This window comes from Thermothelomyces heterothallicus, assembly GCF_042370625.1.
Source record: "Thermothelomyces heterothallicus CBS 202.75 unplaced genomic scaffold P884_scaffold_5, whole genome shotgun sequence".
Taxonomy (NCBI): domain Eukaryota; kingdom Fungi; phylum Ascomycota; class Sordariomycetes; order Sordariales; family Chaetomiaceae; genus Thermothelomyces; species Thermothelomyces heterothallicus.
The window spans coordinates 916,921-981,789 of record NW_027192566.1 but is presented as its reverse complement, the minus strand read 5'-3'; the positions used below and the strand labels follow the sequence as shown (position 1 = coordinate 981,789).

General features: G+C 46.5%; 13 protein-coding genes across 13 annotated transcripts; 8 read left to right on the top strand and 5 right to left on the bottom strand.

The window, feature by feature from the left end:
• Nucleotides 1–8,271: 8,271 nt before the first annotated feature.
• On the bottom strand, nt 8,272–8,862 carry P884DRAFT_297924 (uncharacterized protein; the record flags this gene model as incomplete). The annotated part of the gene is made up of 2 exons (XM_069444558.1): nt 8,272–8,305; nt 8,390–8,862. The coding sequence occupies 2 exons, from the start codon at nt 8,860–8,862 to the stop codon at nt 8,272–8,274; spliced, it is 507 nt and encodes a 168-aa protein (XP_069299745.1).
• A 10,306-nt stretch (nt 8,863–19,168) lies between these two features.
• Nucleotides 19,169–19,417, top strand: P884DRAFT_157777 (uncharacterized protein; the record flags this gene model as incomplete). The annotated part of the gene is made up of 1 exon (XM_069437250.1): nt 19,169–19,417. A coding segment is annotated over one exon (249 nt), but the record flags the coding sequence as incomplete, so codon positions are not given.
• Nucleotides 19,418–19,685: 268 nt separating this feature from the next.
• Nucleotides 19,686–22,474, top strand: P884DRAFT_283459 (uncharacterized protein; the record flags this gene model as incomplete). The annotated part of the gene is made up of 6 exons (XM_069443662.1): nt 19,686–19,703; nt 19,779–19,910; nt 19,973–20,302; nt 20,397–21,181; nt 21,238–21,903; nt 22,066–22,474. The coding sequence occupies 6 exons, from the start codon at nt 19,686–19,688 to the stop codon at nt 22,472–22,474; spliced, it is 2,340 nt and encodes a 779-aa protein (XP_069299743.1).
• Nucleotides 22,475–22,974: 500 nt separating this feature from the next.
• Nucleotides 22,975–26,815, top strand: P884DRAFT_219441 (major facilitator superfamily domain-containing protein). The gene is made up of 6 exons (XM_069439411.1): nt 22,975–23,476; nt 23,538–23,874; nt 24,739–25,031; nt 25,126–25,929; nt 26,031–26,103; nt 26,201–26,815. The coding sequence occupies exons 1-6, from the start codon at nt 23,376–23,378 to the stop codon at nt 26,441–26,443; spliced, it is 1,851 nt and encodes a 616-aa protein (XP_069299742.1). The 5' UTR covers nt 22,975–23,375; the 3' UTR covers nt 26,444–26,815.
• Nucleotides 26,816–30,086: 3,271 nt separating this feature from the next.
• Nucleotides 30,087–30,476, bottom strand: P884DRAFT_219438 (uncharacterized protein; the record flags this gene model as incomplete). Its single annotated transcript, XM_069439410.1, has 2 exons — nt 30,087–30,163; nt 30,222–30,476. The coding sequence occupies 2 exons, from the start codon at nt 30,474–30,476 to the stop codon at nt 30,143–30,145; spliced, it is 276 nt and encodes a 91-aa protein (XP_069299741.1). The 3' UTR covers nt 30,087–30,142.
• A 1,986-nt stretch (nt 30,477–32,462) lies between these two features.
• P884DRAFT_195423 (uncharacterized protein) lies at nt 32,463–33,880 on the bottom strand (the record flags this gene model as incomplete). Its single annotated transcript, XM_069437906.1, has 6 exons — nt 32,463–32,847; nt 32,943–33,313; nt 33,406–33,434; nt 33,513–33,569; nt 33,632–33,668; nt 33,740–33,880. The coding sequence occupies 6 exons, from the start codon at nt 33,878–33,880 to the stop codon at nt 32,463–32,465; spliced, it is 1,020 nt and encodes a 339-aa protein (XP_069299740.1).
• A 2,029-nt stretch (nt 33,881–35,909) lies between these two features.
• On the top strand, nt 35,910–36,340 carry P884DRAFT_320551 (uncharacterized protein). The gene has a single exon (XM_069445383.1). It carries the CDS (start codon nt 35,919–35,921, stop codon nt 36,159–36,161), a length of 243 nt encoding a protein of 80 aa, XP_069299739.1. The 5' UTR covers nt 35,910–35,918; the 3' UTR covers nt 36,162–36,340.
• Nucleotides 36,341–36,861: 521 nt separating this feature from the next.
• P884DRAFT_195125 (uncharacterized protein) lies at nt 36,862–37,337 on the top strand (the record flags this gene model as incomplete). Its single annotated transcript, XM_069437886.1, has 2 exons — nt 36,862–37,120; nt 37,240–37,337. Coding segments are annotated over 2 exons (357 nt in total), but the record flags the coding sequence as incomplete, so codon positions are not given.
• A 78-nt stretch (nt 37,338–37,415) lies between these two features.
• On the top strand, nt 37,416–38,759 carry P884DRAFT_195337 (cytochrome P450; the record flags this gene model as incomplete). Its single annotated transcript, XM_069437901.1, has 3 exons — nt 37,416–37,949; nt 38,072–38,496; nt 38,594–38,759. The coding sequence occupies 3 exons, from the start codon at nt 37,416–37,418 to the stop codon at nt 38,757–38,759; spliced, it is 1,125 nt and encodes a 374-aa protein (XP_069299737.1).
• Nucleotides 38,760–39,905: 1,146 nt separating this feature from the next.
• P884DRAFT_219432 (uncharacterized protein) lies at nt 39,906–42,564 on the bottom strand. The gene is made up of 3 exons (XM_069439409.1): nt 41,460–42,564; nt 41,222–41,286; nt 39,906–41,112 (listed from the first exon to the last, which is right to left on the bottom strand). Exons 1-3 carry the CDS (start codon nt 42,464–42,466, stop codon nt 40,349–40,351), a joined length of 1,836 nt encoding a protein of 611 aa, XP_069299736.1. The 5' UTR covers nt 42,467–42,564; the 3' UTR covers nt 39,906–40,348.
• A 364-nt stretch (nt 42,565–42,928) lies between these two features.
• On the top strand, nt 42,929–44,677 carry P884DRAFT_283453 (uncharacterized protein; the record flags this gene model as incomplete). The annotated part of the gene is made up of 3 exons (XM_069443661.1): nt 42,929–43,015; nt 43,443–43,499; nt 43,592–44,677. 3 exons carry the CDS (start codon nt 42,929–42,931, stop codon nt 44,597–44,599), a joined length of 1,152 nt encoding a protein of 383 aa, XP_069299735.1. The 3' UTR covers nt 44,600–44,677.
• Nucleotides 44,678–44,836: 159 nt separating this feature from the next.
• P884DRAFT_195088 (beta-lactamase-like protein) lies at nt 44,837–46,044 on the bottom strand (the record flags this gene model as incomplete). Its single annotated transcript, XM_069437882.1, has 2 exons — nt 44,837–45,246; nt 45,435–46,044. 2 exons carry the CDS (start codon nt 46,042–46,044, stop codon nt 44,837–44,839), a joined length of 1,020 nt encoding a protein of 339 aa, XP_069299734.1.
• An 8,952-nt stretch (nt 46,045–54,996) lies between these two features.
• P884DRAFT_267962 (uncharacterized protein) lies at nt 54,997–56,169 on the top strand (the record flags this gene model as incomplete). Its single annotated transcript, XM_069442157.1, has 6 exons — nt 54,997–55,027; nt 55,123–55,211; nt 55,466–55,467; nt 55,614–55,806; nt 55,845–56,009; nt 56,146–56,169. The coding sequence occupies 6 exons, from the start codon at nt 54,997–54,999 to the stop codon at nt 56,167–56,169; spliced, it is 504 nt and encodes a 167-aa protein (XP_069299733.1).
• Between the last annotated feature and the right edge of the window lie 8,700 nt (nt 56,170–64,869).

Sequence of the window (64,869 nt, the reverse complement as noted above, 5' to 3'; positions counted from 1 at the left end):
GAGGATCACCACGACCGCTAGTAATCCTAGGATTATATATACATATAGATAGTCACTCGTTATAGTAGACTCTAGGAGTTCACCAGTGATAGTAATCATAACTATAGTACTTATACCAAGCATCGCTAACTACTATATAAGACAACTCTAGTGTTGTTATAAACCCTTTGGCTTCACCGAATCCCTTAGACGACTTGTACCTTTGTCCTACACCACTTACCTTCGTCTGAACCCTTTCAGAAGAAGTCTGAGCCGGGTTCGTCACACGTTGCTATCACTCCCTTTGTTCTGTCATGGTTCAGAACGGAGGTGACTTCGACCTCGACATCGATATGGCTACCAACGTTACGGCCGAACAGCTGCTTGCCTAGCTTGGTCAACTCTAGCAGCGAATCCAGGAGTTAGACCAGAGAGACAAGGCTACTCAAGCTCGAATCAAGGAACTCGAGAATGGCGAAAAGCACTCGCAGAAACTGGTTAACGAGGCCTACGCCAAAATCAAGGTACTCGAGACTGCCAAAGCAAGCCGTATCAAGATCGAACTACCTGGCAAATACGGAGGAACTAAGGAGGATCTTGTAGGGTTTTTGACAAACCTCCGATCCTACTTCCGGCTTAATGACGACAAGTTTCCGGACGACAAAGCTAAAGTCCTCTATATAGCTACGAGACTAGAGGGTAAGGCGCTTAGATGGTTCGAGCCTACGTGGAACGACTACCTTACTGAGGAAGACGAGGACGACCGAGACGCCTTTATATAGGTAGTCTTTCGATCCTATGACCGTTTCGAAGAAGAGCTTCGGAAGGTCTTTAGCAACAAAGACAAGAAGATTCACGCGTAAGAAAGGCTCGCTAACCTCCGATAGACCAAGTTAGTAGCCTCCTATACTATATAGTTTAGATAGGATATACTCAAGTCTTAGCTTAACGACAAGGCGTTAATATAACTATTTTATAATGGCTTAAAGGAAAGGGTCAAAGACAAGCTATATAAGTATGACCGGCCTAAAACGCTAGACGAATATATCGTATAGGCTATTAGAATTGACAATCGGCTCTATATACGGGAATAGTAGAAACGAGGTCGAATGAATAGAACTATAGTTAAGGCTAACGATAAGAAAAAGCAAACGTACATCAGTACCTCGTACGGGACGTACCCCAGAGCTATAGATATAGACATAGCATAGAAGTAGGACAAGAAGAAGATAGCTAAAGACAAGTCTAATGCTACCTACTATAACTACAGAAAGAAAGGACACTACAAGCGAGAATATCGAAGCCCAAAGAAAGATTAGAAACCAGTCCTAGGAAAGGAAACTACGGTCATTGACGAAACCAAGGACATCGTCAAAGTAGTAGCTATAAGCTACAAAGATAGGGATAGCGACACGGATAGTCTCGAATACAATAATAATAGCGAAGACGAATAGACGCTATACTCCGAACTAGTCACTATAGACCTAGAGATAGGTATTGCCAAATGGGATACGGTAGGGGAGTATACGCCACCGATTTCGATTCTCCTAGCCTTAAGGCAGTAGGGTTTTACGGTCACGCAGAGACGGGATAGATCGTGGACAACCGACACCTAAGGAGTCGACCGACCCGGACCGAACATCTTGTTCCTCCAGGAACGGATCGAATGGTACCGTAACGAAGTTTTCCGGCTCAATACGGAGTTACGCGAACGAGATAGGCGCCTAACTCGACTTGTCTAATAGAGTAACGAGATAAGGGACGAAATAAGGGAACTCCGATATATCGTAGAAACTATTAAAGGGGAATAGCCTATAACGTACGATAGACCTAACAATTACACCGCGCACTTTGACGATCAGCAACTTAGCCACGATATATAGAACCCGGAGTACTAGTTTATACGTACGAACCATAGAAAAGACAAACGTACGTAGGAAAACTACTAGAAGAAATATTCCTACCTTAGTATTAGGGTACCTATAGTCTATATATAGTAGGAAGGATTCGGAAAAGAATTCTAATATCTTCTAGGTAATGCTACGTGACTATACCCTCGACATAAGGCATACGCACAAGTGCCCTGGTTCCAGTGTATAGCATATGAATGCTAATACCACTTCTACGACAAATTCGAAAACAATCACTGGCCGACCCGACAGGAAAACGGGGACGGAAGTTTACGCCCTATGGAATGGGTCTACGACGCGGGAAACAGAGCGGCCGAATTACTCTAGAAGATCGAAACCCGGAGTCTAGAAGGCATTACGGTAGTTCCAAGACGAGCCTGGCCTAGGCACTGCGGAACAGGACGAGACATATAGGATTCATGTTAGAGTAATGATTGTCTCTATCACGCGGATAAAAAGAAATCGCGAATTTAGGAACTTTAGATAAAGCTATAGACTATATAACGGAAAGTAGAACGGACCTAATGGTAAGAAGCTGTAAGCACTTAATAGCTCACGGAAATAAGCACGATCGACGAAGCCATTATTAGCCGAACAATCGGAGAGGTCAGCACTGACCTAGGAAACGGGTCAGGGCCCTTCGAGGGGCCCGAAAACCATTAACGCCTATATAATAGCGAGTAGTAACGTAGTATAGGAGGAACTAGCGCAAGAGACCACTATATCAAGACCTCCCGGTAGAAATATAGGAAATCGTTATAATCTTTGGACGACGACGGCAAGACAAGCGACTATGGATAATAGTATAATGGAAGCAGTACGAAATGCTCGCACTAGTAGACAGTAGAGTAGAGATAAACCTGATTTCGCTAACACTTGTAAATTAGCTATAGATACCCTAGAGGATGAAATGGAAGCATAGTATAGTCAAAGGGCCATTCCTAACGCAATAGGTACGTAGGGAGACCAAACCGATCGATATCACTATAGCAGGAAAGACTATAGCAATCGTATTTAGCATTATAGATATAGGCGACGACAAGGACATAATACTAGGACTACCATAGTATAAAGACTACGACCCGGACATTAGCTAGAAGAATGGTAGCCACCTGCGACCCCAAACGGAGTCGTATTCGACTAGTGAGATGGGGAGCGCGTAAGGATCGCGAATAGACGATACTTAAGGGAAGGCATATCCTACGGATCTACCGTAAGAGACGGGTAGTGGCAGACAGACCACTACGGACTCTAGAAGAAGCGGCATAACGACACCGACGTTACGACAGGAGGAACGAGCTGAACCGCCGATAGTTATTCTCTCCGTTGACGAATGCGGAGCACTGCAATTGGAGCAATAGGTTAAGACAGGAGAAATCACCAGCATTGCCATAGACAGGACCAAATTCGTATACTATCAGAAAACCAAGAAACGAGACAAGACTAGGGAAGTACCAAGGGAGTACAAAGGACACCTAGCATTCGAACCGAAGCATCTAGAAGGATTACCGGAATACGGCCTATAGGATCACGAGATCAAGCTCAAGGAAGGAGCATAACTAAAGTTCTTCAAGATTTACTATATAAGCTAGACGTAGAACGAAGAACTTAAGCGATATCTGGAGGAGAACCTTCGAAGAGGATATATCTGCCTGTCGATATTACTAGTAGGCTACCTAATCCTATTTATACCTAAGAAAGACGGAAAGCTATAGTTATACGTCGACTATCGGTAACTTAACGAATAGACCGTGAAGAATCGATACCTATTATCACTGATCTTACAGCTCCGAGATTAGTTAGTAGGAGCCTAATATTTCACGTATCTTGATTTGCTATCGGCCTATAACTATATACGGATTAAAGAAGGCGACGAGTAGAAAACGGCCTTTAGGATACCCTATAGCTACTATAAGTACCTCGTCATACCATTTAGACTTATAAACGCGCCGGTAACGTTCTAAGCCCTAATTAATCAAGCTATCCGACCCTTTCTCGACAAATTTACGGTATATTATCTTAACGATATACTTATCTTCTCTAAGACGATAGACAAACACCAGAAGTACGTAAAAGTAGTGCTAGACGTATTATATACATACAAGCTATCAGTCAATAAGGAAAAGAGCGAATTCTACATTAGGAAGACGGTATTTTTGGGATACGAAATATCCCTAGGACAAATTCAGATAGAACCTTTAAAGGTTAAAGCCATCAAAGATTAGCTACGACCGACGTTAGTCACGGAAGTACGAAGTTTCATCAGGTTTACAAACTTCTACCAGATGTTTATCAGGAACTTTAGAGCGATCACACGACCATTGCATGAGCTTACCAAGAAGAACGCTAAGTTCCAATGGGAAGAGCGACATAAGCAAGCATTCACGTAGATTCGCGACACCATCACCAAGGATCTAGTGCTGGTACTGCCAGACCCCAAGAAACCATTCGAGGTGGAAACGGACGCTTCAGACTACGCCATCGGAGGACAGTTAGGACAACGAGACGAGCAAGGGAAGCTATATCCTATAGCCTTCTTTTCAAAGAAGCTCGACGGACCACGTCTTAACTATCTAATCTATGACAAGGAACTACTTGCGATTATCGAAGCTTTTAAGGAATAGTAACTATATCTTAGTAGCACGGTCGAACTAGTATAAGTGTATACGGATTATAAGAATCTACAGTACTTTATGACAACAAAGGAGCTTAACGGACGATAAATACGATAGGTAGAATTCCTCGCGGAATTTAACTTCGAGATCCGCTACAAGAAAGGCAAAGAAAACGTACGAGTGGACGCTTTAAGTCGACGAACGGATCACATGGAAGGACGAACGGAAATAACACCACCGTTGTTCAAGGAACGAAAAGACGGAACGCTATATTACGAAACGCAGACACCCGTAGAAGATGATCTACTCGACTCGTTCCTAGAATGCTACGTAATCCTTCAAGGAGAAAGGATCGACGAGGCATAATATCAAGTAGCACCCGGACCAGTAGTACCTAACGGAGTAGAAGAAAAAGATAGGAAACTCTAGTACCAAGGCAAAGCGTATATCCATGACAAAGACCAATAGCTACAAATGATTCGAGAACTCTACGAGTCGAAACTCAGAGGATACAAAGGAGTCACGAAGACTGTTGTATAAGTCAAGAAACATTACGACTTTCTATAGTTAACGGTACGAGTTAAGGAAGTCGTACGGAGCTACGACATCTGCAATCGAAGCAAGATAGTACGATACAAGCCATATAGGCTACTTCAGCCACTGCTAATAGCTAACAAACTATAGAGTTTAGTTACGATAGACTTCATTACAAAACTGCTAGAATCCAAGGACACGGCCATAGGAGTGATCTACGATAGTATTCTTACTATAGTAGATCGCCTAACTAAATGGGTATACTTCTTTCCCTATAAGGAGTCCTAGACAGCTAAATAGCTAGCAGACGTAATCTATCGGCAAGTTGTATTAGTATATACTTAGCCGTAAGAATAGATTACCGACAGAGACACCAAGTTCGTATCGAAGTTCTAGCAAGCGTTAATATAACGATTAGGCGTTAATAGTAAACTGTCAACGGTATATCACCCGTAGACTAACGGACAAACAGAACGACTAAACCAAGTTATCAAGCAATACCTTCGTTCCTACGTTAACTACTAGCAAGACGACTAGGTTATACTATTACCAACAGTACAACTCGCTTATAATATAACGCCGACAGAAACGACCAAAGTTATACTATTCTTTATAAACTATAGATACGAAGCAGACCTTAGGTAAGGACCAGAGGTTATAATGCCAAGAGCAACAGTCAAAGTAGAGCAGATGTATGTACTACACGAGAAACTTAAAAAGGAACTCGAGTTTGTTAAAACTAGAATGAAGAACCACTACGACAAGCATAGGCTCGAGGGACCTCGCCTAGAGAGGGGAGACAAAGTCTATCTGATCGTACGAAACCTGCAAACCAAACGACTAAGTACGAAGCTAGACTTCAAGAAGGTCGGACCCTTCGTTATCAAAGAACGAATCTCGACATCTAACTACCGACTATCGTTACCGTCATCTATGCGACTACGGACGGATGTTTTTCATATTTCACTTCTCGAACCAGTACCAAAAAACGCCAAGGTTACTACGTACATCGAAGCAGAGGATGAAGAGGAAGAATGGGACGTCGAAGAAATTTTGGATTCACGTATTATTAACGAGGAACTATAGTACCTAGTTAAGTGGCTTGATTTCGGACCAGAAGACAACTCATGGGAACCAGTCAAGAATTTGAACTGCCCTGAGAAACTGGAACAGTTCCACCGCCAGAACCCGGATCGACCGCAGGCACTGGCTCGGACAAAACGGCCAAGTCGGCCTCTGACAAATCTAGGCCTAAAGAGGACTAGTCAAACGGGACGCCAGTACCCTAGGACCATACGTCACTAATGATATACGCCTCGGAATCCTGTACCCTCCGTTCTTCCGCCTCTATTTCCTCTAGAGACTATATACCTCGACGAAACAGCTCGGAACCCCGCTCCTTCAAGAAATGTTTCTAGCGACGAAGACGAGCCAATCGACTAACAGCCGTCTAAAGTTAAGTTTAAAGAACAAAAAGGGCCTCTTTAGCATCGGCCTCTTCTTGTTCTACGCATTTTTGTTTAGATATAATCTTCGTTACTATAAAAAGATTAGCTATAAATATTAAGGCAATAACTAGGCCACGAACAAGCAGACGCTACGTCGGAACCATCGTAAGAACGACCCCGACGCATACACTCGCTATAGCAAGAAGAGCCTGACGCCATACGACAAGCCAAGTTCCGCTTGAAACACCACGAACACGGCATGACGTCTATGCCAGAGGAGTCAATAAAAGAAGCAAGCGCGGCGCGCTATTAGGATTTTAAAGATCGGCGTTTAGAGATACGATCTGCCATCTTGTCAGCCACTAGCAGTATAGAAAAAGGGAAAAATTGCAAGGTATACGTAGGAAAGGATGTTGGCGCTATTTGAAACGGCCAAAAGAGGGCTTTCAGGTCGAAAGCCTTGAAGGAGGGGCATCGTGTCACGGAAATATGTATGTAGATGCCGCCTAGGCCACCGACACAAACGGGCCAATCAAGCCGAAGAATGATGGACCAATCAGGACAGGATCACACTTGGCAAGAAACGATCCCAGCAGAGGATCACTGGCTCACGACGTGAGCCAGGTGAGCCAGTACGGAGGATCACCACGACCGCTAGTGATCCCAGGATTATATATATATGTAGATAGTCACTCGTTATGGTGGACTCTGGGAGTTCACCAGTGATAGCAATCATAACCACAGTACTTATACCAAGCATCGCTGACTATTGTGCGAGATAACTCTAGTGTTGTTGTGAACCCTTTGGCTTTACCGAATCCCTTAGACGACTTGTACCTTTGTCCTATACCACTTACCTTCGTCTGAACCCTTTTAGAAGAAGTCTGAGCCGGGTTCGTCACAATATATAGGCAATTAATATATATATCTTTATACTTATAGTAACTATAAGTATAATAGTAGTAATAGGAGCTAGCACTAGAATGATCGTAACATTTACTAAAGGAATGTCCTACTAGAGCCGATTATATATATATTCTATAAGGTACCTTATAAAGCTCACTAGCTTTGATATTACTATACTCTATTAGCTTAAATGATCTTAATACGACTAGTAGAGCGCTTAGAAATTGTAATAGAACCGCTATCAAATTAATCAGAAGAAACCGAACCACGTAAATTCGCTTAAAAACGCTAGATCCGCTAGGATTGCTAAAATACCACGAAATCAGCATTAGAACAAAGGAGCACTTACGGTATAGAAGCTTTAGCGCGCTTACACTTTCGAGGTATTATAGGAGCGGGAGTTAACCTGCTAGCCGTCGTAGTATTCGCGATAGGCGTATCTGACGAGTTATCTATTGATTTAAGCGTAGGAGGCGTCATCTTATTATTATTACGATTAAAACTAGTAATACTATCGCTACTATGGTTACAATGGCTATATTTGAACTATAGCTTTAAAGGAATCGCTCTACTATACTTAACTCTTTTAGACTTCTAAATACGGAAGGTAGGCCCTCTAAAGGAGCTATCGAGGTAAGAGCGACAAAGGATATAATACTAGGAACAGTATCACCACAAAGCGTAGTTAAACGACTACCGCGTTTAACTAGGAGGTGTGTTAGAAGCTATAAAGCTTCTAAGCGTATTAGCCACGCGTTTGCTATAGCTATATAAGGCTATTTAACGCATTGGCTAGTCCCTTTGTCTATAAATATTACTCGTTTTATCTCCTTTGTAGATAGTTTAACAAGGCACTCTTTTCCTTTGTATAGCCACCTACTACAGACTGCTTTCAATGCTCCCGGAGCTCCCACTACGTTCGGCAGTTTGCGATCCATATATTAGTCCGGGCGGGTGCTATGATGCGCCTGGAGCGCGTTCATTCCGGTTCCCGTACGCAAACTTGCAGGTCAGCATCAGTGCTACGAAACCGGCGAGCCCGGCTCTCTTGGTGTCTCTGTCGGAGTGCACATGTTCGCACTCGTAATGGCCATACGAGACATTGTTTGTGTCGTAGCAGCTCTTGCTGAGCAAGTATCGAAGCTGTAGAGCTGTCGGCAGACCTCTACGGGATACTGACAGGCAGAATATGTGCTGGCGCTTCCCAGCCTCTTGTAGCATCAGGCTGTAGATGTGATGCCGAATGTCTAGTGGAAGGGCGAAGAGAGGTGGAAGCTGCTCGAATGCGGTCTGGGGAATGGTGATTTTGCGCCTCGCTGGTGTTTGTCTTGTGAGCTCTACCGGCCACACGATAGGCTTAGCGATCTGTTGCCCCGGGACCGTGAGCGCGATCGGCTTCTGCCGTTTCCTAACTCGTGGACTGTTTCCATTCTTCTTCCCTGGACGAGAGACGCAAGGTGATGCGATCATTGCCGCTGCAGACGGTGCAGAGTTCCTCTAGACACAGTTAATTACTCAATTGTTTAAACCGGAAAGAAGGAATGTTCTAAGTGTTATTTCGTAGAATTGGCACGGAACAGCGTCTTCTTTCCCGCGCGGCGACAGTCGCATGTAAGTAAATACAGATAATACCGGGCTCATTGCTGTGTTTATCAAGACTCCGTTTGCGCTGTTGTTTGGGCACGTTTCGCTGATTCACAGGGAGATGCGAACTATTAAGCAGTGGCGCCACGTTGTGGTCATGCGTTGTTCCTGCCTAAGATGCTTGGCGTGTGTTGAACTGGAGCATTCGGGCAGCAGCCTCAGGCTCTCGGCTCTGTGCAATTGCGCACTTGACTCACCGCAGCTCAGCCTCGCTACAAACTCCAATTGCTAGTTGTTCTCTTCCCATAGAGAGTAGTGGCTGCCTACCTTGGCATCTGGCGTACCTATCCACTAGACAAGGAGGTAAGTAGGGAATGCATCCTAATTATTATATTTAAACAGCTCGCATTAACAAGCGAACGGGTCATCTACCACCCGGATTTTTGCCTGGCCAAGCACCCACCGGGAAGTAGCTAGGTATGCATTTGGCTAATTATCTCGTCTTTATCTTCTTCCATTTCTCCGAGCCGTTGCCCGAGACGATAGTTACTGCGCGCACTGATTATAATAACTAACCACCAGTGTAGGATTCGCTCGAGATGCAATACCCAGGGCACCTAGCTACCTAAGTATACAGGATCGTTTCTGGCCGAAGTGGGAACCTATCTCCGAAGACACGCTATAATCATTCAGTGTATGCCTTCAACTACCGGTCGAAGTCCAAGACTTCTACCGAAATGTTTACCCCTTCCGGAAACGCCAAAAAACAGAAACCAACCCTAGAGGAGGTGCGCAGCTATACAAGCCTCAATTACGAGAAACAAGCTTCCGTCTACTAGACAGTGACGTCAATAAACTTCCCATTTTGGGTTCTGACGGTACCAATTGGTCCTTTAAGCAACTGAATGGAGCGTGGCCAAGGATGCTCCGGACGCGCAAGGTGATGCGTGAAAGCGCTCTCTTTTCAAAATGCTGTCCGTTGTAGTTGGTATATCCATTACCAACTGTGCAAGTCTTTGCTTGGTGCGTGCGAAGAGAGGCTAAGAATGGATTTCTCTGCTCCTACAAATTAGACCTGTGATTGTATAAAAGACACTTGGGGCTCGCAAAACCCCTATAATTAAGGACAAATGGCCGACCAGAGTAGACATGGCATATGTCGAAGAGCCGGATTTATAGGTCCAAAGTGCCTATGTACTATGCAGGTGTTTCTGTACATTACTTAACGGCCCGACGAGTGATTCTAGCTGCTGAAAGTAATGGCTACGGTATTGACATTGGAGTCAAAGATGGCAAGGTTTGTCGGAGTAAGGGGAAGGGCGACAGACCGCGTGAGCAAAGGGCATCTAGGACCGAAAGGTCTGAGTAGGTCCGTACTCTCCTATGTCTTGTCCTATTGAATCTATAATTAATTATGCCTTATCTATATATAGCTAGAAAGCTACATACAGCAATGACCGCCTATCTACCCCCTGGTTAGGAAGACTGGCCGTCTCGAACGGGTTTCCTAGGACGAGGCAATGGGAGTGATCATCGTAAAGTCCAAGGAACCATATTAGAAACACCTTACAAAGCACAGCACTACTTTCTATACTAGCGGCCAGCCATTCCTAGAGGAATACGATGTATAGGCTCTAGTAGGTAAGGCAGGGCTATATACACTATATACGTAATAAGATAGATACCCTTTTGATATAGTACGTGTCCGTAGACACGTCCATCATGTAAGGTTAGATTAGTAAGCCCTGTGGATACCTATAAACGGTAGGTTCTTTATACCTATCTTCTTCTTATACAGAACCACAGGGCTAGCAAACGTTAATAGAGGACATCGATCTTTTAAACTATTTTGACTACTATAACCAGACCTCTATTAAATGGTAATAAGCACTACGACCAACCATCTAGTAACTATTAGCACTAGATTCGTATTACTCTAATAATTAATTTAGTACTAATATTATAATAGTTAAGCTTAGTTTTAGTAACTTGGTAACTAAACTAAGCAATTCTATTATAACCACTATAAAATCTCCCTATTCCTAGTAACTTAGTAACTAGGATAATTATCCCTATCTATCTCCCTATTTCTAGCGACTTAGTAACTAGAGTAATTACTATCTATCTACCTACCTTCTTCTATCCTAGTAACTTAGTAACTAGGATATTCCTCTTCCTTTTAACCTCTTAAATCTATCTTTATTTACCTCTAACAAATAGGCTAGGTAAACCTTATATTAATACCTAGATCTTTTCCTATAGACAATCCTCTTAGTAGTCTATATCCTCTAAACTCCCCTACCAAACAACTATTATATAAGGAACTCTCTGACTACGTAGTAAGTATACTCTAAAGACGCTATGGAATATCTCCTCTAACAAGTTTATAGGTATTAGAGCCTAACCCTAGTAGTTAATTACCTTAAGAAAAGGAAGCTCCTATATAAGAGACAGAATCGGCGATAGAATTTGCTAATGAATATAAGATAGAGTAAGCTAAACCTAACAAGTTTAGTGCTAATAAAGAAATACTTACTTGGCTAAATGGCAAGATAGATTTTCGATTTGCCTAGCTAAAGGCCTAAACTAACTATATTATTAAAACCATTAAAGGATTTCTTAGTAAATTTATAAAGATATTTAATAAGAATATAGAAAAGGGTCTTACTAGGATAGACTATAGAATTATAACCTATATAGTAAAAGTCAAAGATCGACTTACCCTTTACCTAGAAAAGAAAGTTTTAGTAACGATAGTATTACTAGCTAAACATATTAAGGAACTAGAAATATATATAATATAGTATAGGGACGTTCTTAGTAGAGTAGTAACCTAGATAAAGGAGATAGTTAATATAATATATAGATATAAAGAAGAGAAGGATATATAACCGCTTAGTTATTAATGATCTTCCCTTAACCTAGCTAGACTTAATATTATTATAGAGGAAGTATAGGAAGTTAGTAACCTTATAGAAAATATATACTATAATAGTAGAGCTTTTCCTATACCCCCTAAAGGCGCTAACATTAGCTATAGGTTTAATCTTGGCCGGCCCGAACACGTATAGTAGTATAGAATACTATACTTTGTAGCTAGTAGTAGCAGAGATCCTGATTCCCCTGATAATAGCAAAGACGGTGACGACAATCCCCCTAACTGCCACTATACCTCTGATAATAGGAATAATAGGCGCTATCGAGGTATACTACTCTTTAGTAACAATGGTAGCAATAGTAATAGACGTTATATACGCGAATTAACGTATAATACCACTATAAGTACATAAAGCTACTTAGACTTCAAGATCAAGAGGGACAATATTAGCTAGTTTAATCCTTCTTTTCCTAACCTATAATTACTAGGCATTATTAACGATAGAAAGAACCTAGTATTTACTAACGTCTACTACTTCGCTAACCACATTAAAACCTTTCTAGAAAGTAACCCCTATAGAAGTGTTAAGACGTAGATTCTATCCTACTTTTAAACTCTCCTTGGTAGTCTAGTAATCATCTGGTGGACTAACGAATTAAATGGTACCACGCGTAGATAACTACACGATTAAGGGCTATAATCTATCGTAGAACGACTATAAGAACGCTTTATACTAGACGCTATAACTATTACCTATAAATTTAATGAAAGTCGCTTATATTTAAAGGACATTATAAAGGATAAATAGGCACTTAGTTTCTTCGTATAGAAGATACTCTATTAGGTATACTTAATATATATACTTAATAAATATAACGATAACTAGTAAGGAGTTATAGTTTAAGTTTAGTCTATAATAGACCTCTATATCAAGTAATACCTAGATCCTCTCTAGCGATATTCCTATCTTAGAAATTATATATAATATATTAAGTAGTCTCGATCTATTGTTCTAGCGGCCACTCTTAACTACTACCTATTTCTATAGAAAAGGCCAATCCCGGATAGCAAACCAGAGCCTTACAGGAATAAAAGTCATGGTCCTTTCAAGCCCTTTAACGCTAACCGATAGTAACAATTTGGCTACCAGAATGACAGACCATTTAGGAATAATATACGTGACCGTAGAATTGATCGAAACCACGGAAATGACTACTACTATAAAGGAACCCGCCGCGACCAAGGCGATCGCAAGTAGTAGGAAGGCAAATAAGATAACAAGTTCTATAAGGACAACCGCTAGAAGAACTATCGCGACCATACGCACTTTGCAAAGGAAGCTAGTAATAACTCTAGCTCTAAGTCGGATCAAGTTAACGATCATTCGGCTACTAGTGTCCCTAAATCCGGATCCGAATCTTTAGATAGCGATACTAGCATCGCGTATATCATTTTAAACTCGTAGCTTACCTACTACAAGTGCTATAATGCCTTTAATTCTTAATTCGAAGTATACTCTCATGCCAAACGGTGCTATAGAAAAGGCCCTCTTCCTTCTGTCTATAACTACGAAGCTAATCTTATAGATTTGGCCTACTACACTTATAGGTTTTATAATACCATACTAGATTCGCAGAACGTACTCTTCTAGTACTTAAAGTCCTATCAAAAAGCAAAAGCTAGTAGTATTCGCCACCCTATTAAATCCGGTAGCATTTGTAAGATAGAAGAGCCTACTACGCCGTCAGAAAAGGTATACTAGGCAACGGATTTGATGATAACGTCACCGGAAAACGCTATAGTAGATGTATACTAAGTCAAGGATATACTAGGTAGGTATATAGCTAACCTCTATAGATTACCTTTAGGTTATACCTATCTACGTATTTAGGCGTACTATAAACTAACTAACCGTGGCATTATAGAGATTTACCTAGATCCTAGCGCTAGTCGCTCCCTTATCGACTATAGTTTCTTATAACGATTAAACTACTAGATTAAACGATATAAGGGTAGAGTCAAAGGTATAGGAAACGTTATACTAAGTCTTAACGAGTAGACGACGTTCGATATCTATCTACTAGGTATAGAAAACGGTATCCCTACCCTAGCCAAGTTTACCTGTTCTATATAGGTTATCGACTCCCTAGCGCCGAATCTCCTAATAGGTAACGAATTCCTAGATTCCTACGATACTAATATCGACTACTAGTATAAGGAAGTTAATTTATAGTTATTTAACTTCTATATTCCTTTTTCTATATATATATACTTTATACCCTATATATAGAAGGTTAAAATAACTAGGGAAATTACCCTCCTACCTAATTAATAGGTAATAGTACCTATCGAGTATAAGCCTCTCCCGATAGATCGCGCCTTTATATTTAACTTAGCCTATATAGCCGTTTATAACTTTATAGTAGATATAAAGACTCTAAAAGTGGTACCTATCAAAAATACTACACGAGGAACGATCTATATCCCGAAGAGGTACCCTATTAGAAGGATCGAAGAAATGGAAGATAGTAGCTATTTCGCCTATTTATAGGAAATAGCTTTTAGCGCTACTACGGTCGTAACTACCGCTATAACGATAGCTATACTAGCTATAGTAACCGACGTTAACCCTATATTAATAATCGCTAATTACTATAATATCGTTCCTATTAATACCTCTTTCAATTTAAATAACTATATAGGAGTAATCCTCGAAGGCAGTTATATCCCTCTAAAGTAACTCGCGCCTATAGCAATATTTACCGACATTGAAAACGCGAATTCGAATATACCTATTAGCGACTTCGTCTTCTAACTTACCTAGCACTCTAAGAGAATCTAATGGCTAGATATTTTGTTAAAAGTAATGCCTAGAGCCGCCGGTAATACCGCTAGTAATAAGGAACGTAAACCATAAGTACCAGAGAAGCATTCTACCCTAGGATTAAGGATGTCCGGCTCCCTACCTAAGATCGTTACTAATAACGGTGTCTATATCTATATAAGCGACTCGGCCCTAGCTAGGAAGTTTACCAACCTAATTAACGAATTTCTATAACTCTAGAATGATAATAGTCTAATTAATATATCAAAGAGCAAATAGATGAAAGTACTACTAGTAGAAGGCTAGTAACATTAGAAGATACGCTCCTACGTATACCTGTTAAGCTAGAGGGACAGGGAAGTCCTAGATAAGACCTTTGATACCCTCTATTAATAGGGAAAGATACGATTCGTAAAAGAGGCTACACCTTTTGCCTATCCTATCTTCGTTATTTGGCGTAATATTAAGGGCATTACTAAGGGTCGTGTTATCATTAATCTATATAGTTTAAATAAGATTACTATCTTAGATAACTACCTATTACTACTATAGTTAGAGATTATCGTAGCCCTATATAGGAAGAAGTTTATTATGGCTATTAACGCTATATCGTTTTTCTATTAATTTAGCGTATATCTATAGTATCGCGATAGGTTTATACTAATTAGTCTATATGGTTTGGAATAGCTAACTATAGTACTTATAGGTTACTGTAATTTGCCTATATATATATAATGGTTTATAGATTAGCTATTACGACCATCTTCTACCTACTATTATACGTTTATTAACAATATCGTCATCTTCTTAGATATAGCCAAAGATTATATACACCATTTAAGGACTATCTTTAGCCTGTTCGAGAAGAAGAACATTATCATTTCTCCTACCAAATCCTATATTAGATACCTAGACGTAGAACTCCTTAGCTTTTAGGTAGACAGTCTTGGCCTTACTAATATAGCTTAGCGTATCGAAGTATTTAAGTAATTATCCTTTCTATATACGTTAAAGGTGTTAGAATAATATTTAGGCGCTACTAGATTCCTATAGCATTTGATTCTATACTATATAAAGATCGTTAAACCATTGTAAAAACGTAAAACTAAGTTACTAACACAAGGGTGTAAGTCTAGTAGTTTAGAAGTTAGTAACTATACCAAGTAAATAGGCTATTATAGCTATACTTCTTTCGAACTGACCAAGCAAGAAAAGGCGTCTTTTTCAGCCCTATAAGAGGCTATCTATCGTAAGAACCTAACTATCCTATACTACTTTAATCCTAACAAATAGCTATATATTTAACTAGATAGCTGTTTAGAGCGCGGATTTGGCGTTATAGTCTTCTATACTTGCGATAGATATAACTAGTACCTAGGCGTACCTATCCTAGCTAACCAAGTATTACTAGTTATATTCCTAAGCCGCCTATTAACAAAGGCTAAGATACGATATAGGCCCTCTAAATAAGAAGTCGCTTGTCTAGTATAGGCAATTCGTAAACTACGTATAATAGTCTATTCGGCACGTATACCAGTTATCGTATTAACTAACCACGCCGCTATATACGGAATTATAGAACAAACTAACCTAGATACAAGCTCTACCGACTATACTAACCACTGCCTAATTAATATATCTATCTACCTATCGTAATACGACCTCAAAGTCTACTATCTTCCTAGAAGGCTTAACTTTATACTAGATGCCTTAAGTAGACTACGTATGTTATAAGACCCCGAACCGTCTAAACGCTCTAATAAGCTAGCTATACTTAATAACGTTTAGTTTGCTTTCGCCGAGGCGTAGATAGATCCTAACCTCAAAACGAAGTTCGTTAACGGCTACAAAACAGATGCCAAGTATGCCTATATTATTAAGGACCTCAAAACCAAGTATACGGATAGAACTATCGATAATAAGGGCATCGCTATTTTTTCACGCCGTAGGCTACCATTTATCTTGATCGACAAGCTCCTCTACTATATTTGCCTAGATAGCACTTATATATTATATATACTAGTAAGCCTTGTATAATATATCCTTAGCCTGGCCTATAATAAGAAGTATTACTTTAGAACTAACAAGATAATATATAACTTACGTAGTATCGCGATTAATAGAAAAACTAGATAAGTAAAGGACTATACAAAACATTATCCTATTTGTCAAGTTAATGCTATAGATCGTAACCTTCCTATAGGTAACTATTAGCCAATCCGCCTATTAGATATACTACTAATATAGGTAATCGCTATCGACTTTATAGTAACGCTACCATTAGTTACATTAGCTAGAACGCTATAGTACTTAGATAGGTATAACAAATTCGATTCGATAATAATAGTATCCTATAAGTCATCTAAACAAACGCTCCTAATACTAGGCTACTCTAGCTATACTACCGTAAACTAGGGCAACGTACTAATATGATAACTACTCCTATCCGACTAGGGAGTGTTAATAGCCGTTATATCTGACCGCGATCGTAAATTTACTTCCGAACTATAGATAGGTATATAGAAGGCACTAGGTATAAAGCTATTAATGATAACCGCGTACTACCTATAAGGAGACAGTCTTATAGAGCAAAAGAACTAGACTATAGAAATTGCTCTACGCTTCTTTATATACAAGAAACTAGATAACGATTAGACTACTATACTTCTGTAGCTTTAGTGGCATTTAAACAGCTCCTACACTACCTCTATTAGAGTGTCACTATACGAGCTACTATACGGTTTCAAACCTGCCAGACCGTTAGAAGCGCTAACCATGCTATCGTCAAATATAGCGTAAGATATCCTAGTCCTATGTAAATATCTATACTAGGATACCTAGATGGTAATAGATTTTATAATAGCTCGAGCTAAACGCGGATATAATGCTAGCCACCGTAATATCGAGTTCAAGCTAGGCGACCAAGTATATTTACGCCTATACTATAGCTACTATCTATTAGGTCGACTATTATATAAAATGTCCTAATAACGTATAGGCCTATTTAAGATCATTAAATACGTTAGCCGTCTAGTATACCACTTACAATTACTACCTAATATAGATATATACCTAGTAATATTTATAGCCTATTTGTTACCTATACCTCCTAGAACTAATCTATATAACCATACTATACCACCTACTAGCCTTATTAAAGATAGTTATACTAATAGTAGGCTAGAATCTAGTAACAAATACAAAGTCAAGTATATTTAGGACTATAAGCTTATATATAGCAAATACAAGTATCTTATCAAATAGAAAGGACTCGGCTATAAATATAATATCTAGAAAACTAACTTCTAACTATACTATATATATAAGATAATAAACAAATACTAGGCTTATCAAGGAAGGCAACTAACCACCTTAAAGACTTACCTAGAGGCAGGTATAACTAGAAAAGCTACGTTAAAGACTCGCCCGGAGGCAGGTATAGCTAGAAAAGCCACGTCAAAGACTCGCCTAGAGGTAGGCACGGCTAGAAAACGCCTATATAGAATAAGTACAGACTAGAACGATATATAAGATACTATAGTAGTAGCATAATACTACTATTTATAACTAGGATATTCACGTAGAAAGAGAGCTTAAATTGGGAGCTATTTAGAGCCTGTAGTACGGGCACTGCGTTTTCTTTTCTGGGCGGGGGACTTGATATAGTACGTGTCCGTGGATACGTCTATCATGTAAGGTTAGATTAGTAAGCCCTGTGGATGCCTGCAAACGGTGGGTTCTTTGTGCCCATCTTCTTCTTATATAGAACCATAGGGCCAGCAAACGTTGATAGAGGACATCGATCTTTTGAACTATTTTGACTACTATAACCAGACCTCCATCACCTTTCCAGAGCATTCGCTAGTGACTACGCCAGATAACGACTCTATAGGGACGGGAACACACGCGTTTGTACGGCGATGGCCGCCGCCTCGATACGAGAATCCTTCGGTTGCGACAGGCTGCCTGGCTCGCACACTGATATCGACTACACCGAGTGCCTTTTCATGGTCGGCTATAGCACCATAATTAGCGCACGTCCGGGCGTCAGTTTCGGCGCTGCTGCCGATAAGGAAAGGGTGACGTTTGGTCAAGATGTCCGTCTAGGTGATTTGCGATTATATAACTTGGGGGGTTTGATATTCTTTACTTTATTAATTGCAGGATACCTGGGTCTTTGAATGGAAGAGCTCGGAGCTTCTGTTCGATCCGACATTTGGATCATGTTGATAATCATGTCTAATTAATAAATATTACCTCAAAGCCGTTGCGATGGTGCAGTAGGCCGCCGTCATGGATATCGTCCCCCCTCCCACTTCGGCTATAATTATGCGTAGGGTTCTCTCCGCGGAAATATGGTTCTAAGTGCGTCATGATTAATTACGTACCAGCGGCCAGGCGACTTGGGAATCATCCAGTTTAGACCTATGCCACTGTAGAAAGCGGCGAGCTGTCGATGTACTATCCGGGAGACTAACGATGACGGCTGCACAGGCAAGGTACTCAACCTCGGGGCCGACTGGGGCCTGATCGACAAGGACGAGACCTTCTCAGCCGACACGCGCTACCACCTGCAGACGGATGACGGCGCACACATCTTCATCCGCACTGCCGGACCCGCGCGGGCAAATGGCAAGGTTCAGCTGTCGATCAAGTTCGAGACTGGCAGCCAGAGGTACTACTGGCTCAACAAGATTGTTGCTGTCGGGGTTCTGACGGGTAGCAGCTGGAGAGTCCTCGCTAAATTATCATCCTTGGGTGCCTCTGTCGTGCTAGACCCAAAAAGAATGCCAATGTCTATGTCAACGCTGCTTTCATCGAGGCATACTGTGCGAATCGAGCCTACAACTACTCGATAACAATCGGGGAATGTACTGATATGTCGCGAGATGAAGAGCAAAAGTATTAAAAAGAAGAAGTGTGAGAATAAAAGCACGATAACGAAAAGAAAAAAAAAATATCAGTGTAGAGTCCCATCAAGGAGTCTCCAGCTTCGAACCCAGCGAGATGGGAGGAACTGCAGGAGTCACGTGGGCTTAGTTCATCTCTCCCGCGTGCCTGAGGGCACCTAATCTAACCTAACCTTGGCGTTTTGTTCAGCGAACACCCGCGATTCTACCGGACCTTCGCCGAAAAATCGCCAGCGCAGCCAGCCGCAGGATCATCCGGAGTGAAGCCGTGAGGCCAAAGCGGCGTCGAATAGGACGCGCCAATTCGGAGCAAGCATGTCCAGTTACCCACCGCCGCCGACGACGTCAACGAGCGACGGCACGGGCTCGACCGACGCTGCGCAGCAAGGAGCCGATGCCGACAACCACCAAACCGACGCACCAACCCATTCGCTTTTCGCCACGGAAGCTGCCGCTGCCGCTGCCGCTGCTGCAGTCGCTGCCGCGCACCATGGCCTTCAAGCACTCCAGGCTGCCGTCGCCGCACCCGCGCCGGCGCCGGCGGCAAATCCAGTGTCGTCTCAACATGCATCACTCGCCGACGCCTCCTACCTGACCGGCACCAATGTTGGGCAGCCGCAGCTCGCGGGCTCAAACCAGAAAGCCAATCCGAATCCCACCAAGGCAACGCGCTTGCGCCGCGCTTGCGATATGTGCAGCCAGCGCAAAGTCAAGGTTCGCATCCAGCGCCGCAGCCCCTGTAGCGTCTCTTCGCAACCTCGACGGAACGGCACTGACCTTTGCATGTGCACGTATTACTGCCTTGCAGTGCGACGAGACCCAACCATGCCGGCCATGCACCGACCTCGGCGTCGACTGCACCTTTAACCGGGTTATGAAGCGACGAGGACCTCCCAACAAGCATGCAGAGGCAGCAAAGGCGGCCAAGCAGCAGAGACTCGAACCAAACATTAGCCCTGGACCGCACAATGCCGCCGAGACGCTCATCTCCATCTCGGGAGCCCAGGACGCGCAACACATCCTCGACGCCGAGTCCATTGCCCCGTGGCCCGTCCTGACCCTGCTCATCGACGACTTCTTTACGTACATCCACCCGCTTGCGCCATTTCCCCACGAGCCGACGTTCCGCAGGTCGTTTTCTGCGCGAGAGGACCGCACGAACAGGGGATTTCTCGCCCTGCTCGCCAGCATGATCGGCTGCTTGGTAGCCTCTTTCCCCAGAACTGCGCGCTTACATCTCAAAACGCAGCAACAAAGCATGCACATGTACCCTAAAGCCATTGACCTGATCGAGCGGTGCAGGACGGTTGCCCTCGCCGCCCGCGGAGCCTCCTTCTACAGCCGCGACGGCATAACCGTCTATGACGCAGCGACGAGCTACTTTCTCGGGCTCGCGGCTGCCTACACCATGCAGTGGAAAGTGTGTCGCCGTTTTATGGCCGAGTCCATGACCTTCATCCGAGAGCTGGGTTACCACAAGCCGCGCGACATGGGCTCTTCCATGTTCGGCGTCACTTACCGTGGGCCGCCGTTCAACCATGTCGAGGACCAGCTTGGCAAGCGCATCTTTTGGTGTTTGTTTCTGGGGCTCCGGTGAGTAGTACGAATCATTCGCCTTGGTTACCGTTCGCTGGCTGACCATCTTTCAGATCCATGTACCAGCTGGGCACACACCACAGCGACATTGTCCTCCCGCCACCCACGCCGGGCGAGCCATACCCTGACCTGCCCGTCGAGGTGGATGATCAATACATCTTGACCCATCAGATACTGGGACAACCGGAACACACCCTCTCGCTTCTTACCGGCTTCAATTACGGCGTCAAGATCTACATGACGATGAACGGCCTCGTAAGCGTGGAGCTGTCCTACGGCATCTCTACCCTTCCCTTTCACGATCAGAAGGCAATGCTGGATGAGTCGCTGCAGGCGGTGAAACAGATCTTAGATGGCTTGCCGCGCGAATTGACGATTGACCTGGACGCCGGATCGAGTAGCAAGCCCAGCCACAACCTCCCCAACGTCATGCCAACCGTGACGGCCCAAGCCGGGGCCTTTGATGACGCCGCCAGCGCCCTGCACTATTATCCCATTCCCTACGCCCACCTTCAACCGCAGCAGCTGCAACAACAACAACAGCAGCAGCAGCAGCAGCAGCAGCAGCAGCAGCAGCAGCAACAACAACAACCACCGACGCCCGACTTCCGCCACAAACCTGGCGCACAGCCCGAACGCCGCCGCCTTCTCCAGTACGAGATCCAGAAAGCCAACATCCATGCCTCGCAGATCTCGACTCGCTCTTACTACGTCGAGCGGTACCTCAACCTGCGGGACGCCCACCGCGAGCACGTCCGCTCCCAGGCGGCGCAGGCCTCCTTCGCCGCGACGCAGCAGCCGCGGCCCGCAGACGGCACCGACGCGGGCGGCGCCGATCCGGGGGGAGACGCCGGCGCTGCTGCCAACGGCGGCGGTGCCAGCAAATCGGTCGCCGCGGCCGAGCAGGCGGACCCGGTCGACGCCAACATGACGGCCGAGCGGGAGCTCATCGTGCAGCACCTGCTGACGGTGCTCGCGTCGATCCCGCAGCGCAGCATGGAGCCCAACGGGGCCTCGCTCATCAACAAGATCCGCCAGGTCGCCAGCACCCTGGTCAACGACGCGCCCGAGCGCAAGGGCCCCGTCGCCGTCAAGGCCCAGGAGTCCCTCAGCAAGTTCGTCGACATCCTCATGCGCCTCGAGCGCATCCCCCCCGGCGGTGGCCCGGACGGCGGCGTCGTCGGCCTTGCCGCCGGCGAGGACGAGGAGCAGGAGCTCCGCACCTGGGCCGATCTGAGGGAGCACCAGCTCCGCTTTCTTCAGGGGGGTGGGTTCATGGGCTTGCCTTGACCTTTTCTATTTTCTTTTTTTTTGGGGGGGGGGGGGGGGTCCTTCTGCTTGGGATGTCTGGCGTGGTGCTCACCTTTTTTTGTATATTGTTTGTCTGCGTTGTGGGCGGGAAAATGGACTGGCGTTCGGTTGGCTGGGAAAGGGGTCAGTTGTCAGAGTAGTCGTAGGGGCAGTTCCTCTGCTTCGTCTGTGGTGATCTGCTTGCCTATACGTATACGTATGTACATGAATCATCCTCTGGACTCCGGTAGGCCCGGGAAGAAGTCTGCTTACGTTCAAAGATTTGTAGGGGAGGTCGCAAAACAGGAGGTCATGCCTTTAGTACGCATACCCGTGAAATTGCTCTTTGCGGTTGTTTTACTTCCGCCATCCGCCGGAGACTGGCTCTTGTGTCCAGATAAGCTTAGCTTAGCTCTGTCCCGGAGCAATGTCACATGTCTGGATTACTACCATTCTGTCGGACGGAATAATCCTATTGTCGGTAGACGCGTCAATCACGGAGTGCCGTCGAAGGATGTGGAGGCAGTATTAGGAGATTGGGGCGCTTAGTTGTATGATATGTTTGCGTACATGAATCCATCATCACGGTTGCGAAGGTCACGGTTGCGAAGGGCACGAGCGGTCATTAATTAGTGGTGCTTTCTTGGCTCTCTCCCCACACCTCCTCACAGCTGAATCCACATTTCAGTCGTGCCACCGCATCCTGCGGGGTCTTGAATAAGCCAATTTCCCAGAACGGGGCCGCGAAACTCACAGCAACCACTCCGTTCTCGCGGGTTTGAAAATTTCCCTACTCATTTTGGTTCGGCCGCTCGTTTCCTGTTCGGACCAGCCACCGTCTCAGTGTACTTGTTTGTCGCTAACATCTGGGGACAACAAGACAGCAAACCAACAGATCAGCATGGCCGCCAAAGAGAAGGCCCCCGAGGAGCTCGCAAAAGCGGCGACACTCGCCCACGTTCCTGGTGGTGATGAATACGAGAAGATGATCTCTGGCATGCTGTGAGTCAGGCACCAGTTCACTTGGACCTCAACCGTTGTTGACTGGCATGGACTGTCACAGCTACGATCCTCAGGAGAAGGCGCTGGCTACCGCCCGGTTCCAGGCGCGGAGATGGTGCCACCAGTACAACAACTACTTCCCTGACGACCCTACGGCGGGCTTTGAGTCGCTCTCTGCGGAGCGGCTGCGCATGCTTCGCGACTTTTTGGGACACGTGGGCGACGGAGCGTTCATCGAGCCCCCTTTCCGGGTCGACTACGGGTGCAACATCCGGCTCGGCCGCAACTTCTACGCGAACTTTAACCTGACGATCCTGGACTGCGCCATCGTCACCATCGGCGACCGCGTCATGTTCGGTCCCAACGTCTCCCTCCTGTCGGCGACGCACGAGACGGACGTGCGCAGCCGGCGCGACGGCATCGAGTATGCCAAGCCCATCACCATCGGGGACGACTGCTGGATCGGCGGCCACGTAGTGGTGCTGCCCGGTGTCACCATCGGCCAGGGATGCACGATCGGCGCCGGGTCGGTCGTCACCAGGGATATACCGGCCTGGAGCGTGGCCATAGGCACACCGGCGCGAGTGGTCAAGAAGGTGACACCGCCGGACGGAGACACCGAGACGCGGCCAAGCGTGGTTTGAGTAATTAGGTCTTCGGCCCGGGCTCCAGGCTGTGGACAGAGGAGGGCATTGGTCCCGCCAGCAGCATAATACCACCTAGACACGTACAATATATATAGAGTACTCTGCTTTTCGGGTTAAATTTATCACGCACCAGTTCAAGGGGAGAGAGTGCGGATTACGAAGGAGAACTCGAGACCCATGCTTGTAGTTTGTATTCCCTCTTCACTGGCTGCACCTCACGCAATCCAACATGCCTCGATACCGTTTCCCAACGACCACGGTTCTTGCTCTTCTCAACATATGGTTTTGTCTTCCATCCGTTGTTTACACGCATCTCGCGTGTGATCCGTTGTTGTCGGACGCCCCCGATCAGGAAAGTCCGCATTTTCGAGAACAGGGCGCCCGGCACAGCCGTTTCCCCGCTGTTTCTTCGCTAAAATCTCGGCTGTGGCGGAATGAGCCCCTGTGTAGTCCGCACTTCTCTCCGCACAGCACACCAACGCCAACTTCACTGGACACGGCGTTCATCATATCGAAATTTAGAAAGGTGTCAAATCTAGCCGTGATTCCACCATTGACTCGACACACAGCTGTCATTGTTATCATTCCCTATTCTTCGTCATTTCGAATTCGCAGGTCTCATCTTTCTCCGGCCCCGCTGAGGAGTTGAGCATGGCAACGCAGACCGTCGAGGTTCAGACAGAGCTCGTAGAGATTCCTTCAGAACCCCGAAGTGAAAACAGAACATCGACGCAATCGGACCATAATGGGGCTCCTTCCGCGGCCAAATACGATCGAGCCACAATCTTGAGGTCCATAAGCGCCGGCTTCTCATTCTTTGTGGCGGGAGTCAACGACGGGAGCATGGGGCCCTTGGTGCCCTACTTCATGCGCCAGTATGAAATCAACCCTACCGTCGTCTCCTCCTTGTACGTCAGACAGCCCTTCATTGCATTCAGGAGTTTAGAGAGCCGGTGAATCAGGAGAGAGACGTGAGGCCTTCTGATACGGGACCCATGACAGATTCGCTGCCAGCTTCTTTGGTTGGCTCTTCACCGCCGTCACCAACACGCACATATGCCAGTACCTCGACCTCGGCGCCATGCTGGCCATCGGGGCAGCCAGCCAAGTAATAGGCCAAGCTCTGCGGTCCTGGGGCCCTCCCTTTGGTCTCCTCGCCTTCAGCTTCTGGTTCACCACGGTGGGCCAGGCATTCCAGGACACCCACGCTAACACGTTTGTCACCAAGCTCCCGTCGGCGCACCGTTGGCTGGGGTTCATCCACGCCATGTACATGGCCGGCTGCCTCGTCGGCCCCTTCGTCGCCACCGCCGTCGCCTCGGCCGGGTCCGTCTCGCGCTGGTATCTCTTCTACACCTTCCCGCTCGGCCTGGGCGTCGCCAACCTGGTCCTCGTCTTCGTCGCTTTCCGCTCCACCGTCGGCCGCCTGCCGAGGAAAAAGAGGGTGACCTCCTCTTCGTCCCCCCACGCCGCGGCCGGTGAGGAGGAGGAACCGGCGACGTCCCGGAACAAGGCCGCCGCGACCCTTATCAAGAACACCGTCCGCATGCCGACCGTCTGGCTGCTGAGCCTCTTCTTCTTCTTCTTCCTGGGCGCCGCCGTCACCGCAGGGGGCTGGCTTGTCGAGTACCTCGTCGTCGTCCGCGGCGGCGAGCTCGCCCAGATGGGCTACATCCCCGCAGGGTTCAACGGAGGCTGCTTCCTGGGGAGGCTGCTCTTGGCCGAGCCCACCAAACGTCTCGGGGAGCGCAGGATGATCCTCGTATACTCCGTTTTGTGCATCGGGCTCCAGTTGCTCTTCTGGCTGTGAGTCGCTCCCTCGATTCCGTTCTTGCAGATACTCTCCGTGTGTGCAGAAAGTTGCTGGAGAAGGTCCCTGACTCACCATCCATCGATTCAATTAACAGAGTTCCAAACATCATTGCGGCCTCCATCGCTGTAAGCTTCTTGGGTTTCTTCTCGGGCCCCTTCTTCGTTACCGTAGGTTTAACCCAACCCCCTCCCCCCAACAAAAAAAAAAAAAAAAAAATTTCATATCCCTATGGATGGATGGTATCTCACCCCCCTCCCCCAACAGGGCGTCTCGGTCGCCTCGAAGTTGTTCCCTCCAGCCATCCATTCCACAGCTCTTCCCCTCGTCTTCGTCATTGGGCAGATCGGAGGATCCGTGTTTCCCATCGTCACCGGAATCCTGGCCACCCACGAGGGCGTCAAGGTCTTGCAGCCCATCCTGGTCGCCCTGTTCGCCTGCACCGCTCTGACCTGGCTGTCCATTCCCGCTCCAAAGTCAACCGCGAATACAGCCCTTCATCAGGAATGAAGTGCCCTCTGCTATGGCACCCGAATGATAACCCGAGCGCTTCGCCCGCCAAAGCTGCCTTGCCCCCACAGAGATCAGTCACCTACATCGCGCCGAGTGAGGTTCGCTGGTGCGTCTCAGGGCGGACTTGATTGTTGTTGACGGTGCTGCTGCTGTATAAATTATGCACATTATCAGCCTGACATGGACTTGCCTGTAACGTATCAAGCGTACGAGTGTTGAACCGGCGCTTTCGCCTCAGAGATGCCTGTATATAGATTGTCCAGCAGAGACGCGGAACATTACCTAGTGCTTGAGGTGGCACTTTAAGTAGGACTCCCCTATTAACAGAACAACCTGTCAATAGAACACTTAGCAAACCTTGGCACTAATACCTACATATCTCTTTTAACTATATCTACTATAACCTCTTTAACTAACTATAATATAGAAAGCTACTTATTCTATACTTTCCAAGTTGCTTTCTTTAGCTATAGAATATTCTATATAGCTAGCTTTAATCTATACCTAGGATACCTATTTAATTGTAGCGAACTACTAGTTTAGATCTATAACTACTGCTACAGCTCGATGGCTGCAAATGACCATAGCTCGGACAGGCTGCAAGATACGACACCACAGCGGTATTCGCGCCGTGGGCGGCACTCCTAGACCTACTAGTACGGGTCTGTAGAAGTGGTGATATGATACGTTAATTCTTCCAAGTGCCGGAGGCATATAGGGATGCTATGTAAATACATGTCGACCTCATCCCTATTAGTAGGCCAGTCGGATCTGACCTACTGACAGCTAAATGCTGTAATGACTAACCTCTTTCTCTTTAATAGCTAACTACTTCTAATTATATCTTTAGAGCATTGTTTTCCTAATATAGCTCAGCTAATTTAATGTCCTTCTAGTTAAATGCTTTTTAACATTTAGCTATAGAGACCTAGATCTTATTTTATAAGACCTATAGACCTATATCTATTACTTAGCAAGGAAGATTCTATAATAGCTAATAGACCTAGGGAGGTATCTAGAGTATAGCCTTATAAGGAGGCTAGATCTAGGGGCTAGGCTTTTATAAGGCTATTCTAGCCACTTCTCCTTTTCTTTATAATATATTAGATGTCTAAATTAGCTATTAAAGGGGGGATAAAGGTTATTATCTAGCCTATTATATATAGTTTCCACTGTATATAACTAGAGAGGTTCTAATATACTATAGTATAGTAGTATAATACTAATAATGATAATAATAATAGATTTAATAAAGTTAATAATAAATTTATTATATTTTATTTAAGCTATTAGTTCTTTAATAAGATAGCTATAAATCTTATAAGTAATTAAATAGTTAATGGTCAAAGATTAAAGGTAGCTATAGTTAAAGTAATGAAATAACTATAGGAGCCTCTAAAAGAGGGCTTGTAATTTGTAGATTAATGTAGAAATTAACAATCCTTGTATAACTACTATGGAGTTCGATAATAGATAACAAGGAAGAGGCTGACCAGGGTACCATGTAGGGAAGATGTGGGTAGCTACAACTGTGGTAGGGCCCGGAACCCTAGTAGGGGCCCGGTTAACCACAGGTTGAAGTTACGGTGTGGCACGTATTCCTGGGTTGTTCCGTTGGTAGGAGGTCTGACTTTTACAACGGCGAAGTATTTGTATAGGTTATAGGGCTAATTAGGTACCTAGCACATACTGATCTTGGTTTATTGGCTAGCCAAGATAGCAGAACTAGATTATGTGAATAGCGGGTACATGGCGAAGAAGAACCAAGAATGAGAGCGTCACGACCCGCCACCTCGTCTCCGTATTACTGAGACTTTTGTTCAGCGCTGGTACCCTGGCTTTGTTCCCTCGACACAACTAAAGAGATTGGCTAACAACCATTTAAATCGTCGTACCTGAACAGCTAGCTGAGCGGGTGCCCACCTTTCTCGTCTCCTGGAATAAGCTTAGACGAGAGTGCGGGGATGTTATTAAACTCTATGCAGACCCATGCTTAAAAATGGGAATCCACTGCTCAAGCACCACACTCGGTTCCGAGAGACATCGGCGGCGGCGTGTACTCAGTGTGCGAAGGGACTCGCGGGACCCGAAGGATGTTGAAGATCCAGACATCTGCTCGAGTTTGGTCCGAAAAATGACCGAAACTCGTTCAACTTCCCCGCTCCACGTCGTCTGCCGCGACCAGTCCCAGTCCAAGTGAATGCTTTCAAGCCAAAACTCACCGTAGAAGGCCTTTGTGCCGGGATGCACCAGTATTCCAACGGCGTATTTACTACGGTGGCGAGCCAAAGTTTTTTCCCTTACCCAGGTACCGACAGGGGGGCCGCCCAAAAACCATAGAAGCGTGTATATGCCTGGTTAGGATGCCTGTCGGCACCTAAACAGGTCAAGAAACTTACCCCTGATACCAAGTACTTCGGTCGTCAGTAGAGTTGCTGCTGTCGCCCCCGCCAGGGGTGGCGGAGTTGATCAGGGGGCTGAAAAATGGACAGGGGCAGGATATTGTGGATGATGGCAACTACCTACTGCGCAGTGTAACTAAACGGATGAAAACGATCAGCGCCAGAAAGAGTACGGATGTCGCTACCAAAAGAATTGGCTCACCGCCTTTAGTGCCAAGAAACCCCTTTTCCCACTAATCCACTGTCAGCCCCTATAAGCAACTCGCCAGAATACACGATAGTCATATTCTAAAAGTTCTATACTACCTGTTTCGGAAAAAGTGAGGCTACTCAACACTTGGTCCTGGCTCTTTAAAAATCCGTTCAGTACGGTTACGTGCCCTTCCTTCCTAATACTCATTACCCCCTTCTAGCCGGATGACCTCCTGGATATGATGAGGGATCCTCTCAATCTAATGCTATATTCTTTCCTGTTCCAGCTCTGCCTACGCCTTCTTCCAAACTATCTCAGCCTCCTTCTTACTCTTTGGAGCTCCTTTCTTTGAAGTAACCCGCTTTAGGTATGGCTAACAAGGTTCAATCATATTGAGGTTAGGAGAATTTAGGCACCAGAGTAATCTGGCAACACCTGCAGCCTCATATACTACTGCCTATACCTGATAGGCATACGAAGGAGCAAGATCTTCCTAGACAAGAGCGTCTAGACCGTATTACTAGGCGAATAGAATAAGCTTTACAAGAAGGACCTCCTTCTGGTAGCGATACCAGTCAATACCAGTACCCTCTCGTCGAACAAGCTTCCCGTGTTTTGCATCCTACTTCTATTGAGGAGCTTTCCCGCCTTGGTTCCGGAGTCTTAACCGCCTCATACCAGTCTCGAGCTCCTATTGCTCTCGGAGGACAGGTTCCAACTTCTTATTCAGCTCTTCAAGATCCTTGGCAGCAGCCTTCTTTTCTTGAGCAGTCTCGGGGCGCCAGATATAGTAAGGACCTTTTATATTATATGTAAAATAGCCCTAGAATTGGAATTCGGTATATCCTTTCTATCGTTCCCGAATGCAAGACTTAACAAACTTCTCCTTAGGGGTCCTCTATACTCGGTATCCCCCCCGGCGGTGGTTTAAGATAACAGATGTTTCGTCAGACCAGATCACTCATTTCTAATCTTCAAGAGTCTAGTCCTTATAGCGAAGATAAAACTCCAAGCGATCTTTCTTCATCTTATCTATCAGACTAGGCTTTCGAGTTGGCTTTGTCTTCTTGAAGCCAGCAGCTCGTAAGATCCTCCAAACCGTCATCGGAGAGATAGAGTTACCTAGCTCAGCCGATATATAAGCACATGTCTTCTCTCTGCCGTAACGGTCGGCGCGAACCTTCTCAAGGACAATGTCTTTATGGTCGGCTTGCTTAGATAGACGGCCAGTCTTAGGGGCATCGCAGACGTGTTGATCGAGAATAAGAGCGGGAGTCTGAGACGGATCAAATCCACGCTTAAGAGCCTTGCTCGCAATGTTGTTAACAGTCCGAGCCTTTAGCCCTGTAAGAGCTTCAATTTGCTTGTTGTCAAATTGTAGAATTAGCTTGAGAGTAAGCACTTGCGCGCGCGTTGCAATATCGTGGTAAACCATTGTGGAAAAAGAGCTTGTAAAAAGAGTATTGGTAAATACTATAGTAGGATGAGGATTGATCTATATGGACATATGGACGGACTGTACTATAGTAAATAAACAAGGAATCAGGGGGTTACGGTGGTTACTAGCCAAAACGGGGATTCTGCCGGGCAGAAAATTTGAAGGCGGTGAGCCAATTCTTTTGGTAGCGACATCCGTACATCGTCGTCTGCCGGGGGGGCACAGGTCCCGAGGAAAGGGGGGGGGGGCGGGGGTAAATATACAGCCAATCAGACAAGATAACAGTAACGCAGTTGGAAAGGAGGACAGAACAAGGCGTTATTGAAATACGCTAGACCATGCTGAACGCGGTCATGATGTTCAAAAGTGGGGTGTCCTTGCCGTATTAGATGACGACCGTAGCCAGGCAGGACTCGAAGCCGGTTACTTGTATCTGATTAAGTACCCAGAAGTGCTCTCCAGCACCAAGGGGCCAGCTTACGCCGCCATCTCGATGATGAAGTGCGCGAGGAAGTCTGCTCCCAGGGCGCCGCCCAGAGCTTCCATGTTCATAGCGATAACCGCGCAGTACTGCATGTTACTGAGGTTCGCTGATCATATAATTACCTAGGTACCTAATGTTAGTTGGCTGTACCCGCGAAGATTCAGATCTTGAGTCTGCCGCCGTTGAGTTTACTTTTGAAGTTGTCGTCCGATGGAAACACAAACTGCACAAACCGAGAGCGTCTGGCTTTGGTCACCTGGGTGTGGCTAGTGAGCGACTCAAACTGCTTCGTGATAACCATGAACCAAGTCTGGCTCACCGCCTACGTTGATTAGGTACGTTTCTCCCACTTTTCTGAGACACCTCGATAAGTGCTGCGCAATGGGAACTACGCCGCATCGGTGGCATGCCATGCCGTCGCGAGCTCCTGTGTCATTCTAACTAATTACGTATCTATAACTGTGCATCGTTTACAAATCACTTTAGCTTCGTAGCTTATGTTCGATACTCTCCGCTACTATCTTCCGTTTCGCACCTTGATGTGACAAATACCCGGTTCCTTTCGTGTGTGGCGCTGGCTACCGCCACCACACTCTGGTTTGAGGCCAGATACGGTCCTATTTGGGGCCCGTAGAGTTGTATTCCATAGTTCTCGACTGATGAAACCGTGAAGCCGTGGAGACGCGTGGGGGGTGAAATTGAGTGTATCTCGCTTCAGTGCTGATAAACTGCAACTAGGTTGCCCGGAGTGGGTAAATCTGGTTCCTGTCTCCCGATTACCTCTAGAACATGGCAGTTAAAGAAATAGCGTCGGACTTTGACGTCGGGTTGATCGTGGGCAATACGGGTAGACGCGCGCGTTCTATGTATCAGGATGCGGTACCCCGCGTCGGTTCTGAGAAAGGTGTGTTTGGAACGCCTGTTTAAACTGACGGGGACTGGGAGAAAGCCATACATAAAACTTCAATCTACAGGCTATTAAAGAATGCGAAAGTGGTGACTCTAAGCCAAGCAGCGATGGTTTATCCTCGAAAGACAGTACATGGGTGCCTGCCTGGGACATGAGGTGCCGTAGCCTAGTAATCTTAGTAAGGGGCGAGACATAATCTGGGTACGAGCGGAAGCATAGCAGAGAAACAGGCACGAGAAGCGGCTCCGTTGAACCCCGGCCAAAGTTCGCTTGTTTGTTGCTGATGGTTCGAAAGTGCATATGCACAAGCCAGAGCAAGTTCCGAATAACGCAATCCCCAATCACCGGCCATGCGCCGCCGACTACCGCGAGTGAGACTTCAACCTTAGCAGGTGCATGCGGTCCATGTTGTGTGAATTGAAAGCCGTGACACGAACAAGGACAGTATTGTCTTATAGCTGTGCTCAGGAATGGCTGACGGAAAAGTTGGTCGACACGTAGATGCCAGCGTTAGGGTCGCGCGTGAGCTTCCTCTCGGACCCGCCGTCGTCGTCGTTGCTGCCCGTCTCCTGTTGTTAGAGGGTCCTGGTTAGCAGCGTCTCTCTCCCCTCCCTCCCTCCCCCCCCTTGTCCCCCCTTGTCTGAAAGTATGGCGGGGATCTTGCACGTACGAGTTCAATCCAAGTGTTGTTGTCCTTGTGACTCTTGTGGCTCTTTTTCCCCGTTGCGGTGGCAAAGTACTTCGACTTGGAGCCGGTAATGTCGGCGGTTCCCTCGGTGCGACTCCCGGATTGGGTTGTCTTCCGCCTCCAGCGGAGGTAGAAGGGCCGGAGCATGGGAATGTTGATGCAGATGCCCACAAGCATGAGCTCGATGGTGCACAGCATGAATGTCATGAGCGAGGTGCCGGTCAGGTTCCCCACCAGGTCGATGACAAAGATCTGCCAGAAACGAACGATGCCAATGAGGACGCAGCTGTGATTCTCCATGTTAGCTTGGCCCGACCCCAAGGAAGGGTGCTTATGCTCCGGTTGGAATTCGTGGGCCCGGGGGAAGAAGGCAAGACTTACGCGAAACCAATGGCAAAGCAGGAGATGACGGCAAACTTCTCGGTCTTGCGCATCTGCAGGCTCCAGATGGTTCGGATGGGCAGGATGATGATCATCAGGTCAGTGAGGACGTTGGTCATGATGACGCACTTGAGGACGAGGATCTGGTCCATGCAGTGGCCGACACGGTCAACGGTCCACTGCTGCTTGATCGGGTCGCAGAGGAAGATGAAGATGAAGGTGAAGATGAGGCCCCAGGCCGCGACGATGGCGCCGAAGGTGTAGATCCATATCTTGAGCGAAACCCCAAATGCCCGGTAGTAGAAGCACAACTGGCTGAGCTTGAAGCATGCGAGAGTCCAGATGTAGATCAGCACGAAGATAAAGGTGATCTGGGCATCTTTAGCTTCGTGTCCGGAGGTTGTGCTTGTTGTTGGTATCGGCATCCGGGTGTTGGCGTGGAAACCGTGGTGGTGGTCCATACCTTCAAGATGAACTCCAAATTGCCGGCAACTAAAAGCGCGCATCAGCTACCGACGCACCATCCTAGCTTTCCAAGTCCAATGGCGGGAGCGGATTAAGGAGACTCACGCGCCGGGAACAGAGGTGACGTCTGGTCAAAATCGTGACCGACTCCGGATGTGAATACTACAAGGTTGTCAGCATTTCCCTCGAGACATCTACATGCCCATTTCTCAAAGTCATCTTACCTGCCACGTTCATGCCAATGGTGCTGGCCGACAAGACCTGGTTTCCCCCCAGGGAAAGTTTGTCAGTTCAACCGGGCGCGGCCGCCGAGGGAACGCATGGTGACGTACGAAACCGACCAAAGACAGGATGTCATCGGGCCCAATTCCCACTCCCCGTATCCTACCGAGAAATCGCATGAAAACGATGACGCCCAAGACCACACCTAGGAAGGAGATGCCGATGAGCGAGTCGCGGGCGCTCCTAACCATGGGAATATCCACTCGCGCCATGGTGAATGAGGGAGAGGGCGTCCGTCAGCCGTCGTCTGTTGCTCAGAACAAGGGAACGTCCACGTCCGGTAAAGGTAGATCGAGAATGAGAGACAAAACGAGCGTGAGAAGAAAGAGAAGGCAGACGGAAGTTGAGAAATAAGGACAGGCTGACGGGGGCGATCGAGGCAAGAAAAGAAGGGTGTGTCACAGCGTCGAAATCATCCTCACAAAAAGAGGCCTCTGACGGTCTGCGAACATGTATCCCGGCCTTGTCAATCTCTGACCCCTAACTATAACTACTTCCCCTTGTTAAACTTCAGTTTTCCCCACGGGATGGAGTCTTGATTTAGGTAATGCTCTATGCTTTCTTTGCTTTGTCTCTGTTCTGTGTCCTGTCTTCTATCTCCTCTTTGCTCAAGGGATCAACAATAGGTAAGTGAGCCGAATGGTGGCGTCGTACTTTGTAGGGGGGAAGACCCGAGCGAAGAACCTCCCTGGACGAGTGCCGTTCCCTGAGCCCTTCCTGAACCCTTGCCGTGCTTTCTCGGGACTAACGTTAGCTCGAAACTCGGATTCTTCCCCGGAAATGTCAGACTACACCTATTCCAGGAAAACTCTAGTTACTAGTTACTTAGAATGGTACGTATGCTTGGCACATAACTAATGTCATCGTTGACTAAGTAACTCGCCAAAATAATTTTTTTTCCTCCCATGGGTGGATGTAAGCGTCTCCGGAAATTTAACTACCAACGATGGCGGTTTAGCTTAATTCCCCACGGCCCACGCGAGGATATCCATCTTGGGAGTGGTGGAAATAGTGATCCACAGGACTTAGCAAAATAACTACGGATAGTTTCCGTCGGCCGCGGAAACGGGCCGTTCTGGCTAGCCTGCCGGATTTCCACGTTGGGCATAACTAGCTGAGACCAGCGGTGCTAATGCTAACTTATCCAGTAGCCGGCACTAGTGTGTATATACGCAGTATGCAGGACAAACACCGGAGTCGTGTACGAAGAAGTATCGTGTCGCGTCCAACAGACTCTCAAAGAGATTGCAGTGTAGTTAGCTGCAAAGGGGGGAAACCCGTTGGCCGTGGCTTTCGCGCAGAAAATGATCGGCGATTCCAGACAGAGCCTGGGGAACTTTTGGCCCCTGACAGGGGTGCATTTTGGTCAAGTTATCCATGGTCTCGGTATCCCTGCGTGTCGGGTGCACCGTTGCGCCGGGTTCGACGTTTTGCTGTTGAGGCGGTACACTACGGATTACACTCCGCAGTATGCACAATACACCACTCCGGAGATGGAGTTCGATATCAGTCGCTCTGCGACCCGTTCTAAATGCTCTGTAAAAGGAACGTAACTGCCGGCTCGATAACCTTGATCATATGATGGCAACACGGGTTGAGCCTTCGAACAATGACTTATCTCGATGAGGAAGCCAGTGCTGTCGATGTGCGAAAAGAAGAGAAAAAACAAACGAATAACTTACCCTGAAACGCGTATGTTTACGGAATCGTATACTTGCAGTAGCGCAGCAGTGGTCGGATTAGTGTTATGTTACGTGTAATTAGTGGAGAGGTCCATGCTCCACCCGACTGCTGATGTTGTGACGAGCAGGTGCCCCCCACGGATTGCTGAAAAAAAAAAAAAAAAAAAAAGCCCGCTTCGGGTCGCCCACGTTTTTTGCCATCTTTTCGGAAGCAGTTCCACGAGCTCGTTGTTGCACAACCGCAGCGCCACAGTGCTTCATCGACTTTCAGCATCTGCACGAGTAGTATCCGTACGATAGTGTATGTAGTTATGTACGGATTACATATGCACATACGTATACATCCGTACACCGAGGAGCCTCACTTGTCCGGCAACCGGCGTGGATCGGCGGGCCCAGAGCCCGCTAACACACGGGAACTTTGAAAATGGAATGGACTCAAGGTGCGGCTTCGACCATCTCCTTGCACCGCTGATGGAGTCGTACTAACGTTAGTGTGACGGTATTAACTATATCTACTAGCATGTGTAAGTACTAGAGCCCGCTAATGACAACTAACCAATCCCCGCGCGCTAGTCTCAATAAGGTTTTTGTCATTCCCATTTTGAAGACACCAAAGCTCTCGTGGCAAAGGTGTGGAACTTGCTGGGCGTCTCACCTTAGGATTGGTCAGTTGATGGACAGCTCCTCATGCCGGCACGCATTGTCGAAATGCCGGAGTGTTGATCGAACCGCGAGCGAGCGGTTGCCGCTGCCTCACCGCCTCCTGAGCCAAGTCGTCTACAAGTAGTTAGACAGAGATATCATCCTGAAGCGTCTTTCTCTTGGCCAGTGTTACACTGATCCAACGTTCGTGGCCCTTCGGCTGAATTCTTCATGCAAGCGCGGTCCATTGCGAGCTCATGGACTCATAAGAGCCGCTCGACAGCCGCGGTTTGTGTCCAAACTCACAACATCGCCTACCTACTAGTACGCAGTACAGAGTAATCCGTACTGAGCATTACGCTAGTGCAAAGGCTGCATAAGGCGGTATTCAGAGAACAGCATGCTGCACACAGGCGGGGGCCGCTAAAGGTGCTACACTACACTCCTGTACTAGTAGTAGGACGCAGCAGGGTAGGGATCGAGCGCTGCTCCACCTCTCCCCGCCGCACCTCTATCTATTCTGGGAATAATGCGGACGACTCTCACCTCGGTGGCAGGTCTATTCGCAGCGATCCGCCCCCGAGAGACCGGAGAGAGAGGCGGCCAGCGACGCATCGCTGACGGGAGCTACATCTTGGCCAATTCCACGCTGCTCTTCCAGTTAAAGAGCCCTCGGCACCTGTCCCTTCGTGCCTGAAGTTCCCTCTCAGTCAGCTCTTCCTCGAGCCGAAATCGACCGTGCCGACCTTTCGAGTCTAATCAAACCCCCCCCTTTTTCCACGTCCGCCCCCGCGGCTGGCTCACTTCCAAGGAACGTTGTCGCTCTGCGGAACACACCAGCCACCATGGACACTCTACCACGGCCAACCTCAGTTGTGGACATCATCCGGGACGCCCTGTCGCTGCGCGGCCTGGCGGCCCTCGTCTTGCTGTGGATTGTCTACCGGATCGCCGTGGCGCTGTACAATATCTCACCGTTCCACCCGCTTTCGCGCTTCCCCGGCCCCAAGATCGCAGCGGCGAGTTACCTGTACGAAGCCTACTACGACTGGATCCTGGTGGGACGGTACGGCAAGGTGATCAAGCGCATGCATGACAAATATGGTGCGTCGGGCCCAAGTCCAACGAGAGGGAAGGAGGAAGAGAGAGAGAGAAAGAGAGAGAGAGAGAGGAAGAGGGCGGGGGGAGTAGAGCAAATTTAGGCTGACAAGAGAGTGCGGCAGGCCCCATCGTGAGGATTAACCCGGACGAGCTCCACTGCTCCGACCCGTACTTTACCGACCAGATCTACGCCGGGCCGGGCCGGATCCGCGACAAGTGGCAACACCAGCTCAACACGGGCGGCGCCGGCCCGGTATCGGTGACGGGCTTTTCGACGGTGCCGCACGAGCTACACCGGATGCGCAAGGGTGCCATCTCGCGCTTCTTCTCGCGCAACCAGATGCTCAAGCTCGAGGGCGAGGTCCTCGACATGGCGCAGATGGTGGCCGACAAGATGCTCTCCTGGGCCGGCAAGGGGCCCTTCGACGTCAAGGAGGCCTTCAACTGCTTCACCGCCGACGTCATCTCGCAGTACGCCTTCGGCGAGCCCATGGGCTTCGTCGCCCAGGAGGGCTGGGAGCCCAACTTTGCCACCTGGGTCAAGTCCTTCCTCCGGAGCGCCTACATGATGCGTCACAACGTCGTCGCCCGCAAGCTGGCCCAGGCGATGCCCATGATGGCCGACTACCTCGGCGAGGACGTCAAGACGGTCATGCGGCAGATGAATGTCGTGATCCCCGGCTACATCCGGGCCGCCATCAGCAACCCGGAGAAGGGCCGCGTCTTTGCCGAGCTGGTCCAGTCCGACCTGCTGCCCGAGGAGGAGAAGACCATGTACCGTCTCTCCGGCGAGGGCTTCAACTTTTTGCTCGCCGGAACCGAGACCACCGCGGTAAGTCTCTCTCTCTCTCTCTCTCACTCTCTCTCTCTCTCTTTTTTTTTTTTTTTTTTTTTTTTTTTTTTTGTTCTCGTTCCAGAAGCTGACACGCTGGGTGATGCGATACCGATAATCAGGCCACGCTCACCGTCATCACGTACTACCTCCTCTCCCAGCCAGAGATGTACAAGCGCCTGATGGAGGACCTCGAGGGCCTGGAGCCGGCCAAGCTCAAGTGGACCGAGCTGGAGCAGCGACCGTACCTGTGGGCCGTCGTGCACGAGTCGCTGCGCGTCATGCCGGGCGTCTCGCACCGCTCAGCCCGCATCGCCCGCGACGAGGACCTCGTCTACCGCACCCGCGACGGCAAGAAGGAGTGGGTCATCCCCCGCGGCACCCCGATCGGCATGACCTCCATGATCAACCACTGGGACCCGGAGCTCTTCCCGGATCCGGACGAGTTCAAGCCCGAGCGCTGGCTCGTCGACGGCCAGCCGAACCACAAGCTGCAGAAGTTCCTCATCGCCTTTGGCAAGGGAAGCCGGTCCTGCATCGGCGAGAAGTAAGTTTGCTGCTGTTCGAACCAACAAGAACCTTCTACATCCTCTCTTTTTTGTCTCATGCTGACGCTCGGCGTGTTCTCTCTCTCTCCCTTTTAGCCTGGCGTACTGCGAGGTCTACCTCATGGCAGCCATCATGGCCATCCGCGTCCTCCCCCGCGCGAAGCTGCACGAGACCACGGTGGAGGATATCTCGTATGACCACGACATGATCGTCGTTCAGACCAAGAAAGGGTCCATCTCTGTTCGCATCAAGATCGAGTGAAGGGGGAGAGAGGGTGTAGGAAGGATTACCGGGCCTTTTTGCATCGGTTGCGGGCAGAGTAGCCAGGCCCGCTCAGGGAGTGCTTGGAAACAGAAAATGGACCTGCAGATACCCAAGGTTCCTAGCAAGGGTTCGTGTCATTTGTGGAAAACTACCTTAACTGATCATTACATGACTCTACCTTAGTACGTAATTAGGGGATAATACTCTCCGTACCTGCGTTAGCACCTGGAGCTTCACTTGGTTGTGGAATCAATTGGTGCTCAATGATACTTGGGCTGGATTGGATATGACGAGTTCCTAAGTGCGCCATTGTCGAGCAGATGTGGACCTTGTGATATATATGTTCATGTCACACCCATTTGAACTGCTCCTCGGTTCTAAAAGGTGAAGGTTGAGTGCCTCAAAAGGGCTAGGAGAGGGGAAGATATCAGTAGCGCTTCACCCACGCTGGCCCCCACCCCCCTCCCCTGAAGCGTCCGCGACCGAGGCTCCATGAGTAAGTGTCTGTCGAGAGGAACATGCGGAGAAACACAACTTCCACCCACTCCATTGAGCTGTTCAAGCCATGTTTTACTGACCAAATCGTCTCGTCTTCTTCTTTACCTCCTCAGATGAGGCTCTCCACACCTCTGCCCCTCGCCTGCACCCGGGCGCACTCGAAGACCATGGAACGAGGTCCAGGACCCAAGGCCGTGTCGGGTCACCGATTACAGTCCAAAGGGGCCGACTCCTCGTTGCGTCGGAATTTCGATAACGAAGAATCAGGGATAGGTTTCTTGGCACATCCGCAAGCCCTTGAATGGTTGACACTGCGCCGAGCATTGCCCGATCTGACTGTAATCCGTCGACTTGTATTAATTAGTCACAATGAGGAAGTGTCGGAGCTCCCGAGTACAGCCTACGAAAAAAAAAAAAAAAATATCCACGTGACGCTCTGTCTTCTCACTTAGCGGACAATGATCTGGTGGCGCTCGGCGGCGGGCAATGAGCTAAAGAGGATGCGGGCGTCCTTCGCAGAAGGGAAGGACGCGGCGTCTGCACGGATAGTCGTGACGAAGCAGTAATTACAGGAGCAGTTGTGGAATTGCTTGTTTAGCGCGACTACACGTCGGTTAAAGAGACATCGATGAGAGAAAACGAGAAACATTAATTATAAATAATTAGCATTGTATAAGACGATCTAACTCCCCTGATTAGGACTTTCATAACGGGGTCTCCGTCGACCGGGAGGTAACCGGCCTTGCACGCCTCCAAGTGTGGTGCATCGGCATGACCCGGTTTCTCAACCACTCCGGAACTGCTCTGTAAACTGAAGACGAATTCCGCGGCCTAATAGGTGTCTCACGGTAACCAATTTGACCTCTCACGACTTCAGACCAACTCAACATGAGGTGAGGCTCACGCTGTAGGCTTTTCAAGGAGATCCATCTCAGTAACAAGAACCCAACGAAAGTTCTTCGTTTCGAGACCGGGGGCAAGCGGCCCATTTTTTGCTAACATTCAAGGTACCACATCAGAGGGTTCGAGTCCGAACTGGGGCTCCCAAGAAGAAAACTGCCTACTAAAAAGTGCTGGCTATTACGGTCTCATAGCTGGCGGTTGGCAGCCGAGAGCCACTGCTGGAGCAGGCGATTCGCCAGACGAGGCAAATCGCGGTACTTCTTGTCGTCGTACGTCTCGTCGATGGCCGCCACCAGCCGCCTCGCCTTGGCGATGGCCAGCCTCTTGCTGGCCAGCGTGCCCACGGTCTTGAGGAATTCGTCCGCCTCCTTGGCCAGCTTGCTCCGTTTCTCCCTCACTGCCGCGTCATCCGTCCTCTCGGCCTCGCAGAGCGCGCAGTTGCATTCGAAACCCCACGTGGTCATCAAAGCCTCCCGCCTCCCCTCGTAGTCCCCGGTCACGTCGTAGCTCTGCACCAGCTCCTCCCCGGCGGCAATGTCCCGGAGCGCGCGGACCACGATCAGGTCGCCGATGAACTCGCGCTCCGTGTTGGGGACGCAAGAGTGGTTAAAGTAGGCGGCGCGGATCCACAGCCCCGCAGCGCCGCCGCTGCCGCCGCCGCCGCCGCCTCCCTGTCCCGGGCCTCCCCCGCGGCCGTCCCCGCTGTCGACGCCGAACCCGTTCCTGGCGACGATGTCGTGCACGCGGAACACGTCCACGACCGGGCCGTCCTCCGTCTCCCGCACTCCCTTGGCCTCGCCGCCGTCCCAGTCGCCGTACAGGTCCATCAGGTCCCCGATCAGCGACGGGTTCTTGACCGCCCGCTCCACCACCACCCGCTCCAGCCCGACCGGCGCCACGCGGATCCGGCCGTCCCGCACGTCGTACGTGACGACCGCCAGCGCGCCGTCTTGCGGGCGCCGCACGACCGCGAACGCCTTCTCGCACATGACCACCTCCCCGGCCTTGATCGCCCGCGTGGCAAACAGGCCCCGGCCCTTCCCCGGACTGTCCCGCACCTCGGTCGGCCCGGGCCAGGACGCCGCGTCGGTGCCCCGGTACGGCTGGCTGCCGCCGCGGCCGCCTGAGGCGGCGGAAGCGGCGGCGGCGGCGGCGGCGGCGGCGGCGGAGGCGGTGCGGAGGCGGGCGAGGTCGGGCGCGGCCGAGTCGTTCTGCTCGCGCAGGCGGGCGTCGCAGCGCGCCAGGTTGGCCGCCGCGCCCTTGTCCTGCGGCATCAGGCGCAGCTGGCGCCCGAACAGGTCGCGGGCCTCGGCGAAGCGCGCCAGGCTGTAGGCGGCGGTGGCGGCGCGGAAGTAGCACTTGGCGTTGAGCTCGGCGACGCGCGCGTCGTCGTCGTCGGCGGCGGCCTCCGCCGCCTCGTTCTTCTGCTGCTCCTCCCCTCCTCCCCCTTCCCCTTCCTCTCCGGTCGGGATGAGCGCGGCCAGAGCATCCGACCTGGCCTCGTCAAACTGCCCGAGCAGCAGGTTCACATGTGCGCGGTTACGGTGCAGGTCCCGGGTGAGGTCCGCGGTGGGGAGGCGCGCGGCGAGGGCCAGGCCGGCCGTGTAAGATGCGTGGGCGAGGGGGAGGTCGTTTTTGCCGAGCGCCGTGTTGCCCTTCTGCTTGTGGGCGAGCGCTCGCTTCTCGATCTCGTCTGGAGAGAGGTCGGGGGGCAGGGCGGGTTGATCCTTGCCGGCGTCGTGGAGGACGACAAGGTCGGAAGGATGGTCGATGCGGAGGGTCGGCTCGCCCTCCTCGGTGAGCGTAAAGTAGGGTTCCTTGATGATAAAGGTCGATGCCGACTCGAGGACGTCTTTGCCGTGCAGCGTCTTGTGCAGGACAATTTCCAACCGCTCCGTCTCCTCGGCGTCGTCCTGTACCATAGTCCACGACCTCGACGCCAGCGTGACGACCGGACTGGCCCGCTTGACGGACAGCTGGCGCCCGCGGTGGTGAGTTTCGAGGGTGAGGTCGGCCAGCTTCATCGGCTGCAACTCCTTGAGCGGAGCGGTGCAGGGCGGGTATGGCTGCCCGACGGCGAGGGCGGGAATGCTCTCCTTAGACTGATCCATGGACATGCTGCCCATGTCGGCCATCAGCGCGGCCCCGGTCGCCTGGCTGATGGCGTCCTTTGCCTGCCTCGGTTCGCGGGCATGGCCGCGGAGTTCCGTCCGCTTCTTGACGTTTTCCTTTACTGTCGTTTGAATGCGTTGTACTTCTTGCTCGGTCAGGTAGACGGTATTGCCGTCCGCTCCGGGGGCCATTTTTATATTTTCTTCTTCTTAGACCTGGACCTAGACGCCTAATTGTCGCCGGAATCCTAACGGCCCACGATATTTTGGTAGTACCAAACAGGCATGTGGTCAAGGCGCGTGTTGGAAATACGTGGAAAAAATTGTGGCTTGCTTAATATCCATGGAAGCGCCGCCCAACATATGACCGAAAGAGGCAGTAAGAAGCAAAGGTAAAAATGGACCAACTAAACTTGAAAGGGTAACGTTATCTAGATTCTTCTGCAAGAGGGGTCCCCGCCGAAAAATTGGGGAGTGCGGCCGCGCGGGGCAGCTGCAAGGCGGGGTCACTTCTGAGCCTCCAGAACTTTCACGTCGTGAACTCTCTGAAGGTAGAGAAGGTTTTGCAGCCGAGAAGCTGCTTTGACTGATGACCAGCCGGTTTAGCTGCTAGCGTGGAAACTTACCTCAGGAACTTTTCAGCTACATCTTACGATGAAGGAACTTCGACTCGCATCTTACGGCCAACAAAGTGATGAGAAGGCCGGCGGTGCTGCGATATCGCAAGTGGCTGTGGAATCTGTGATTGAGTTTGAATGAGGAAGCTAAGCAGGTCCGAGCACTTTTTGAATTCTATTTAAATGTGCTTTGTATGGGCGTGCTTGCAGTGGGTGGAATATACATCCGTACAGAGTACTAATTACGGAGGAAAATACCGGGAAAATCAATGCCCAGAGACTGACGGACCCGCCTAAAACAAACCACTTCTTGTCACCCCACATCAGCATCATGATGTAATTGCAGTCCAGATGTTCCCGCGAGCCCAGTCCAGGCACATTCAACGGTCATTTGAACAAAGCATGTGTAGTATTTATCGTGATTTTTTTTTCGCACTCATGTTCAACTTAGGCAAGGGATCGACTATTATATACCGTGCTCAGTTACCTGTTCTCCACCGCCTCGGGTGATTGCATATTATCATAGCACCCCAACAAACATATTATATCAGCTTGCAGGAGCCTGCAGATTCGTGGAAAAACAACCTCTTGATGCTACACCGATAATGGTCACAACAAACTCTGATCTTTCTCCTGTCGGGAACCTCCTCCGCACTGTTTCTTCATCTTTGACGAACCCTCTGACCGTTATCACCAACAGAATGACAACCCCCCTTTTCCCGTCAACGAAGCCCACTTGGGCGGCGTCCCGACTCCGATTCCCGACACGCCCCTGACCATCATCTTCCTCGTCCTTTTTACCCTCGCCCTCGTCCTCTCCATCACCTTCTACCAGCTCGACCGCACCCGCCTCGGTCCCGACGACGACCCCGACGATCACCGCCACTCCACCCTCTCCCACCGGCTGGTGCCCCCTCCTCTCCTCCCCGCCCTGCGTGCAGGATTCATCCTCACCCGGCTGGCCGCGCTGGCCACCTGGCTCGCATGGACCTACCACCCGGGGACCCGCGACCTCGAGATCGCGTCGACCATCCTGGCGCCCGCGGGCACCGTGCTGCCGCTGATCGCCAACGTGCTGCTGGCCCGCCGCTTCCTGCGCGACTACGCCGCCTTCGGCCCGCACCCGGCCGTCGCGCGCTCCGCCCGCGGCGCCGTCTTCTGCGCCATCGCCGCCCTCGTCATGGCCGTCAGCACCCACGCCGACTCGTACTTCACCCGCGCGCCCGAGGAGCTCGACCGCGGCCGCTCCGTCCGGCTCGCCGCCGAGTGCATCCGCCTCGCCGTCGCCGTGCTGGCCCCGCTGGCTGTCCTCGCCGGCGGCTGGGGCTTGCCGGCCCGGGAGGAGGTCGAGCGCGACAAGCCCCGGTTTGCGGGGAGGGCGGCCATGATCTGCGGGGTTGGGGTGCTCCTGACGCTGCAGCAGGGGTTCAGGACGGGTGTCGCGTTCGAGGGGAGGGGTCCGGAGAACCGAGCGTGGTTCCTGCACAAAGCGGCGTACTACTGCTTCGTGGACCTGATCGACCTGGCCATCGTGTGCTGGTTCTTGGTCGCGAGAATGGATCCACGGTTCAGGCTGAGACGCCCGACTGCGCTCATGAAGGATGCGGAGTCGCCGGATGGTGCGGGGACGATGTTGGTGCCGGCGAGGTCCGAGAGCTGGCGGGATCGCGTGAATACCGAGATGGAGGTCTTTGGGGACAGTAATTAGATGACGACAGCCAGCATCAACGGGGTTAATTAGTACTTGTTGATATCAAACATCTATATATCGTATTAAACAGTAATCAATCACCTGTTAATTATAGCCATTGCTACCGAGAATTGATGTATCATCCCTTGACGATAATTATCACCTCCAGGAGCGCAAGTAACTAGTAATTACACATATCTTACAATTCAATTAATTTACATCCGAATCCACCCGCGCTGTGGCAGTTTCGAGCCCCTACCAACCCTCGTCGGGTACCTTGATCGGCAGCCGAAGCGTCCTCATCCCCGACTCGTCCGCCCTGGGCAACTGCCCGGCGCGGATATTCACCTGCAGACTCTCGTGCAGCAGCCGTGGCGCCCCCAGGACCTTGTCCCTGGCGTTCCTCATCTGCACAAACTCGTCCTCGGTAACCCCGTCCCTGACATGCTTGTTCCTTGCTCGGTGCTCGCCGACCGTAGTCCCCGGCTCCGGCGCCCTCTCCCCCTCGGGGGGATAGTCGTGCCCAACCCACACCTTGACATGGTCCGGCAGCGAGAGCAGCTTCCTCGCTGACTGATACAGCGCCCGCGCGCTCCCGCCGGGGAAATCGCACCGCGCCGTCCCCAGCGCGGGGTGGAACAGCGAGTCGCCGCAAAAGACGTTGTCTAAAAAGGTTTTGTCAGCATCCCCTGTCCCATGCTTCACTAACCCCAAGGAAAGAAAGAAAAAAAAAGAGAGAGAGAGAGGGAGAGAGAGGATTGAGGGAAAAATATCGAATAATGGCAGAATAAAGACAGAAAGAAGGAAGGAAAAAAGAGGATGGGAAAGAAAAACATGGAAGAGGAGAACTCACCTCCGATCCGATACCCGACGTGGTCCGGCGTGTGCCCGGGCAGATGCATGACTTGCCCGGGCAGCTGGCCAATCCAGAAGACCTGGTCGTCGTCCAGGAGGAGGTCGAACGCGCCGTCGTACTCGTCGCTGGCGACGCCGTACCGCTTCCCAAACAGGCCCTGCACCTCGCCGATGCGGCGGCCGATGCCCACCGCCGGCGCCGCCCCCGTGCGGCCGGCTCGTCCCCCTTGCCCTTGCAGGGCGGCGAGCCGTCGCCGGAGGTAGAAGGCCGCGGTCAGGTGGTCCGCGTGCGCGTGGGTCTCGAGCACGTGCGTGACGGTGTAACCCTCGGAGCGGATGAGGTCCAGGAGGGCGTCGGCGGCGGTGGTGGAGATGGCGCGCGTGGTCTTGTCGTAGTCCAGCACGGGGTCGATGACGACCGCGGCGCGGGTCGCCGGGTCGGCCACGATGTACTGCCAGGTCGACGTCTGCGGCTCGAAGATGCTGTGGATTCGCGGTTCTTGCGCTTGTGGCGTCGTCGTGTCGGTGGTGTTTGTTGTTGTTGTTGTTGTTGTGGTGGTGGTGGTGGTGGTGGTGGTGGTGGTGGTGGTGTACCCGCGACTAGGCATTGCTATGGCCTTGGCATTGTTGAAGGCCGGGAGAGAGTTCCCTCCAGGCTTCGCGCATGGCCTCGGGAGCCGCTGAATGGTTGAGGTTCTGCATTCGCCGCCATGAGCTCGTTGATGAAGCCGGCGAACTTTGCCAGCCTGGAAACCAGGTTCTATACCCGTAAAAGGTCGATTCGTGGCGAAAGGCGTCCGGAGACCGCTAGAGCACCAACATCGTGCATCGAGGTACGCAGTCCGCGGCAACCCGTTCATCTTGAATCTTGGATTGGATTTCCAGGATTTCTCTTAGTTGAGACGAGATCGCGTTCACATCTTGATGAGAGCTAATTGGCAAGACAGCCGGCATCGACACGGATATTTCAAGATCGAGAGATCCAAGCACCAAGTGGTCATGAGCTATCTTGGGTCTTCTCGGCATCGCGGGCTCCACAGCAGTAGCATGACTTAGGTCGGCGTCCCTCTCTTCGGCCTGTCCCGGGGAATCAGATCGCTCTCGCCACCTCTGACCGAGATCCGCTCCGAGAGCCGCCATTGTGGGTTATTAACTGACCGTAGCCCGCAACTACCCGAGACCGAGAGTGTAGTGGACTGGGCCCACCAGGGCTCCAGCCCTACCGAGGTTGCAGCCACCCACATCTTCCTACAGGTTAGCTCTGGACGCCTCCGTCCTTCTTCCTCAAGAACCATCGCCAACCACGTAGCAGAGATACGAAGATCGTCAGTTCTATCCGCGTATCCACCTGCAAGAGGTTATAAGCCCTCTACTGGAGGCTCCTGCAGTTGGCTTCTTCTTTTTAACTATAGCTACCCGAACAATAATAACCATTCGGCTCTAGAGGCTCCTATAGTCATTCGAATCTATTGGACTATAGCTACCTCTAACCCAAACTACTAAAACCAAAGCGGTTTAATCGCTAGCCAGAATTGTAGTAACAGAACTAGTAAACCTATTAGCAAATTTATCTATAAATCAAGCTTCCTTCCGCTACTCATTTCTTCGCGGATTACTCTCCTTCTTTAGAACCTCTGCTAATCGCTTAAATCTACAGACCTTGGCCTTTGGTAGCTAGATTCTAAAGGTCCTGGTCATTTCTATCTATAAGAGCGATAACCAAGTCAAGATTCTATTCTATCGAGGAAACCACTAAATCTATCAAGATTTAGTAATTCTAACTACTCTAACCTATAGAAGTTATCAAGTGTAAGACCTATAAGCCCTTAAAGACGTTTCCTTATACGAATAGGCCTACTACCTAAGGGTAAATGGTATTTACTATCTAAGAGAAATAGGCAAGGTAGCGAGACTCTAAGGGAAAGATTCTTTAGTAATTACCTATATAATAACTATAATATATCGTTAGCTCTATTTAATAACCTTATCCTTAAGGACAAAGAAGAAGAAGACGATAAGGTAGAGATACTCTAGTAATAAGATATACAAGAGGAGGAATAACTTAGAGGAAACAATATCTAAACTAACTACTAAGACCTCTTATAATAGATGGTTACCCTATAGGAAGTAGTAGACCACCGTTAGAGAGAGTAAGATATAATCTTTATAAAATACCTACAAACCATTTCTAATAACGGCACTCTTATCTTTCTAGAAAAGAGGTCCTTTATACCCCTTCCTACCCTTAATAATAAGGATGATTTAGAAATATAGGACGGCTAACTACGGTTATTACTAGCGCTATATAACCTCTTCCGTTATCTCGAAACCGATATCCCTAAGCTAGACAAGGATGATATTATTACCTATAGTATATAGAAGGCAGACCGATCTAATATCTTCCGACTTATTACTATATCCTTGAGGAAGTTAGATGTCTGGTCGTATATAATACGTATTAGCTAGAACCTAGAAGTTGTTAATCCCTATACTATATACCTAAAGGTCTTCTAGGTACTCTAATATAGTATTATCTATATAACCTAGATGTTGGTTAAGGAGTATATAGGGATTAGTCTATCTAAATTCGATACTATAGACTAGTATATTAATCGGCTCTATATTATCTATTAATGACTATATAATATAGGCATTGTCTTCCTACCGGTAGCTAAGATCTACTATATCTTAATATCTATCAAGGAGATCTATCTTAATCTATTTTAATAGAATATCCGGAAGATAGAAGATAAATCCCTTACTTAGGAGGACCTTATTAGGGATATAACTAAGACCTATATTGACTAGGATATAAGGAGGAACCTGATCAATATTAATATTACTAGCACTAATAATAATAATGGCAAGAAAACGGATAATTACTCTACCCTACTATCTAATAGGAAGAAGTCATCCTACCCTAGGATCAAGTGCTAGGATTATAACAAACGTTTCTATAATAAAGTTAAGCACTATAAGTATAGCTTATACTATAATCCTAAGAATATCTGTTAAGGTTATAACCTAGAGAAGGTATTAGATACCTAGCTAAAGAAAGCTTACTACCTGGCTAAGAAGAATATACCATTATCTATAGCGATACTATACCCGAATTTAGGGGTTGCAAATCTAGTAACATCTGCTATATATAGTATCTTCTATTCTACTAACTTTATATCTGTTTGACTGTCCTTATTACTATAACTAATAGTATCGTCTTTCTTATCAACTTCTAGAACCCGGTAGTAAGCGGTTAATATAGTTAAAAACATTATCTATTACGACTTGGCCGTAATTAATATAGTTTTTAACGATATCAAGTAGTTTACTAAGCTCTACTGTCTACCTAAACCAAGTGTATATCTCTCCTTATCTAGCGATGTTACCAAAGCTAAGGAGATAGGTATCATTACCTACTAGATAGTTCTTTAAAATAGTATAATAGCTACAGTTAAAATCTAAGAGGCACTCTATAATCCTACGTCCCTAGCCAATTTGATTAGTACTAGGAAACTGATCAACGACGATATCTTCTAGAACTAGGTAGATTATACCCTATATATAGGTAAATCTAGCCAGGTTATTACTAAACTTAAATGACTTAGTAATGTCTTCGTCATCTATAATACCAAACTAACTATACTAGCTACCACTATCGCCAAGGCACCTACCCTAGCTAGAGCTATCTTTACTTCTATTAACTACTATATTATATATCGCCGCCTAATATACGTAGGCAAGGCTACTATTAAAGCCGCCTATAAGGACGCCGGTATTGACCTAACCGATAAGGACGCCGACACCTTCTACAAACCCTATATTATAGGGAAGGTAACAGATAAACTAGGTAAACGTGCCCTAACCTAGGTAATAAGACCATTCTACTTCGTCTATATAGATATCGTTACCTATAAAACTCCTAGCCATCTAGATTATAAGTATAGCCTCTATATTATTAACGTCTAGTTAAACTACTACTAGATCAAATTTAGCTATACTAAGTTAGACATATTTAATAGGCTAAAGGACTAGATTATCTAGATATATAACTAAACAGGTAGATATATCTAGATGCTTAGACTCGACAGTAGTACGGAATTTAGCCAATCTAGTAAGGACTTCCGTCATAGTAAACTAGCCGTATTTATAGATGCTAAAGGTATCACTATCTTAAAGACCACTCCTTCGAGTCCCTAGCAGAACGGCAAAGCTAAATATATAGCTATAGATATCATCTAGAAGGCTAGAACTATAATGATCGCTTACCAAATCCCAGAATTCCTTTGGCCGTTTGTCGTCAATATTATAATTATTATTACTAATCTTCTTCTAACTAGGGCTAACCTAGGTAATAAGAGGCCCTATAAGCTGTTTACAACTATATTTAATATACCAGAGGAGGCTTATAAGCTATACATCCGACATCTATATATCTACTTCTACTACGTATATTACTATATTAAACTAGACAAATAGGACAAGGCTAATAAGTTCGGTCTACGAGTAGAAAAGGGGAGACTCATTAGATATATAGATATCTATAGCAAGATTTACTAGGTTTAGAACCTACGGACTAGAGCCATCGTCAGGGTTAGCGCTATCAAGTTTAACGAGGGAGATAACTACTATAAGGATAAGGATATTGATCCTCCTAAGCATAAAGTAGTATTTACAGATACTACTATCAAAGAAGACGAGAGCTCCCTAGAACTCTACTATACAGTTGCCTTCTAGCTACCGAAAGATTTTCAAACTTAGCTAAGTTTATTAGTAACTACTAACTTAAAACTAGTATCCTAATCTTCCTTAGGACTAACTAGTATATCAAATATAAACTATAGGGTAGAGATACCTATATCTATCTAATAAGATCTTATAGTATAGAAGTAGCTAGAAACGCTAGTTCAACTAGCAAATTAGCTAGAAATACCGATACCCTAGTTAATTCTATCTCTTATACTAACGACTAAAGATCAGGATAAATTTATCTCTTTTATAGACAAGGGTATCTAAGAAATCTAATAAGAGGAAGCCTCTATACTACGTGACTACCTACTAGCACCGTATACTACCTACTCCCTATAGATAGAAGAAGTAATAGGGGGGGGGAGGCTAATAGGGGGGGGGAGGCTATAGAGACAACGGACATCCCGTTTTAGGGATATATCCTAGTCCGGCTTCTATATAAAAATAAATAAGGGGAAGCTTCCTAGTTAGTTCCTTACCTACCACTTAGATAACTAGAGGCTAGCTAAATCCGTCGTCTTTATAACTACCCCTATTAGCGTTAAATATAATATATCTATTAGCTAGAATCTATTAGTTCTAAAGAACTATCGCGAAGCTAGACGTAAGGCTAACTTCGAAGATTAGTAGCTCCTAGCGATGATCAAATAGGACTAGAGTCTTTAGGAGAAGGAAGTCTATAAGCTTATTAACAAACGCCCTAATATATATATCTTACCTAGTAAGTAGGTATATAACGAAAAGACTAATCTATCTACTGGCCAGAAGACTGCCTAGGCTAGATAGGTTATCTATAGTAACTTTGATAAAGGATCCTAGAAATCTTAAGATATATACGCTATAATCGTTAATAGTATAACGGTTAAGATCTTCTTTACTATCGTTATAGTTAAAGATCTAGAGTACTTATAATTTGACTTTAAAACTATATTCCTTAATATACCAATTCTAGATAGGGTAAAATACTATATTAAACTACCCCCTAGATTAGATAAGCTATCTAGCAAAGTCTATAGGCTAAAGAAGGCACTCTATAGACTATATCAAAGTCTACTATACTAGTTCCTAGTAATTAAACTAGTACTTAAAGAACTTAGATTCGAATTAATCCCTTCTGACCTCTATCTCTTTCGCTATAGAGATATAGGTATACTACTTATCCTATACGTTAACGACCTCCTTATCGCCACAAAAGATAGCTCTACTATTAACGGAATTTGTAACTATCTAAAGGATAGATATAATCTTAAGAAGCTTGGCGAAGTCAAACGATTCCTAGGACTAGATATCTTATAGGATAGGGCAAATAAGAAGATCTTCCTATTATAAGAGATATATATTACCACTTTACTATACAAATATAGAATAGAAGGTATCAATCTAGCTAAGACTCCCTAGCGTTCGAAGTTCGAATTGCTATATATCTAGAGTAAACTAGAAGATAAGAAGGATTAGTATTCTACCTAGACTAGCTAACTAAACTAGCTAGCCTATAATACTTAGATCGATATTATATATACTATCTCCCGTCTCTGTAAAGCTAATAACGGCCTATCATAGGAGTATCTAGACGCTCTTTAGTATCTATATTACTACTTAGCTAGCACCTGTTCCTACGGTATTAAACTCGGTAGCAATATAAAGATTAATGACTTAAAACTAACTACCTTTACGGATACCTCCTAGGCAGATAACCCCCTATACTAGTATTCTATAGGTACCTATATCGTCTTTCTGGCTAGTAGACTAGTACTATAGAAAATGAAGAAGTAGACGTTTATTATACTTAGTACTACCAAAGTAGAGTTTACTAACCTCACTCTGACTATATATTTATTATAGTAGGTTAGCTAAATCCTATAGGAATATAGCTATCTATAGCTAACTACGCTAATTATCTTTATTAATAGCAAAAACATATATACTAACGTAATAAACCCGTTAAACACTAGATATATATAGGCTATTAATATTTAGTATAAGTAGATTATCAAGAGGTATAAGGAAGGCCGTTTTATACTAAAGTATATAGCTAACACTAAGATGGCTATAGATAGGCTGACCAAGCCACTAGAAAGAGAGAAATATACCTACTTCTTATAGTTACTAGGGATAACGGAAAGACACGTCCCCTAGGCGGTTTAAGCCATAGTAGGCAGATAGGACTGATAGATAACCACCTCAATTTGTATCTAGATTACTACTTTAGGTAGAAGGATCAGGCAGCGATATAGCTATCTATGGGGGGGTGTGGTAGACTAGGCCCACCAGGGCTCCAGCCCTACCGAGGTTGCAGCCACCTACATCTTCCTGTAGGTTGGCTCTGGACGCCTCCGTCCTTCTTCCTCAAGAACCATCGCCAACCACGTAGCAGAGATACGAAGATCGTCAGTTCTATCCGCGCATCCACCTGCAAGAGAGAGAGACGACATCGTCAACGCACAGAAGCGCTGTTCGGCACAGATGCACCTGCCTGAACGAAAATGACCAGAATACCTCTCTCTAGCACTCTGACTCTGGTTTAGAAGGCGACAAAAGCGCACATCTACTGTACTAGGCACCTTTCAATCCTTCAAGCCACCCACTGCAACAGACTCTCCAAAGCTTACCGGAGCTCACCACTGCGTTCGGCAGATGGTGATTGGGAGCAGGGAAAAAGGGGTCTGTAAATGGGAATTCCACGGGCACAAAAAGAAGGGCTTTCTACAGCCACGCAAGTGGGCAGGTACGCACACCCAGTTACATAATTACACCACATAATTAGCTGCACCACAGAGTTGTAGAGTAGTACTCCGTAGCTCTAATCATTTGTAAACTTTGAGACTGTGGATTCCTTTGAGAGTCCGCTAATCGATCCAAGGCAGCGTGGCATCATTGCTTGTTTGACTACAGGTCCAGCGCTAACGGAAACAACTGGCAACTGCTTCTACCAACAGAAGGTAAATAGAAGCAAGCAATGACCAGTCATTGGGGGGCAAGATCCTCCGCTACCAGAGAGCGTCGTCTAACAGTTGATTCAATCATGGGCAATTTTGCTGTGAAGACTCCGAAATCCCTGCGTGGCGATGGGGCGCAAACTGGACGACGTACCTCTCTTCTCTCCCTTGGGGTATGTAGTTAGTAATTAGTGGATCTCGCGTAATTAAAATTCCCAGCTGCATGTGAAGCATTTAATTATCTACAATTTGGGAAACCCTTGAATTATCAATCGATTGCCAACCCGACGGAATTCATACCTACGGAATTCATTCCCAACCCAAAGGTCCGCAAGGGAAACGGTGTAAAACTAGAACAATGGCGACACTCGGGTCCCTCTTCGTGGTTCCTCACAGGACCAACCGACGTGTTTGCATCTTTCGTACAGACTCTTGGCCTAGCAACCGGTAACCGCGTCAATCATGTCATTCACAAAATGCCTTATACCTTATCACTGGCATTTCCACGGGAATCGGGATGAGTTCGCGTACACACGGTTTCACCATGCTACACGGGTCGGTGGCTGTTCAACCAAATCAAGGAAACTGACAAGGGGGATGCGCATGATCAGTTCGAGTTCCTCCAGCAATATTCCAGCGACCCAAACAACACCGTATTCTGGATCGTGCGGGATAAAACAGGAACGTTTGAGAAGGTGTCCAAGGATTCCGACCCGAATGGGCGCCGCCACATCCACATTCTGTAAGCCGACCTGATTGATCACGCCTCCCATTTATGCTGGCCGCATTCCCGACACTTAGTATCATGCCCAGTGCTGGAAGAACTTGACAGGTGACTGCCACCGAGACCGCGAAGATCACCGGCGGGTGCCTGGACTGATTAAGAGAGAATCAGACACTATACTGAGGGGATAGATGTCGGCCGAGTCAGGGACGCTGGCATACTTAAAGGGCAAGGAGGCTACTGCTTAGTCAGAACAGCTGTCTAGTCAGAAAAATGCAATTCGAAGACTTCGAATTTTATTATATTTTTGAGCGTTTTGGCGGCTGCTTGTAAGATTTGATGGATAGCTTAGGGGCGCCGGGCTCGGAAAGGGGCTCTGTACTGGGTTAGGGTTATATATGGGCACTTGAGTAGATTTGAGTTCAAGTCAACGCAAATATCGGTCACGTGTAGCAAAAGCAAAGAAAATATCGCTTCAAATTTGCGTTGTTTGCGTTGTTGAGAGCACTGCCTTACATACACAATTCGGAGACTTAATTGAATCTTTGTCCCAATGATCGCTAGAGACGAGAGCTCGGCGATTCATTAACGGTTTACGGATCCGTAATTACGTGATAAATCCGCTAGCGGGTACCGTACCATTTTTTAGCGAAGAGGAATATCTGAGACATTTTCGTGCTTGGCTTCTCGTGAATTGATGGGTGTTTTTGGATATTTGGATTACGCCTCGAAAACTTGGCGCTTTATTATCATGTTACCAGTTACGGTAGTGAAGCAGACAAATCACAGAGGTAGAACCAAACAAACCAATTGAGGAACAGCAGGAGACCACGGCTCATGTAGTGTAATTAACGCGCTGAAGGTCTGCAAAGGCAACTCCTGGAGTCCCTTGCTCGTGATTGTCTGGGGAAGACATTATTATCGTCGTTGCTTGGCATCAGCCAAAAGTCACGTTGCAGATAAGGAGCACCTTCTCTGTCAGCATTTTGGTCATTTGAATATTTCCTGTCATTTCCCTACGGCATCATCGGTCATAGAGATCCTGCCTTGTTTGTTCAAGCATCAGTAATTTCATTTACCTGCGAAAGATCTTGCTTAGCCAGGATGGGCTGCTAGGTACCCTATTGATAAACAGAGATTTGAACGGCCGCAATATGGAACTGCTAAACGCAGCAAACTTGCCCTGTAAGACGTGAAGCGACGCGTGTTTCGGGGGAAAAAGGACTAACAGCAGGATACTTGCCAGCCGACGAGGATTATGTATGTTTCCCATATGACAGCCCGAAGCGTCCTGGACCTGGCCTTCGGCTATCCTGGCCTTAATGCAGGGGGCCGTAAACGCGCTATTGTGGGCAAGTCGATGGGTCCCGTACGCGGGGAGGCGAGCAGAGAGCACGCATCGTCCACGTGTCGCAGAAGGACATGGAAATGCACTACTACCTCCTGGCCCGCTCCGCAACTAACTGCAAAGAAGAGTCCGAGGAGGATCTGGAATCCACCCGTCCAGTCTTACAGATCCCACTTGTGTGGTGCTCAGCCAACATCCAGGCCCGTCAACGGAACCTGCTGCAGCACTGAGAGTTCCCACCCTCCCTGTCGTGACCCCTTCTTCCCCTGCCTTAGAGGTAAGAAGGGAAAGGGCCAAGACCGCGGAACATGGTTGGCTGACTCCGGACATAACGTAGTCCAGCAAGCCGCTTGCCATTCGCTCGCCACTTTTTTTTTTTTTTTTGGGGGGGGGGGGGGGGGAACACCCGGCCGAACTGGGCAGCGTCCTGATGCGAACGGCGCTAGCCAAGAACACGGCCTCGGCCACGGCGCTGTTTAGCTCGATCCTCGCCCTGTCGTCGCTGCATCGCTACGACATCCACTCGCAGGCGGTCGAGCACAAGATCTCGGCAATCAAAGCCCTGGCAGCCGCGTCGAGCAACCCCCCGATGGATATCATTGAGGCTATGCAGCACGTTGCTGCAGGGATGCTGCTGTGTTCGTTCGAGGTCAGTCAGCCAACGTGGAGAACGATGCCGACCTGGCGGCCCTCCTGTACTGGGTCTACTACCACGACGTGCTCGCCCGCTTCGGCGCACGGCACTGGCACAGGAACCCCAAGGGCAGGCCATCCGCTTCATCTGACGTCGAGGCAGTCACGGGAAGTCTCCGTGCCAAGGTATGAACTTCTCCCCCCCTTTCCCGGCCCCGGCCCCTTTTGGAGGCTCGCCCAAGTAGGGGGCTGTTGGAATTTATTCCTTGTTCTGACGGGCGAGATTTTTTATTTTTGTTTCATGTACAGCCATCGAAATTAGCACCGCCCGCTCTGGATCTCATAGAGCTGCTGTCGGATGTCTGCGATGTCCTCTCGGACGGGCCCCCCAGGCCGGCGGGCCCAGAAGATGACGAGTACGCCAAGTCCTCCCTCAAGATACTCGAGTGGAGGATCAGGACCGCGCCGGCAGGGGACGCGGCCTTCGGTAGCGTAGACGCGGCGCTGGTCACGGAGGTGTACCGGCTGACCATGCTCGCGTACCTCCACCGGGTGACCGAGAACTCGCGCAGCCAGTGGTCGAGGACGCAGCAGTAAGTCGGACCCCCCATCAATGGAACACCCCATCAATGGAACACGCACCACGCCTACACCGCTTTTTCAACCCAACCACTTCAATCTACCATAACTTGCCCAACTTTTCTTCAAACCACTTCAAACTTCGTGGGTATATTTAACAGTCAAAGATGGCTTATACTGAAGAAGATTTACAGGATACGGTCGCAAAATACCACAATACCCGCTGTTCAATTCGTAGTATCAGCTAGGAATTCGGAATTCCAACTACTACCTTATTTAACCGTATTCGAGGCCGTCAACCACGTTCAATTATAGCTGAACCGCGTTAGTCTCTTAGTCGCGTATAGGAAGAATAGCTTACCTAATAGGTATTGATCTAAGTTGCCCTAGGTGTCCTACCAACCTATACGTAAATCAGGGAGTTCGCTAGCCGAATACTCTAGGTATAAGGAGCTAGCTATATAATAGTTAGAAAAGGCTAGATGACCTAGTTCCTTTATAGAAACCCTATCCTTCGAACCTAGTAAGCCTATAAGATAGATTTAGTCCGCGTTAATGGTGCTATTGACTTAGTTATACGTAGTTAGTAGCTATAGCTGAACATCCTAGCTATTAAGGATATTCTACTAGCTAACCGTTAGAATATAGATAAATATAGCATTATAGAAGGCTAGGGAACTAATAGGCTAGTAGTTAGAAGTGTTTAAATACGTATAATATAGTGAAAGGTTCCTAATTTGCGGGTATAGACTTCCTTCCTTAAGTATATCTTAGTAATAGGGATATTACTCCCTCTAGTTGTTATCTTCAAGGGTAAGAGTCTTTAATAATAGTAGTTTCCTCTTGATAAGACTAAATTAAAGGATTAGAAGTTTATAGCAACTAAAAAAGGCTAGACTAATAATGCTATTATATTAGAATGGCTATAAGAGGTGTTTATCCCCTATATATAGCTATAAGATCCTTTGTAATGACGACTCCTTATATTAGATAGTTATAATAGCTATATAACTAAGGATTTTATATAGGTATATTTTAAGAATAATATCTAGTTGCTCTTTTTACCTCTATATACCTTATATATCCTCTAACTGTTAGATTTGTTAGTCTTTTCCCCCCTAAAGTATATATACTGGAAGCTCCTTAACAATATAACTTCCTAGACCGATTCGACAGTTTTAGGCAAACAGTTAATGATCAAATGTATTATAAGGGCTTAGAAAGAGGCTATTACAACCTAGAACATCAAAGTAGGATAGAGGGTATTAGGGTTATAGCTAGTTTATATAGCTAAACCCCTAATAAGTAGACTTCTATTAGAAAATTCTAATAATATTATTATAGTATATAGCTATTAGTAGGTTAGATCCGATGGACCTACTAACAGGGATAATAAGCTAGGGGTTATAGATATATATTTAGATAGTATCCCTAAGTACCTCTAGCACTTAAAAGAATCAACGTATCTTATTACTACTTCTATAGACTATACTAGTTGGTCTAGGAGTACCGCCTATAACGCGATTACTATTATAGTATTGTATCTTATAGCTAGTCTAAGCTATAATCATTTATAGCCATCGAGCTATAGTAAGTAGTACCTATTACTAGTTCAAATCTATAATCTTTGTTACTATTTGTATTCGAACGCTATAGGAGACCATTTACCTAAGTTAAGCGACTATACCCTTCTGCTCTAAGTAGATACCTAAAAGGTCAAAAATGATAGTAACATTAATACTATCAAGAACTAATAAACGAGTCTAAACTATAGTAAGCGTGTTAGACCTACCACTTTATCGTTAGAAACGCCTACTAGCGTTAGGTTTAAAAGCTCTCTCTAATAGACCTCTGACTCCTTAAGCTAGTAGTATTACTCAAGGAGGCTAATAACTACTCTACTTATACTTAGGACTTCTATAACTACCCGATAGATAAGGATTACCTAGAATCCTAGACTCTTAATAACTATACCCTAAAAGGACTTATTAGGTACTTTGTAAGACTCCTTCCTTGCCTCTCGAACGAAGCTCTTATTCTACTATTACCGCTAATAGCAAGAACTACGCCGGAAGTACGAGTTTAGAAGGAAAGCTAGTATAGGGGACCTTTAAAGACCCTAAAAACGCTAAGTCCTAAAGACCTAGTTTAATAATTTACTATATTGCTAGAAACCGCCCTACGAAGGATAACTTTATCTATAGGCCTACTAGATCTACTAGAGACCCTAAGGCCTAAGCTAAACCTAGTAGGTCTAAGTAGATAGGGTAACTAGATACTAAATAGACTTATTAGAGCTATTTAAACCGTAATTATAACTAATATGCCAAGGGAACTTCTAGAAAGGGAAGAACCCTAGTAAGGACCTTTATAAAACCCCCGGCCGATAATCTAGCCGATAGGAGGATCGCTAATAATAACGCCGATACCAGTAGGGGATAACCCTATAAGGGGACACGTACCCCTCTTACTACTGGACCTGATAGAGGAAACGATTATAAGACTACTCTAAAGGGCAATAGTCAGACTTCTTTAGAACGCTATAACCGACTAAGTAGACATTGGTTCCCCTTAGCTATAGCTAGTATATATAATACTATAACTAGCGACAGACTAAGCCTAGAAGATTACCAATATAGGCCTACTTTAGCTAGATATTAACTAAAAGATTATAAACGGCTAGCTAATCTTCTATTATAAGAAGATCTATTACTATACTAATACTAATCTCTAGATTAAACGTGTCTATAATATAGTTAGAGGAAACGTTTCTAAGGAGCTTCTCTTATAAAATAACCTATAGGTGTTATTCTATAGGTCAGCCTTATAATAGTACAAGTAATAATTATCGCTAACCAAGAAGGAGACCCTATACCTAAGTATAGAGATATAGCTCTAAAGGATTAAGGATCGATTTAGTATTTAGTTTAACTAAGTAGGTCAATAGCTAGTTTAGAATAACTATACTAAAGATAACCTAGCCTTAGGTAAATCTATCTATAAATTCGCTATAGACCTCTTCTACTATACCCGAGTCTAGGGAGATAAGACGAATCACTAGCTCTTAACTAGACTCTGGTTAGCGATAACTCCTTTACTCCGTAAGCTCTGCCCTAAGCTATATAAGACGGATACCATTAACTAGTACCTCTTCTATACCTCTAAAAAATGGGAAGCCCTTTTAGAGGAACTTAGAGCCAAAAAGAGGTTAAGAAAGGTAGCTATATTTAATGTTAATAATACCTTAGATAGGACTAGTAGTAGTAATAGTAATAATATTGACAAGGAATAAGCTAATTAGTTATATACTAACCCCTAAAAGGGTGGTCAAGGCTAGTAGTACTAGACCGACTACTATAGGAGAAGGGAGGAATAGAAACATAGATATCTACTACAAGGGGAGCGATTCTAAAGCTATAACTAGGAGTCTCGACCGAAGGAGTATAATGACTAAGTTAGAAATAGCCGCCTATAGGGCACTAGAGCCTAGGAAAAGGGCAGATATAGTAACTAGAATCCTTACTTTAGACGGTTCTACCGCTATAGCTAGAAGCGTATTAATAAGGATAGTATATACTACTACTATAATATAGTAGTAATATTAGGAGAGGACGAAAAGGCCGAAGCTAAATATAAAGAACTTAAGGCTACTAATTACCTTCTAATTAGTAACTATAAGTCGGAAACCAAGGGAAATGCTAGTAAAGGGGAGGTATATTTCCTTGCTACCATTATAGAAGACCGCTACTAGGAAGATAGGAACAGGTATAATCTTTATAGTTAGGCTTTTACAAGTCAAGGAAAGCTATATCGTCATTTATACTAGGATTATAGAAGGAATCTATACCTACCTAAACTACTAATAGAGGAGCTTCCTTAGGTAGAACAAGAATTCGCGGAAGGCGTAACCACGTTATCAGACCTCGCTATACCGCTAGGACCGTCCGCGGAAGCGCTATAGGAAACTGCCCTTCTCTCCTTCGAACCTAGCCAAGTTATAGAAGCAAATCTAAGCACGGAAATACCCTTCTAGTAGATAAGAAAGACATCCTACCTATATATTCCGGTTCGAGCCAACCTAGGAGACCAGACTATAGACATCTATTTCGATATAGGCAGTTTAACTAACCTAGTTGACCAGATATAGATTACCTAATAGGTAAAGAATCCCTAATAGATTAAGGGCAAACCTTATACCCTCAAGGGAGTTAATTCGAAGACTAGGATTAGTAAACAGGTCGAGTTTAACTTCTATATCCTAGGAGAGGCTAGGAACACGCCTATTAACAGGTATATCTACATTATAGCCGATGTTATCGATAAACTTGCTCCGAAGATATTACTAGGTACTGACTTTATAACTACTTATAGTATCAAGATCGACTTTGTTAAGGGTATCTATACCTTTAGATCACTGGCTAATATAAAGGTCTATAGGGATGTCGTAAAAAAGAACCCTAAGCCTATCTCTCGGAAAGTTACCGCTATCTAGTATATCATTATACCTATATACTCTACCTAGCTACTTGAGATATACTTTATTCTACTGCCTAATAACCTCCTAGAGGATAAGTGCTTTTATTTTACCGCTAGCTAAGAAGGAATCTAGGACGCTATAGTTACCTGGTGTACCCCTAGGGTAGTAATCGTCTAGAATGATACTAATACCCCTATAATCATCTGAAAAGGAGACAAGGTTAGCTATCTATTAGAATACTCGGAAAAGGACACTACTATATAGATTAGTGTAATAGATATAGAAAATATATAGGCCGAAGTTTAGGACGGAATCACTAAGCAAGAGCTAAAGAGGAGGCTAGAAGAAGCCTAGTACATTTATTACTAGGAAGATACTAATGGTAACTAGGAACTTCTACCAAACGTGATAAGCTTTTATACCCTATTATATAGTATTAAGAAACCTAATAATATCCTAGCTATTAAAAGTAAGGATAGTATTAGTATTACTAATATAAACCCTAAATTTACGCTTAAGGTAAAGGAACTTCTAGATAAATATAACCTCTACCGGGATAGGGGAATCGTACTAATGCTAGAACACCAGAAAATGTGAATCAATCTGGTTAACGGATGGCAAAAGCAAGTCCGAATAGTTAGACTATACCCGATAGGACTTAAGGACTATAAAGCCCTTGACAAGCATTATAACTAATTATAGGCATCTGGCAAATTTACCTTCATAGACAAACCAACCCTAATTACGTATCTAGCCTTTATTATATAGAGGAAAGTTTCCAAAAAGCCTGGAGTAGAGGTCAAGAAAAGCTAATATATGGTTAACCTATAACTATTAAATATAATTATAGTTTTAGATATTTATCCCCTACCTGACTAGGATAATATTATAGCCGCTATAGTTAGTAACAAATTCTTTATAGCCCTAGATATATTAGGATTTTTCTACTAGCTCCCTATAGCTAAGGAGTATAGTAACCGTATAGTCGTTATAAGCTACTATAGCCTAAAGAAATCAAATGTAGTGCTTATAGGTTTTAAGAATATACCAGCCTTTGTATAGTACTATATAGATAGACTTTTCCTAAAACACTACCATTTTGTTAGGGTATATATCGATAATATTATTATCTTTAGCAAAACTAAGGAAGAACACCTCAAATACCTATATACCGTTTATAAAATCCTTGATAAGGCCTATATATATATTAGCGTACCTAAATCATTTATAGGCTACCCAGCCGTAAGGCTCCTTAGGTATATTATAAATAGTAAAGGCATCGCTAAAACCGACAACCATATCACCGCTTTCAAGAAGCTAAAGTTCCTAAATATACTTGACAATCTAGAGTACTACCTCGGAATGGCTAATTAGCTAAGGAAGGGCATTCTATAGTTTGATATAAAAGCAAGGCCACTTTAGGCGTGAAAGACGGCTCTAATGGCTATAGTATAGAAAGAAGGAAAGCTTGAGCCTAGGAAAGCCAAAAGGGCCTAGAAAGCGGTTACTTCTGTTATTAAGTTCACCCCGACTAAGGAAGAACTCGAATCCTTTAGGTTACTCTAGGAACACTTGTATAACTAGGAGTTTCTCTACTACTACTGCCTAGAAAAACCACTATTTCTTAAGTTAGATGCTTACTATAATGGTTATAGCGTTATTACTTTCTAACTTAAGGGCGACTAGGATAGTAAGAAAATCCCTAGAAGGGATATCCCCTTGAGCGAAGTATAGCCTATCTTGTTTATATCAAGGGTGACTACTAATGTAGAAAAGCGCTATAGATCGATAGAGGCAGAAATCGCTATACTTATCTAGGTAATTAGGAAACTCTAGAAGATAGTATAATCAAATAGGCACCTAATTAACGTCCTTACTAACTATATATTAACGAAAGGGATTATAAAGTATATATCTCTAATTACGATAGATCTAGCTAAGGCTAACCTTAAATTAGCTAATACTACTAACTATCTATCTAGATTTAACCTTAGTATCTTTTATATTCTAGGAACCCTAAATATAGTACCTAATATACTATTAAGGTTGCCTACCTAGGAGTAGGATGATCCAAAGGTTAAGAACAGCCTAGTAGATAAGCTTAGAGATATCTAGAGTAATCACTAGGACGCTAATACCTTTATAGCGGATATAACTATTATAGAACCGGTGCTTAGTAACGAATTTAGGGCTAGAATCATTGCTAGCTATCCTAAGGACCAGAAGTATAGACCTATCTACCAAGCCCTCTACGAAAACGAGAAAGTCTTGGTTAGAAATGACCATACTAGAGCCAGAAAATACAAACGGCCAAAACTGCCTATAGGACTGTTCGAACTTTCAAATAGGCTACTTTTCTATATAGATTTTGATAGTACTAGAAGGCTTTACCTACTAGAAAACTATATTAACCAAGTCCTTTAGATGGTTTATAATAATATATACCATTTTAGTAAAAATAAGATGATAAACAAGCTTATAGCTATTTATTTCTATAGGAAGGCCTAGAAGGTTTCAAAGTTTGTATAGCATTATAAGGTATATCAGGTAAACTCGACCGACTATAACCCACTACCAGGGGAACTCCAGCCAATTCGTACCTAGCCGATACCATTCTATATAGTAGCTATAGACTTCATTACCGACTTGCTACTAGCGCTAACTACCGGTACCCTATAGTCACTCGAAGGCCATACCCTGGTAGATATACTCTATACCATAATATATAAGTTTAGTAAGAAGAAGCTTCTTATAGCTAGCCGCTGGACGTATATAGCTAAGGAATAAGTAATAGTTCTTCTAAGGACCTAGATATTTACCGACTAGGGAATACTAGCCTAAATCATTAGCGATCGTAACCCTAAATTTATATCTAACCTATAGAAGGAAATCTTCTTACTACTAGGAACCAAGCTACTATTTTCTACGGCCTACCATCCTTAGACCGATAGGCAGTCCAAACGGACGAACCAGACCGTAGAAATCACCTTATAGATAAACTTTATAGTCAATTCTAACCGCTTATAGGTTAAAGTCCTACTAGCCTTATAGTACCACCTTAATAATATATTGGTTACTAGCATTAGGAGGTCCCTAAATGAACTAGTATATAGATTTAAACTATACTTAGTGTTAGATATCCTAAGCAAGAAAACCGCTAGAACTAGTAGGTATAAAGCCCTAGAAATCCTATATAAGTAATACTAGGCTAAAGCTAGTAAAATGATTGATCGGGCTATAGTATTAGCTAAATTATAGTATAACTAGAGGTATATACCTACCAAATTCGAAGTTAGGGACACCATTTGGCTATAGCTATATAAGGGATACTATTTACCTAGCAAACCTAATAGGAAATGGTTAGCCTAGAGAGTAGGACCGTTCAAAATCAAGCAAAGGGTAGGAAAACTAGCTTATAAGCTAGATTTTCCTAAATCCTAGAAGGTCTATCCGGTTATATCCGTCGCCTAACTCTATTACGTTAAATAAGGTCCCGATCTGTTTAAAAGAACCGTACTACCACTATAGCTAATCTTGGTCGATGGTAAGGAATATTAGTAGATCGAGAAGATTATTGACTACTATATATATGGAAAGAAGCGCCTGAGGGTTAAATATCTTGTTCGCTAGCTCGGATTTGACGTAAAGGACGATTAGTAGCTTCCCTAGAGTGAACTAGAGGCTACTTCTAGCAAATTGATCTAGGAATATATGAATCGCCGTCAGATTTAACCGCTACCTAGAAAGAAACGAGGCTAACCCCTGAAGTAGAAGACTTCTAGCCAGACCTAGGGCATTATACCTAGCTAGGAGGAGGCTAAATAACGCTTAGAAGTATAGACCTTTAATAGGCTACCCTAAATCTATTTTAACATTAGAAAACCTATTACTATTCCTTATACCATTATCCTTGTTACTACTTTCATTTCAAACTCTACTATTTATTATATATAGGCTACTTCAAACTGTATATCTAGCTTAGTTAGCTAT

Excerpts from the sequence above, each read along its gene's own strand:
- P884DRAFT_219432 (XM_069439409.1), bottom strand. The coding sequence starts at position 42,466 with ATGGCCCCCGGAGCGGACGGCAATACCGTCTACCTGACCGAGCAAGAA. Across the intron at positions 41,287-41,459 it reads TTCGCCGAGGCCCGCGACCT|GCGGCCGCGGCGGCAGCCAG; the intron begins GTTCGGGCGCCA and ends CCGCCGCCTCAG. Across the intron at positions 41,113-41,221 it reads CCTGGCCCGGGCCGACCGAG|ACGGCGCGCTGGCGGTCGTC; the intron begins GTGCGGGACAGT and ends GGCGCCCGCAAG.
- P884DRAFT_320551 (XM_069445383.1), top strand. The coding sequence starts at position 35,919 with ATGACAACTAACCAATCCCCGCGCGCTAGTCTCAATAAGGTTTTTGTC.
- P884DRAFT_219441 (XM_069439411.1), top strand. The coding sequence starts at position 23,376 with ATGGCCGCCAAAGAGAAGGCCCCCGAGGAGCTCGCAAAAGCGGCGACA. Across the intron at positions 23,875-24,738 it reads CGGCGACGCACGAGACGGAC|GTCTCATCTTTCTCCGGCCC; the intron begins GTGCGCAGCCGG and ends TCGAATTCGCAG. Across the intron at positions 25,032-25,125 it reads CCTACCGTCGTCTCCTCCTT|ATTCGCTGCCAGCTTCTTTG; the intron begins GTACGTCAGACA and ends GACCCATGACAG.